The sequence below is a fragment of the Cherax quadricarinatus genome, chromosome 57 (genome assembly GCF_038502225.1).
Source record: "Cherax quadricarinatus isolate ZL_2023a chromosome 57, ASM3850222v1, whole genome shotgun sequence".
Classification (NCBI taxonomy): domain Eukaryota; kingdom Metazoa; phylum Arthropoda; class Malacostraca; order Decapoda; family Parastacidae; genus Cherax; species Cherax quadricarinatus.
Window position 1 is genome coordinate 6,716,078 of NC_091348.1, and position 65,761 is coordinate 6,781,838.

At 43.1% G+C, this 65,761-nt stretch overlaps 3 protein-coding genes and 1 long non-coding RNA gene across 4 annotated transcripts in view; 3 read left to right on the plus strand and 1 right to left on the minus strand.

Moving 5' to 3' along the window:
* Positions 1–441, plus strand: part of LOC128693473 (juvenile hormone esterase) — a gene marked incomplete in the record, with an annotated part of 54,864 nt that extends 54,423 nt beyond the window's left edge. The window contains 1 exon segment of the mRNA XM_070097320.1: positions 30–441. Within this exon segment, the coding sequence (XP_069953421.1) occupies positions 30–137 (108 nt within the window).
* A 31,336-nt stretch (positions 442–31,777) lies between these two features.
* On the plus strand, positions 31,778–46,444 carry LOC138854391 (uncharacterized). The gene is made up of 2 exons (XR_011393589.1): positions 31,778–32,956; positions 45,840–46,444. It is a non-coding gene; the product is annotated as an uncharacterized lncRNA (long non-coding RNA).
* Positions 46,445–50,558: 4,114 nt separating this feature from the next.
* Positions 50,559–60,356, minus strand: LOC128693478 (arrestin homolog). The gene is made up of 7 exons (XM_053783181.2): positions 60,225–60,356; positions 59,869–60,104; positions 57,702–58,065; positions 56,063–56,356; positions 54,478–54,621; positions 52,842–52,971; positions 50,559–51,076 (listed from the first exon to the last, which is right to left on the minus strand). The coding sequence occupies exons 2-7, from the start codon at positions 59,975–59,977 to the stop codon at positions 50,984–50,986; spliced, it is 1,134 nt and encodes a 377-aa protein (XP_053639156.1). The 5' UTR covers positions 59,978–60,104; positions 60,225–60,356; the 3' UTR covers positions 50,559–50,983.
* Positions 60,357–65,073: 4,717 nt separating this feature from the next.
* LOC128693479 (arrestin homolog) overlaps positions 65,074–65,761 on the plus strand; it is an 11,176-nt gene continuing 10,488 nt past the window's right edge. Inside the window, exon 1 of the mRNA XM_053783182.2 lies at positions 65,074–65,379. Coding sequence (XP_053639157.1) covers positions 65,271–65,379 — 109 coding nt within the window. The 5' untranslated portion in view covers positions 65,074–65,270. The remainder of the gene's footprint in view (positions 65,380–65,761) is intronic.

Consider the following 65,761-nt stretch of genomic DNA (forward strand, 5'->3'; position numbering starts at 1 on the left):
AGTTATAGTGTTTGTTCTCCGTCTCACAGATGATGGAATTCTGGACGTCACTTCCCACTAAGGAGAACCTCATACTGTACCCAGAGAGAGAAGTCACACCCAAAATGGAGGAGAAAGAGACAAGAGAGGAACTGTAGCAAGTGACAAAATCATCTAAGCTGAAACTTAACATCCAAAATGTTTATTTGGGGGGGTATTATTATTAATAATTATCTATTATTATATTAATTATTATTATGCATAAGCGCTAAACACATGTGGAGCATACAGTGAAAGGTGACGTAGATGAAACCAAATTTGATCCAGATAAGAGGTTAGGTCCACTTCCTTGGATAAAGAGGCCACCGGCATCAAGGCATGTCCCTATACGAGGCTTGAAAGGTTTGTCTAGTCAGCAGTGAACATTCCTTGATTAGTACCGAAATATACACATCCCTTCTACGTCGTGTTTTAATTTATCCTTGTGATATTTACTTGTCTATTGGCCAGTGCTTTTGATAAATACCGTAATATATATCTATATATGTCGTGCCGAATAGGTAAAACTGGTCAATTAGCAAGAACTCATTTAAAATTAAGTCCTTTCTAAAATTTTCTCTTGTACGTTTGAAGATATATTTTTCTCACTTATGGTAATGTAAAAATTATAATTATGTAGCAAAAGAACCTTAGAAAACTTACCTAACCTTATTGTAATAAGCGTAATTTATTTTAGCCTACTCCAACTAAATATATTTTAGATAAGTTTACAATAATTAATAATAAACACAATGAAATATATTCTTTTCGTTAGGTTCAGAATGATTTCTGCGAAATTATTGCATACACAAATTGTCGCTTTCCTTATTTGGCAAGAAGAGCGTTACTATTTAAGCCAAAATCGCAAGTTTTACCTATTCGGAACGACATATATGAGACGCTACTCGAAAGTTTGTTTCCCTCATCCACAATTTTATTACTGAACCAGTCCTTTCCTATATCCTTGCTGCGAGTGCTGTCTTGGCTAAATATCTTTTAGCAATTTATTTACATTCCCTTATTTATTCCTGTTTTCCATTTATACACCTCAATCATAGCTCCCGTAATTCTACGCCTTTCTAGAGTTGTAAAGTTATTACATTATGTAAAAATATGTACTGGCGCCTAGGGATAACAGCCTGTCTAGAGGGCTTTTAAAATATACCACATACACCAAACTAGGGCCAATCTTGTTTCTCACACACCAAACCACGAGATCTTATAATTTGCTGCTTCAGCCGCCGCCCTCCTGGTACTGATACACCTCTTCTGTTCTGCTTGCTCTTCAAGACTAATACGCGTCCATTTTCAAAACAAACCCCGTCACTGACATTATTAATGAAACGCTTTTTATATACATTTTCTACAATGTCCCGCGTTAATGGAGTGTAGATTCAGGGTCCTCATTCTGTCCTCGTGGGAAAGATTTCTGATACATGGGATCAACTTTGTCACCCTGCTTTGTACATTTTCCAGTGTATTTATATCCCTTCTGTAATAATATATATTTTATTTCAGCATGATACAGTGGTTGTACAAAAGAGAATGAATGACATTAGGTGTACATGCCGAAAGTCCCTGAATAAGTAGAGCATTTTGGGCAAACTTACGACTAACTTAAGATTAAGAGGGCAATAACAGTAGTTGTAAATTTAGGAGATTACAGTAAGTACAAGATAACTGAATATCGTATAACTATATGGCTTTAATAAGTGTATTGGAGAGAATTACAGGTTTGGGAGGGTTGCAGATAGTGACAGTAAGTTTACGTTGTTTATAACGTTCATGGCATTGAGGATATTTATAGCTTTTACATATTTAGTTGATGCTGGGATATGTTAGAGAAAAAAGGTGTTTTTTAACGGTAGTTTTGAAAATGCTGGCTAAGTCAGTGGTTCTGGAGATTTCTGGCAGAGAGTTCCAGATTCTGGGCCCTTTTACATACATTGAATTTTTGAAGAGATTTAGCCTAGTATTATGTCAATGGATCCTGTTGCAACTAACAAGAAATTGCTTCAGTTCGGGATTTCTAGTAGATTTTATTGTTCTGAAAATGTAGGTTGCACAGGTGTAAGAGTGAATGTTTTGTATAGTGAGTAGGTTTAGGTCTTTGAAGAGAGGGAGGAGTATGTGTTGTCTAGCAGTGTGATCATCCGCACTGAAGCTTTTTGCTGGGTTATTGTTGCTTTAGGTTAGTTGCTGTTGTGGAGCCCCGGGCACAAATAGCACAGGTGAGGTAATGTTAGATGAGTGAATAGTATAGTGTAAGGTAAAAGGACACAAGTGCAACTAATGTGACATTTTATTGTGGCAACGTTTCGCTCTCCAGGAGCTTTGTCAAGCGGTTATGTAACGACTTGACAAAGCTCCTGGAGAACGAAACGTTGCCGCAATGTCACATTAGTTGCACTTGTGTCCTTTTGCCTAACACATTGTCGGTAATTCTACCAACATTAATACAGTATAGTGTAAGTAGAGCTGTTTGTGGTACAAAATAACATATCTTAAGTGGATGTCAACTGTTTTGGATACTTTTTTTTTTGTTGTGTTGGATATGGGTGTTGGATTTCAAGTTGCTGTCAAGATGCTGACCCAGGAATTTTCCCTTATTATGTATAACAATAAGCGTATTATTGTTAAGCATAATATTTAGTTGGACCTCACTTGCTCTGCTTCCAAACATAATATAGGTTTTGTCAGTATTAAGTGTGAGTTTATTACCAGTCATCAATGTCGATAATTTTACGAGTTCTTCATTAACAATAGTGTTGAGACAAGATTAGGGTGGGAGATGACAAAAGTTGTGTCGTCAGCAAAGAGAATAGGTCTGAGTTGTTGCAATACGTTTGGGAGATCGCTGATGTATAACAGGAAAAGTAGGGGGCCTAGAACGCTTCCCTGTGGTACGCCAGTGTCCAGAGGTCTTGCTGGGAGGTTGTGCTATTAGTAGAGACATATTACTGTTTATTAGCAAGGTAAGACTTGATATGTGCAAGTCGAGTCTGTGAAGCAAGATATTGTGGTCTACCGCATCAAAGGTTTTCTTAAGGTCGATAAAGAGTCCAAGTGGATATTAATTTTTCTTGAGTGCTGTACATGTAGGTCTAGCATTTTTATAACTGCGTCATTTATGCTTTTGTTTCTAGAGAAGACAAACTGGCAGGGGTTGAGAATGCTTTGTGATGTTATGAAGGAGTATAATCTATTGTGTATGAGTTTCTTGAAGATTTTGGATAGTAAAGGCAAGTTTGATATTGGTCTATAGTAGTTTATGTATGTTGGGTCACCGCCTTTGTGTATTTGTGTAATCCTAGTGATTTGGTTTCTAGAGATTTGTTAAAGAGAAATGTGATGGCGGGTGAGACGATATGAGCCGCTCGTTTGTGCAATAGTGGTGGGACATGAGCTGTATTTCCTGATTTATTTTTTAGCAAATTAATAATCATGGTGGCTTCAGTGGGCTCGGCTGGTGCCAGATAAGAGGGATGTTGGGTAGGCTCCATCTAATCACCCCCTCGGATATTTTACTGAAATTTTACTGGCGAGATTTGATCCTAAGGTTGAGAAGTCATTTATTCTGTTAGCTGTATCAATAGGCTGGAGTTTTTTTTTTATATTTTATTTAAAAAAAAAAACACAATACACATTATACATGTATGCTATACATACGTCACATAAACAAAGACATGTTAACCATTAAATACTAAAAACAAAACAAATCCACGTTCCCTATCCCAGCACTAAACTTATACATAAGAAAAACACGTTCAACTTTAAATGTTTGATACCCCCCAAAAAATGCCGAACATACATGTGACTGCACTAAGGACAACCCAAACCTGAACATACAGGTGGGTTTATTATATCCATAAAATACAACCAGTATCTTATAACAAAGGCTATATAATCCAAAGAATGTCACACTTATTTACATTGTACATGAAAGTTTATATACAAAGACATTCTCATATAATCCAGTTCATTGCCCACTCATTTACTTACAACAAATACAAGAATGTATAAGAGTTTAATAAAAGAAGAACTATACTGGATATTAACAAATTCCTCTATCACACAATCCCAGTACTTCAAATAACACTATAGCTGATAGCCATATTACCACCAGTTACACATCCAACAACATGTCCTACAAAACCCCTCCTTTTACAATAATTAATAATGCCAGTGCAGACAAAAATATTTACATGCACCGTTCTAAGAAATACCTTAAGTAACCTAACAATTAGGGTTATACCCTGACCTCATTAAACCTTAATGAGAATTTACCAGAAGTTGGTGATGCATGAACAAAACAAAACACAAAAATATAAAAGTACATAGGAAAACAGATATGGACATTACATTGCTATACTCACACACCTGTATAAGCGGAAGAATATACACCCACAATATTTAATATCAATAATAAAAAAGCATCAACCATGAAATTCAAACTGTCATAACAACATTGTATAACATGGAGTTTACACGTAAAATATAAGAGAATACATTACATGCTACCTCAGCTTTAAAACTAGCTTATGTAAATATTTAATATAATCCAAGACTAGAATTATCACAATGAAACATGTCAAATTGGTTCTCCCCACACAAGGACGGGGCAAGAAACCCCCTCAATGAAGACTATACAGGCACTCCCCTACAACTAACTAAATCCTAGCTTAAGATCAAACTTGTTAATGACTGGACATAAGATCCTAATCTCTCTATCTGAAACACAAAGTATACATCCTTGACATGAATGTGTGTAAAAGTATTACTTTAAAGGAAAGTACTTTTTTATTATTAAAATCAAAAGAAGCGCTAAGCCACAAGGGCAGCTACGTGTTTAAAACTACAAGCATCATCCGATACTAACGTACTCTTGACCTACAGTGTTTCCTTCTTTTATTTTAAATTTTTTAACACATCTCATATCAATAAAGAGGATTACTAGAATTCACTGGCAGTATCATTTTTGTACATGTTCAGTACTGCATGACATAAAACACCATAACAGCTGCGTAAGCCACCTATCCTTGACAGTGAGTGCAATAATATACCCAAACCAAAATATGTAAATGTATGACGTTCCAGGTGTTACTGAATGAAACCATGGTACTGAACGCAAATATAAAATAACTCTCCAGGAACATAACCAGTTCACGAATGTATGCCCTCACTAGCTCACTCTCTCATCACCTTCCACACTACTAGCACAACCTTACACCCCCCCCCTCACATTAAAGGAGACCCGTCCCTTGCCCCCCCCCCCTGTTCCCTGAGAAGTTGTGCTACAGTGAGATTACGATAACCTACCGAAAAACTTGATTCCCATCTCCCCCCATATATTAATCTATTCCTACACCTTGTCCTAAAGAACCTTGCTGCTAACGCTTTTATCCTCAACTGCCCTTTAATCTGCCTCATACCCCAAGAAACATGCAAATAATCTGCCATAACATACATCAAAGCCCTCCCCACTTCACTTGCTACCCCACTAACATCCATCGACAAAGATCTAAGAAAAGACCAACTCCCCCCCCCCCCAACAACCTAATAACCCCCGCCATCCAGACTCTCACCACGCCCAAAGATGAACAAAAATATACCACATGATAGGCAGTTTCCTCCTCCCCACAGAATAAACATGTTGCCTCTCTCACCAACCCCATCTTATGCAACATGTGCTTAGATGCAACCACACCCATGAGAAAACGATATACCATCTCCCTAACCCTTGCTGGTATCCTAAGCTTCCTGAACTCCCCCCATATGACCCCCCAGTTATACATGGGGTATACTGAGACCCCCTGCAATACACCCCTTCCCCACACCACACCCACCACTGTGTTTACCTTCAACCTTTTAACCTGCCCCACTGTCAACATGAATCTTATTACATCTTCACACTTTCTCAAATCCCTACCACACCACCAGTTTCTAGCATCCCTCATCACCCTATCCACCATAACACCCCTCTCCCCCCACCCTTAGATACCTCTGCTTAATATATAATGCCATTACCCTAGGCCCTAAGGCCAACAAACCTAGTCCCCCCCGTTTCACCTCCGTCATGACCACATCCTTGGACAACCAGGCCCTCCCAAACCCCCACACAAACCTCAACACCCTCCTCTGTATTTCCTGTATATCCTGCACCCTCAAAGGGAACACCTCCGCCACACCCCAGACCTTACTATACACCACCGAGTTAATTACCAAAGCCCTCTGCTGTAACGCCACTTCACTGACCCTCAAACCTTTTAACTTGCCTATAACCCTACTCGTGACTGTTTCTGAGTTAATCCTCCTACATTCCTGCAACTGCTTCATATACCATATCCCACACACCCTAATTCTGTCACAAACCGTCCATCCCATCTCCTCCCCCAATCTCCCCCCAACCCATGTTCCTACTTCCAATAACCTAGACTTTGCTAAATTAACTACCATTCCTGAAACATTCCCAAAACTCCTTATCACCTCTCCCACTCTTCTTAAAGCCTCCCCACTCGTAACTAACACAGTTGTGTCATCCACATAACCTACTATTCCCCCCATGCTTCCCCCCCCTACCCCCCGCAATTCCTCCTCCACAGCCTCAAAGAAAGGATGTTGCACACATGCAAAGAGCAACTGCGACAGCGGGCAACCCTGCCTTAATCCCTGTTCTATCATCACCGCCCCCCCCAGCTTTTCATTAACCTGCACCCTCATGACAGCCCCCTCATATAGAGTGCGCACCCACCTCACTACCCCCCCTCCAAAACCCAATTTCTCCAAACAGCCCCACAAAAAGTCCCTCTTCACGCAGTCATAGGCCTGAGCCCAATCCAAGCCAAGGACGCCCCCTCCCTGGCAGTTCTCTATAAAATCCCTTATCCCACTGTGCCCATTCTTCATAGTCCGTCCCGGTATCCCATACTGCCCCTCATGTACGCTATTCCCAATTACCTTCTTTAACCTGTTACCCAATACCTTCGCAAAAATTTTGTAATCCGTACACATTAACGACAACGGACGATAATCTCCCAAACCCTTCTCCTCTCCCCCCTTCTTTGGCACCAAAACAACAACCCCAGTTCTCTGTGTTTGCGCCATCCTTCCACATTTCAACATATAATTCAGAACCGCCACTAGGCACTCCCTCAGATCCTCCCAATGTGCTCTGTAAAAATCATTAGATAACCCATCTATTCCCGGTGCCTTCCCCTGACTCAACCCATTCACCACCTCCCCCACCTCTGCCCTAGTAATGCCTCCCTCCAACAATTCCCGATCCCCCTGCCCCATACCCTGATGAACCCCTATAGCTCTAAATGTTTCTAACCCAACCACCCCTCCCCTTCTCTTCCATTTCTCCGTAAACCAATAATCAGTATACCTACTGATAGACTGTGTCAGAAAGACCCTGTCCCTGCACATAACCCTCCCCTCCCTCCACAACTATATGTGCCACGGTATTCCTCAACTGTCTGTCCTTGAATTTTCGGAGTACATATCCGGTTGGCTTATCACCTTTTAGTACGTCCTCGAATCCTGCCCTGACCCTGAGTGCATCAAAACGTTCATTATGCATCTCCACTAAACGACTTCTAAGTTCCCCCATAACTCCTCCCGCACCCTCCCTACCCCCCCATAACAATCATTCAACTGGCCCTCTAAATAATTCTGCAATCCAAACCTCCAGCGTGCCCGTTCCCTGCCCCTCTTAAAAAATCCTGCAATCTGCACCTTTGCCTGCAACTCCCACCAATCTAGCAAATCCACCTCCTCATCCCTAGCCTCCCAAAACCCTTTCCACCATGTCTGAAAGGACCAACCTTGATCTTCCTCCTGTAAAAGCCTCACATTTAATTTCCAATAACTCTGATATATTCTCGGAATACCATCCACCCGAAGGTCAGCCAACACTGCTCTGTGGTCAGATAAACCCACGTCTACTGTTCTAACCCTCTCCACTCCTATCCCCTGCCTCACATAAATCCTATCCAACCTTGCCTCATAACTCCCCTGTACATAGGTGTGCTCGACCTGATACCCCCCCCCCCTGCCGACCACATCTACGACCCCGACATCACGCAATGCATCCCGTAAGACACCCAACACGCACCCCGCCCCCCTAGGTATGACGTCTGCATGCCTAATCACAAATTCCAATCACCTCCAATTATCGCGATAGCAGGTAAACCCCTGAGATAGTATAACAATACGTCCCGAACAAAGTCTGTTTTTATCCTCACATTACCAATCGCGGGCATATAAACTCCCACAAAACATACCCTGCTCTCACCCCTCCTCCCACCCCATGACTCGCAATGGACTGGTCTGCTTTGCTAAAACAGCCACTCCTCCCTTTAAAAGCATTGCCATGCTTACAAACAACTTATATCCTCTCAATCGCAACTCGCTACCTCACTTATGGTTATGCTCCTGTAAGAAACAAACATCCACGTCATACCTTTTGAGGAACCACTCCAACCATACCCTTTTTACTTCAGTCTTTAGGCCATTAGCATTTATCGTTACACACCTGAATGGTCAAGGAAAGGCGGCTTACCTCTGTGCCGCTGTGGCTTGCTCACACTCCCCTTCAAGCTGCTCACACTTTCCTTACTACTCTTTTTAATAAGACCCCCTACCCCCCCCTGTCCCTCCCCCCCCGATTTTCCCTGTACTCCCCCCCCCTGTAGGGGATTTTCGAACCACCTCTGCCCATGCCTTCTTACCTGGTCTTTGCCCAGGTGTTAAAACGTCATCTAATTCAGTCAACCCCGCTGGCCGCTTCCTAGAGCTGCCTCCCAAAGCCATCTCTTCCTCAGGTACATCCTCCCTGTGTACCTCTGCCACCACAAGTGTATCCTTTCCACTATTCCCTGTTACTTCCGTCTTCTCACTCAGCCCTTGCAATCGCTGCTTATCACTGGTCCGTCCATCCATGTCCTCTCCTACCAAAGTCTCCTCCAAGAATTCCTGGAGCACAGACTCCAAGGACACCTCCTGTGTCGACTCCACCACTTCCTCCACCACCACAGGCGTTGGAGTAGGATCTCCATCCTCCACCGGGAGTGTGACACACGTCCTCATCTGATCTCCCTCCTTCTCCACCTCCTCACTCCATAGAGGAGTCCCAATTTTCGCCGTCGCCACCACACTCGTCTGCTGGACCTCCTCCACCGGGGCTGGCACCCCAGGGGCAACTCTACGTGCACATTGCGCCGCTATATGGTCATAAGAGTTGCAAAGACGACACGTTCTCCTTTGTCCCGCATAAGACACATATACCGGAGTTCTGTTGCCTGTCAACATCACATACGAAGGTATAGGCTTCTTTAAGGTCATCTTGATGTTGTATGAACCTTCCGGGAGGCCCTCATATGGTCCATCCCGCCATACCCCTCCTCTAGCCTCATGAATGACTCCGTAATTTCTAAAAACTTCCTCTATACCAAACTTAGTCGCCTCGAAGGGTACATTTCTCACCCGTACCCACGTATAGTAAGTAGACACGTCATGCATGCACACATCCATCGTCGAGTTGAGGCACATTCGGCGTTCCTGGTACTCCTCCACCACACTGCTGTAGAAACTGGTCCTCAGAAACTTCACAAATACTCTTTTCATCCCATTAAGGGCCACACCATACAGTTCCTCGTTAGGGATGCCATATAGATCCCTAATAATTGCAGGAAGAAGTACGTTCATCGTAGCAGGGCTCAGAGAACCCCTTAACAGCTCAATGCAGACTGTGTTAATCCTCCTGCCGGTGTAATCCGCCATGTTTGATCAGTGAAAACTGCGCAGAAACCAGGTGAAGTGGGAGCTACTGCGCAGTTCGTCCGCACGGCCCAATAGCGATGCGAACAATGAGATTTGATCCTATGGTTGAGAAGTCATTTATTCTGTTAGCTGTATCAATAGGCTGGAGTTAGGTTCATTTGGTTTTGTTAGGGCAATATTTCTAGCTTTCTTCAGTTTGTGGTGCTCAGGATCTGAGTGTGTCTTCCAGGTCCTTTTTATATCTCCTCTCGTTTCAGTGAATCTATTAGAATAGTACAATTGCTTAGACTTTCTTACTAGTTTGATGAGGACTGACGTATAGTGTTTAATAAAATCTCTGGTTATTAAGCCTCGTCTATACTGTTTTTCATATTGATGTTTCTTATCGATGGATCTTAAAATGCTGTGAGTAAGCCGTGGGCAACCTAGTCTTTTATTTGTGATCTGTTTAGTTTTTATGAGACAATGTTTATTATAATCTATGTATTTTGTTTAGGAATATGTCTATCCATTCATCGATACCATTGGCATTAGAAGGCTCTGTAGGCCAGTCTACTGAACTTAGCTCTGCTGTGAGGTTACTTATTGCTACCTCATCATGGAGTCGAAATGAGAACTTACTGTATTCCATTGGTTGCTTACAAATGTTTGTTAGGAGAAAGGTAGGGCAGTGGTCAGTAGTGTTGTCTGGAATTATCCCCGATTTAAGGGGGGGGGGGCTAGTATGCTTGTCCACATATGGGCAATTATGGTTGCACTCGTTGGTTTTATTATAGCTGGTATGGGTAGTGTATTGTTCGTTCTGTTAATGAAATTGGTTCAGGTTGGTCATCTGTTAGTCCAAGGGTAATGTTGAAGTCTCCAGCTAGAAGTAGGTGGTGCTTGTTCATGTCATTGTGTTATTAGTGTTTTTAGTTTATCAATAAAAGCTGAGATATTGGAATGAGGTTTCCTGTATATAGCACCGTTATGAGTTGTTTTCTTTTTTTTCACAGTGAATTTTGCTAATATGTATTTGTCGTGCCGAATTGGTAAAACTTGCGACTTTGGCATTTTTAAATAGCAACGCTCTTCTTGCCGAATAAGGCAAGCGAAAATTTGTGTATGCAATAATTTCGCAAAAATAATTCTAAACCTAACGAAAAAATGTATTTCATTGTGTTTTTTTATTTTTAAATTATTGTAAACTTATCTAAAATATATTTAGTTGGATTTTTTTTTTATATTTTATTTAGAACAATACAATACAAGAGATAGATAAAGACAAAAACAGGTCTTACACAGATAAATCATAAACAACCACATAAACATGAACTTGAGATAACACAAATAACCCTCCTCACCCATACATGAAAACCCCTACACCTATGATAACCAATAAACGACTAATTCCAATTGCATTGGTATATGATTAACAAAACACACCATAATATGCATATATTGTCACTTTGTAAATTATAAAGTAGGACACCGTATACGTTAAATACAATTAACGTAATGCATTGAGAATAAGGTAAAAACAATATGTTCATCAAACACAGAATATATTAATAAACAAGGATCCAACACACTGACACCTCTACAAGCATCTAACAACATGCATATGAGTAACATATATAGAACAATGTCCTACTGCAAAATCAAACACATATATTGAGTATACTCGTCACAGACCATGAATACACATCATACGCCCAAGTTCATACACATTCACCCGCTACATACCAGGAGGCGACCCCGTTTTCACCCCTGACAGCCCATCAACATAACACATTGTACCATCCCTACCCTGCCCCACCCACCTAATTTACAAATTTAATAAAATCTCTAATGTAAGGTCTCTATATCCCTCAGAGAAATCCCGCTCCCACCTCCTCCCATAAAGTTCTCTATTACGGCACAACGTTTTAGAAAACGTAACAGCCAATACCCTCCTCTTCACCTCACCCCTTTCCCCCTCATTCCCCACATAATGTAGACATAATCTACCATAATGTACCCCACAGCCCTAATAATACTTTCATCCATACCCCCCACATCAAGACTCAATGCCCGCAGAACAGAGAAGTATTGACCACTTATCTTATGCAACACCCTGCTCAACCAACCCCTGACGCTCCCCAACCCCTCACAAAAATACACTACATGGAATGCAGAATCCTCCCCTCCACATATTCCACATACCCCCCCCCCCTCAACCACCCGTCTAGCTCGTAAGACCACTCCCGATGGTAAAATCCCATGCAAAAACCGATACATCACCTCACGTCCACGGGGTTGTAACCTTAACCTACCAAACCTTCTCCATATACATCCCCAGTCATACATGGGGAAAATCCCCTCCACCGGAGCCACAACCCTTTCCGCCGACATCCTACACAGCCTACTTATTTTTACCTTACCCAGATCCCTAACCATCACCACTGCCCTCAAAATAGTTTCACACTCCCTCAACTCCGTCCCAGAAAACATGCATTTCAATTTATTGTGTACCTTAACCAACCCCCCCCCACTCACACCCTCCCTCATCACCTCCCTTTTAATAAAGATACATTTGACCCTCCTCTTTAAGTTCTTTAAACCCAACCCCCCCCCTGACGCACAGGTAACATTACTACATCCCTTCTAAGCCAATCACAACCTGAACCCCACAAAAATTTAAAAACCCCTCTAAGTATAGTTGCAATTGCCGTCCCCGTTAAAGGGAACACGGCAGCCACATGCCAAACCTTGCTATACAATAAAACGTTAATTACAATGGCACGCTGCACAAGGGTCAAATGATAAGGCCGCAATGCTCCCAATCGACCCAGTATCCTTTCTACCAACCTGACCGAATTATTAATACGTGCAACCTCAAGATCATCTGCATAGATTAGACCACAAATTTTTAATGACATCACCCGCTTCTTTACGACTGCACTACCCCACTCGACCCGCTCCCCCCAAGTTCCTAACCCCATAACCATGGACTTCTCCGAATTTACCCTCATACCAGTTGCACATGCAAACGTGTCGACCACTCCATCTAAGGCGTTTATGGACATCCCCTCTCTAACCAATACAGTGGTATCATCTACATACCCTATGAGTACAGGCCAAACTCCCCCAGTACCCCCCCAACCCCTTCACTAACGCCCATATGGCGCTCCACCATTCTATAAAAGGGGTCCTGTATGCATGCAAATAAAAGCTGTGACATAGGACACCCCTGTCTAAGACCTCTGCCCATTACAATCCTCCCCCCTAATCTTCCATTAATCTGTACTCTCACCATTGCCCCTCTATATAACGCCTCTACCCATCCCACTATTTCTTCCCCATAGCCCTGTTTCCTAAGGATAGCTCTCAACGCCTCTCGCTCCACCCTATCATAAGCTCCTTGCCAGTCTAGTGCAACCAAACCCCCCCCCTTCCCCCCCCTTTTTCTTCCACGAAATCCCTTAAAAGACCATGTCCCACCCCCATAGACCTACCTGGCAACCCAAACTGGGTTTCCGATACAACCCTCCCTACAACACACTTGAGCCTATTTCCTAAAATTTTTGCAAATAACTTATAATCCGCGCATAACAACGATATTGTTCTATAGTCCCTGAGCGAACGCTGTTCCTTACCCTTCGGTACCAAAACTACTACAGCTGTTGCCTGTCTTTCACCCAACCTTCCCCTTACCTTCATCAAGTTCAGTAACCTCACCAAAAAACCTTTTATTAACTCCCAATGCTGTTGATAAAACTCCGCCGGCAGTCCATCGATTCCCGGTGCTTTGCCCTTTCGCATGGCACTCAAAGCTCTCCATATTTCCCCCTCAGTTATGTCCCCCCCCAAAGCTTCCCTATCACTGTGTCCTAACCTACATGGCACACTTCCACACACCCTCTCTAAATCCCCTAATCCTACCCCTTCCTCCCGCCAATACTTTTCGTACCACGTATCCGCAAACAACCCCATCCCATCCGTAGTGTGGATAACCTGACCCGCCCTATACCCTCCCACCGACTCAAGAACCTCCAAACATGGAATAGCTGTTGCCTGCTGACGTTGTTTTTGTCTGCGCAACACACACGAAGACGGCCTATCTCCCCATAACACCTCCTCCACCCCCGCCATTACTCTCACCGCTTGGAACCGCTCGTCCTGAATTTCCCGCAACCGCTCTTTAAGTATCATAATGTCGTCCATCGGATAGACACCCTCTACTGTCCCTTTTACATAACAACCCCGTAACCTGTCCTCCAAATAATTAATCAACCCAAATTTTAAAGAATTAATCCTTTTCCCCTCCCTCACATAATAATGCCGAATCCGGTCCTTAGCCACACCATCCCACCACGTCACCACGTCCTCCACACCTTGTACCTCCTCAGTTAATCTCTCCCACAGCTCCGTAAAACCCCCCAACCCCTCCTCATCTTCCAACAGACTCGTATTTAATTTCCAATATCCCCTAGAGATACAAGCTAGAGAATCCCACTCTACTTCTGCGACAACCGCCCTATGATCTGAAAAAGCTAGTTCAAGAGTACGGACAGACGTTGACAATACCTTATGAGATATATACAACCTGTCCAACCTAGCTGCGTAACCTCGCCTCACGAAAGTATGCTCCACCTCCCACGCTCCCCCACCTACCACATCCCTCAACTGAACGTCCACCAAAAGATTGCGTAATGCTGTCAACATATGCCCCGCCCCTCGTGGTTCCACATCCGCTCTCCTGATCACACAATTCCAGTCCCCACCTACGATGGCCACTTCAGGTAAACCACGGAAAGCAAAAACTAGATCATCCCACACAAAATCCCTCTTGACTTTCATATCATTTTCAGCTGGTGCATACACACTTACAAAGGTTACCCTCTGCCCCATCCACCACCCATCTACACGCAACACCCTCCCCCCCCCCACCCCCTTCACGTCTTTGCAACACAAATGGGCTCGCCTCCTTTATCAATAAACCCACACCACCTTTCAAACGTGCCGATGGCAGAGTCAACACCGTATACCCGTCCACCTCGAGCACTCTACCCTCCCTGAAATTATGCTCCTGTAGAAAGACTACGTCCACTCTGTATCGACGTAAGAACATACGAAAGCATTCCCTCTTCACACCAGTACACAGTCCATTCACATTCACAGTCATGCACTTAAGGCCTTTCTAAAGCTTCCAACCCTTTCTCCTCTCACCCTTCCCAGGGCCTCTTGCCCCAGGGTCAACATGTGGTTTGTCACCATCCACCCCCCCCCTCTTCGATGCCTCTTATCCTGGCTGTCACGAGAATATACATCCTTCCTCCCAGACCTCTGCGCGGGCGTCAGGACATCATCTGAGTCTGACGCAGCCGCCCTCTTCCTCGTAACACTCTCTACCGCCATACTGTCTACCGAAGATTCCTCACAGTGAACATCAACCTCTACTGTGACCTGTCGCACAGAGCTTGGTGACTCCTCTCTGTGCCTGCAGTTGTCCTCCTTCCTTCCCGTGCCTGTCCCGCCACACTCTCCTGTCAACTCAGGCACCATTTCACGGACCAAGCCATTATCCTCGCCCGAAGAAGGGAAAGTTTTCAATACCTCGTCGAGCTCCTCCTCCAGCTCTTGCACCTCCTGCTGAATGAGCACTTCCTCCCCCGTCACCGGCAAAGTGGCCATTTTCGGCTCCACACAACTCGTGCCCCGCTCAACATGCACCACAAGAGACTCTTCTACAATTTCACTCCACAGACGGCCATCTCCTCGGTTTCCTTTGGAATTCTCCTCTACGACATCCACACCTGTAACTGGTGCACCACCTGTTTGCGCCGGCGCCCTCCACTGCCTCCCACACGTCGCCGCCATATGGTCATACTCTCCACACAACCTGCATGTCCGTCGCTGCCCAGCATACGCCACTAGAATTTGGGTCCTAAACTCCGGCATCACGACATATGACGGGATCGGGTGCCTCAGTGTCATTTTGAGGGAGAATGTACCCTCCGGACGTCCCACGTACGCACCTGCCGCCCACTTGCCTTGGGTTGCCAGATGCACGGTACCATAAGCTGCAAACACCTTCCGTAAGTCCTCCTCGTCAGCCTCGAAGGGGACATTGCGCAACTTCACCCACGTATAGTGGCGAGAAACGTCTATGAGTCGCACTTTGACAGCTGGAGTTACATCAATACTCACATACTCAAATTTCGTCACTAACGACTCGTACACAGCCGTCGAATTCAACTTGACGAATAGACGATAGGCCCCATTCAGGGCCACACCATAAACCTCATCATCCTGCACTCCGTACGTTTCCCTGATGATTGCCGGAAGTAACACCTGCGCCGTAGAGGGGGAAATCGCCCCACGAAGCAGCTCCACGCCGACAGTGTTCACCCTACGTCGGATACTCAGCGCCATATTGTTGCTATGAGAGCTCTCCTGACAAAACAGCAGAGGGGTGCTATGCACAACCGCACTCCACCGCAGTCAGGCAGCTAATGATTTAGTTGGATTAGGCTAAATTAAGTTACGCTTGTTATAATAAGGTTAGGTAAGTTTTCTAAAGTACTTTTGGTACAAAATTATTATTTTTCACATTAACATAATAAAATTATTAATTTTTACAGTAACATAAACGTATAAGAGAATTTTTTTTAGAAAGGACTTAATTTTAAATGAGTTCTTGCTAATTGACCAATTTTACCTACAACAAGTTAGTTCATTAGAGCAATAGATGGCAATACTTCCCACAATTTGATCTGGCCTGCAGTTGTGAATTGCTGTGTAATCTGGTAGTGTGTAGATGTCTATTGTGTCTTGCTTAAGCCAGGTTTCAATAAGAATAATACAGAAGAAGGTTGTCTTTAAGGAATCTAGGAGCGTCAGGAGGTCATTGTGCTAGCTAAGGGATTTGATATTGTTGAGAGAAATCGTCTGTACGAAATTCATTTACGTACAGGTAATTTGGGTTAAGAGGCAACTAAGGTAAATATTACTTACCAATTTTTGTTGCAACTCTGAAGTACGTGGGATTTAAGTCACTTTAGGTCACAGGAAAGTGTCTCCTTCGATACCCACAACCCTCAAACCACGCTCACAAAACCGGGATCAAAAATTATACATGAATATTGTATAAAACCAGTAATTCTGGAAACTTTATGTAGTGGACTGTATGCAAATTTAGGGACTGACTGAAAAAAAAAAAACGTGGTGGGGTCCACTGACATTAACATTCAATATAGTCATCTGGTACATATATAATTAACTGTTCAATATTACCACTTATCATTTTGTTTTTCTGGAAGCCCTTAATGCAGATGAATCACCCCGCAACACCTGCCTTACTATCTACAACCTACATGGCCAGCTTGCAATCGAATTGCGGGACATATTCAAACGCATCAACACTAAAAGCTTAAAGCCGACCAAAAGATACATTTTCCAGTTATTGCACAGAATCCATCAAAATTTGTGCCTACACAGCCTAAGCCCATGAAACCTTTCATCCGTGTCATACGATGCATCAGCCATTGAAGACTGATGCCGTTTACAAAGCCTAAGTCAATATTTCCACACTCATTGTTTTCCATTTCTAAACCCATACCTCTTACTAAGCCTAGTTTAAAGTCCTAACACCCTGAACTGAACTAGTGAGAAAACCCCATCCCTGGCATGCATGTCATTTCTACCTCAGAAGTGGTCCCAGTTGTCAATGAATGGTACTGCATTATCCTTAGTGTTTGTCCAGCCAACAATTTATACCAGTTGCTCTGGACAACCATTCATTTCCAAAACATCTTGGCAAAATGGCACATATAACAGGGCCCCCCCATCCTTCCTGATTATGTCTGTTGTTGTCCTATACCTTCTAACTAAATCCTCACTTCTCGCTTGCCTACATCATTGTCTCTAGCACTGAGGCAAATAATAGGATTGATCCCGTTACCATTCATGATGTCAAGCCGGCTGTTACCCTCCATCCCACCCCCAGGAAAGCAAACCCTCTGTTTCCTACTCCTATCCTTCAAGTAGAAGGCCCTATCCATGCACCTAATCTGACTGTTCCCAACAAGTACAATGTTTTTACCTTCCTTTTTGTTCTTCGTCGTGACGTTCCTAGTAATCGACTCACATTCTTCGGGTAGCAGCACTTAGAATGGGTTCGAAGTTTCCACACTAGTCTCCTGGTTCTTCGTCATTTCTACCTCTCCATCCGTCCTCTTGATCCTAAGCTTCATTCCATGATGTCCAGCAACTGTCCAAGTTCCTTCCTTGACTTGACGATTCACAACAGGAGGATTACTATGAATCCTCTTGTTTTCCTCTGTCAATCGCCGTATCTCGAACTTAGCCACATTAAGCTTCTCCTTAAGCTGCTGGTAAAGTTGTTCAATGGAGGACGTCTTGGTTCAGATTCACAGTGCACTAGACACATCGTCACAGAACTAAGTACAGATCACCACTGAACATTTGTAGAAGAGCCGTTCTCAAATTTCTTGAAGTTGGTTCTGGAGAGGTGGAACAGTTTTGTTTTGTTACCAAAAGTAAAACGAGTGGTTTGATGAACTCCAGAACTTGGGTAAGGGTGAAATGATGTGGAGTCTCACGAGAAAAGTTGACAGCCCCACCACAGAGCCCTTTGTACAGCTCTGTGCAGGTCATGGTGTCCTCATTAGAAGGAGATGTGTAGAAAGTCAGGTTGTCCCAAGTAGGTGAGCTGGTGCAGAAGTCATCAACTTCTTCCTCCTTTTCTGCAGAAAAGGATTCAGAGGGCGAATCTACGATGGTGCTGGCAGGAGACTGTGGGACAGCAGTAGTGGAGAGGTGTGATGGTGATGTGTCAGCAGGTTGGGAGACGTGGGAGGCTGTGGTTGATGCAGGATGAGCAGTGTTGACGGCCGTGGAGGTGGTTGTGGAAGGTTCTGGAACAGTTGTTTAGGCAGGTGTAGAGAAATTTTCAAAGTTAGGAAGAATCTTGAAGATGTCAGCTGATGGTGTGGAATCCGGAATAATGAAATCAGGAATGTTGTTAAGACGGAATAGTTCGTTGATGGTGGTGTTGAAGGTGCCGGGGTTAGCTGCATTAGCAAGGTGCGCATCAACCATGCAATACAGCACCTTGGAGGGAGCCGCGTCTGGAAGTGAAGAGTGGGAGTTGTTGGGTAGACAGACTGTTGTGTGGCTTGAAGTATTCTAGTGGTGTCGGACTAGAGTTTTGTTATGGCTGCATATGTCGGCGATTTAAGGCTGTTTTTCTTAGCTTCTTCTTTGATTTTCTTAGACAGCACTTCTTTTCTTAGAGTGCATTTATTTGTAAAGGTATTGAGTACCCTTGCAGTTTAGGCATGTTGGAGTAGCATTGGTGGGGTGCAGGCTTTGAAGTATTGACCTTCTTTTCCACAGCTGGAACAGAATTTCTTTTCTTTAATGGGACAGTCGTTCATTGAGTGATGGTAAGAGTAACAGTTCCAGCAGGGTGAGATATGAGAGAAACGTTCTGGTTCTATGTGGCGTGGATGTATATGGTAATATGAGATGGCTAGTTATCAGAAAGCGCTTGGGTAGCCATAGCTATGTTTGAAAAGGTGATTTTGATCATTAAAGAGACGTTGGGAATTCGTGTGATGGTGCCTATTGAGCTCCAAGTGTTTTGTTCTTCGATAAAGGTCTTCAGGTCAGCAGTTGATAAAGATGTGACGATCTTGACCAGTCGTTTTACAAAATCAGAACGTTTCGCCAGCAAGAATGAATGAGATATGTTGAATTGTCGGTCACTGAGTGTAATCCACGAAGTTTGATGCTTCATTGTAGTCAGTACAGACCACAATAATGAGTCCTTCAATGAGTGGATAGCTGTGAATTTGACCTGCAAGCAGGTCCTTACAGCGGCAACAAGGGCTAGTTTGATGGAGTCATTTATTCTGGTTAGCAGTAATCTGAAACCAAGACAACAGTTGTGCAAGAAAGGTATAAAATACCGACAATATGAAAGTTAAGACACATGTGCAACATCTGGATATCTTTATTGTAGTAGACGTTTCGCCATCCAGTGGCTTTATCAATACAGATTCTAGGACATAATAGGAAGACAGTAGAACTATATACAAAAGATGAGGTAATCAGTCCCTCGGCCTTGGAGTTAGTGTTCACAGCATCGTGGTGGAGGAGAGTCTGGAGCAAAGGCAAGAAGACTGGCGCTTTTTATAGGCGTCAGTGAATGGGACGGGCAGCAGACGAGGGCAGTCACTGGTAGGCGGGATTCCCCAGTGGAAGTAGGTCCTTCCCAAAGAGATGGGTTAGTTGCAGCAGCCGTGAAGAAGGTCTTGTAGATGTCCTCTGAACCAAGATTCCATGATGTTGCAGTGTCTGACAAGTTGTGCAAGAAAGGTATAAAATACCGACAATATGAAAGTTAAGACACATGTGCAACATCTGGATATCTTTATTGTAGTAGACGTTTCGCCATCCAGTGGCTTTATCAATACAGATTCTAGGACATAATAGGAAGACAGTAGAACTATATACAAAAGATGAGGTAATCAGTCCCTCGGCCTTGGAGTTAGTGTTCACAGCATCGTGGTGGAGGAGAGTCTGGAGCAAAGGCAAGAAGACTGGCGCTTTTTATAGGCGTCAGTGAATGGGACGGGCAGCAGACAAGGGCAGTCACTGGTAGGCGGGATTCCCCAGTGGAAGTAGGTCCTTCCCAAAGAGATGGGTTAGTTGCAGCAGCCGTGAAGAAGGTCTTGTAGATGTCCTCTGAACCAAGATTCCATGATGTTGCAGTGTCTGACAAGTTGTGCAAGAAAGGTATAAAATACCGACAATATGAAAGTTAAGACACATGTGCAACATCTGGATATCTTTATTGTAGTAGACGTTTCGCCATCCAGTGGCTTTATCAATACAGATTCTAGGACATAATAGGAAGACAGTAGAACTATATACAAAAGATGAGGTAATCAGTCCCTCGGCCTTGGAGTTAGTGTTCACAGCATCGTGGTGGAGGAGAGTCTGGAGCAAAGGCAAGAAGACTGGCGCTTTTTATAGGCGTCAGTGAATGGGACGGGCAGCAGACGAGGGCAGTCACTGGTAGGCGGGATTCCCCAGTGGAAGTAGGTCCTTCCCAAAGAGATGGGTTAGTTGCAGCAGCCGTGAAGAAGGTCTTGTAGATGTCCTCTGAACCAAGATTCCATGATGTTGCAGTGTCTGACAAGTTGTGCAAGAAAGGTATAAAATACCGACAATATGAAAGTTAAGACACATGTGCAACATCTGGATATCTTTATTGTAGTAGACGTTTCGCCATCCAGTGGCTTTATCAATACAGATTCTAGGACATAATAGGAAGACAGTAGAACTATATACAAAAGATGAGGTAATCAGTCCCTCGGCCTTGGAGTTAGTGTTCACAGCATCGTGGTGGAGGAGAGTCTGGAGCAAAGGCAAGAAGACTGGCGCTTTTTATAGGCGTCAGTGAATGGGACGGGCAGCAGACAAGGGCAGTCACTGGTAGGCGGGATTCCCCAGTGGAAGTAGGTCCTTCCCAAAGAGATGGGTTAGTTGCAGCAGCCGTGAAGAAGGTCTTGTAGATGTCCTCTGAACCAAGATTCCATGGATGGCGAAACGTCTACTACAATAAAGATATCCAGATGTTGCACATGTGTCTTAACTTTCATATTGTCGGTATTTTATACCTTTCTTGCACAACTTGTCAGACACTGCAACATCATGGAATCTTGGTTCAGAGGACATCTACAAGACCTTCTTCACGGCTGCTGCAACTAACCCATCTCTTTGGGAAGGACCTACTTCCACTGGGGAATCCCGCCTACCAGTGACTGCCCTCGTCTGCTGCCCGTCCCATTCACTGACGCCTATAAAAAGCGCCAGTCTTCTTGCCTTTGCTCCAGACTCTCCTCCACCACGATGCTGTGAACACTAACTCCAAGGCCGAGGGACTGATTACCTCATCTTTTGTATATAGTTCTACTGTCTTCCTATTATGTCCTAGAATCTGTATTGATAAAGCCACTGGATGGCGAAACGTCTACTACAATAAAGATATCCAGATGTTGCACATGTGTCTTAACTTTCATATTGTCGGTATTTTATACCTTTCTTGCACAACTTGTCAGACACTGCAACATCATGGAATCTTGGTTCAGAGGACATCTACAAGACCTTCTTCACGGCTGCTGCAACTAACCCATCTCTTTGGGAAGGACCTACTTCCACTGGGGAATCCCGCCTACCAGTGACTGCCCTCGTCTGCTGCCCGTCCCATTCACTGACGCCTATAAAAAGCGCCAGTCTTCTTGCCTTTGCTCCAGACTCTCCTCCACCACGATGCTGTGAACACTAACTCCAAGGCCGAGGGACTGATTACCTCATCTTTTGTATATAGTTCTACTGTCTTCCTATTATGTCCTAGAATCTGTATTGATAAAGCCACTGGATGGCGAAACGTCTACTACAATAAAGATATCCAGATGTTGCACATGTGTCTTAACTTTCATATTGTCGGTATTTTATACCTTTCTTGCACAACTTGTCAGACACTGCAACATCATGGAATCTTGGTTCAGAGGACATCTACAAGACCTTCTTCACGGCTGCTGCAACTAACCCATCTCTTTGGGAAGGACCTACTTCCACTGGGGAATCCCGCCTACCAGTGACTGCCCTCGTCTGCTGCCCGTCCCATTCACTGACGCCTATAAAAAGCGCCAGTCTTCTTGCCTTTGCTCCAGACTCTCCTCCACCACGATGCTGTGAACACTAACTCCAAGGCCGAGGGACTGATTACCTCATCTTTTGTATATAGTTCTACTGTCTTCCTATTATGTCCTAGAATCTGTATTGATAAAGCCACTGGATGGCGAAACGTCTACTACAATAAAGATATCCAGATGTTGCACATGTCTTAACTTTCAAGACAACAGTGCATAAGTGTTCGCAATAAAGCTAATAGAATCCTTGGCTTCATATCAAGAAGCATAAATAATAGGAGTCAGGTTGTTCTTCAACTCTATACATCCTTGGTTAGGCCTCATTTAGATAATGCTGCACAGTTTTGGTCACCGTATTACAGAATGGATATAAATTTTCTGGAAAATGTACAAAGGAGGATGACAAAGTTGATCCCATGTATAGAAACCTTCCCTATGAGGATAGACTAAGGGCCCTGAATCTGCACTCTCTAGAAAGACGTAGAATTAGGGGTGATATGATTGAGGTGCATAAATGGAAGACAGGAATAAATAAAGGGGATGTAAATAGTGTGCTGAAAATATCTAGCCTAGACAGGACTCGCAGCAATGGTTTTAAGTTGGAAAATTTCAGATTCAGGAAGTATATAGGAAAGTACTGGTTTGGTAATAAAGTTGTGGATGAGTGGAACAAACTCCCGAGTACAGTTATAGAGGCCAGAACGTTGTGTAGCTTTAAAAATAGGTTGGATAAATACATGAGTGGATGTGGGTGGGTGTGAGTTGGACCTGATAGCTTGAGCTACCAGGTCGGTTGCCGTGTTCCTCCCTTAAGTCAATGTGACCTGACCTGACTAGGTTGGGTGCATTGGCTTAAGCCGGTAGGAGACTTGGACCTGCCTCGCATGGGCCAGTAGGCCTTCTGCAGTGTTCCTTCGTTCTTATGTTCTTATAACTCCATTGGCTGGTTTAATCTTTACACGATACGAAAGAATCGTGAAAGAGTAAAGGCGACGGTGTGTGGGTTACAAATTCCCCTCCCCGACGGGGATCGAAGGGATACTTTTTGAGGAAGAGCGACTGTGACTTGCTAGTAACAAGGTCAACAGTGGAATGAGTTTAGTGATGCTAAATTAGACAAAAAAAATATATATAGGAAAAGTGCTACTGTTAAATACAGGCAAGTGTTAGGTGTGTGAGCCGGGAAGGATCACAAGAAAGCTACGGCAAGTGCTTATGACATGTCTAACAGATTCTTGAGGTTAAAATATTTCTCATTTGAGAATTTCCTTGGTGCCGTGTACTAGCTAGTATTATATATGAAAAGTCAAAGGTATGTATTTATGCTATTTATGCTTAAGATACAACAATGTAAATTATTTAAATTTTAAAAGTTTCTTTTGCTTAAAACCAAAATTAATATCAGTGCTAATTCCTATACTAATATTGAGCAGAAACGAAAGGTGAATACTGTTTATTAAGAATTGCTTAAGTGCTGTTCTAAATGCTAGACTCTGCATTTATGAATGTGTTAAATTAATTTACAGAAGTTGCATACAAATGTAGAACAGAATTATCGACCAAATACGAGCATTTGTTTTATTAGTGTAATGTATGAATATAATAATAGGAAGGTAGGCTGGCGTAGGGTGTTCCCCATTATTTTCTGATGTCTTTCTTAATCTTATTAGTGTTTGTGTTGATTTTAACTCTCCTTCATGTAGTAAATACTATTCTTAAAGTTTTGGTGTCAGTATAGGCTCTCTTTACCTTGTAAATCACTATTGCTAATCTTTATATTGAAATAGTTACGTCCTGTGCTGACTTCCTTGTGTAGATGATTTCTCTCTCTGAACTCGTGACTTTATTTTTCTCGAATCTCTTCTTATTTTTTTAACATTTGCTACATGTAAAGCTGAAAGGCAGCCAAACTCCCTACTTACTTTTCATGATGTTCTTGTCCGCCGCACCGAAACTACCTTGCATGTCTCCGTTGACGGCAAGACCGCAATAGCATGTATATTCTCTATAACTCTTGTCATGCACCTTGATATGAGATGTTTTCCTAGCTTTGTTTTGAAGGTTTCTCCTCGGCCTCTCCATCTGTGATACTTAGCCACTCGTATGAAATTTATCACAGGTTAGTGTGGTACTCTAGGGGAAACAGTTCACGCTAAATATGTGTTAAATAAAGGAGTTGTAGAAGACTCTCTTTACCAAGATAACATAGTGTTGTTGTGTTAAACAAGTACCATCTTTTTTGATAAGATAAGAGAGATAAGATAAGATTTCGTTCGGATTTTTAACCCCGGAGGGTTAGCCACCCAGGATAACCCAAGAAAGTCAGTGCGTCATCGAGGACTGTCTAACTTATTTCCATTGGGGTCCTTAATCTTGTCCCCCAGGATGCGACCCACACCAGTCGACTAACAACCAGGTACCTATTTGCTGCTAGGTGAACAGGACAACAGGTGTAAGGAAACGTGTCGAATGTTTCCACCCGCCGGGAATCGAACCCGGGCCCTCTTTAATGTCGAAGAGCTTTGCATGCACAGCAGGCTTCTTTGGTCGAACGCAGGCGTATACGTATCTTGAGACAGTAAAAATAATTTTGGTCAGTTCCTCAGGCTTAAAAGGTGGTCAGTTCTTCAGCTTAAAGCAGTCAGTCATTCACTCATAGGTAAGAAGGATGAGTGGGAAGTAGGTAGAGAGGAATGGTTTAACCACGGCTGGAAATGGTGGCATTCATATGTTTCCACACAACTGTTGGAAGACCAGGGCCAACTTTATTAGTTAAAATTGGTGGACGTTGGATGTTTCTTCAAGTTGCAGATATAAAATACCAACACGATGAAAAAAAAAAGACACAAATGCACTGTAATACTTTACTTTATTGAATAAATGATAAAACCCACTTTGTGGGCGAAACGTAGTCATTAAAGGCTCGCATTATACTGCATGTGTGTCTATTTTTTCACCTTTACCTCACGTAGAGAGTTTTTTAAGTCTCCGGTGAAGCACAAACTGAGTCACCATACCTCATTTAATGCGTGATTTCGCTGCCTGACTACGGTGGAGTGAGGTTGTGCTCAGCACCCCTCTGCTGTTTTTCAGGCGAGCTACCCCAGTACATCAACAACCATTGAGTAGTGTGGACGTGCGCTGCTCATTTTGGGATATCAAAATGGCTGAACATACAGTACGGAGAGTAAATACTATCTGCATAGAGCTGGTTCGTGGTACGTTAAGTGGAGATACGATGAACGTACTTCTCCCTAACATCATCAGGGACACATATGGTATCCCCAACGAGGAATTATATGGCGTCGCTCTTAATGGTTTGACAAGAATCTTCGTGAAATTTCTGAGAGCCGGCTTCTACACAAGAATTGTCGAGCAGTACCAGGAACAACGCATGAGTGTGAATTCAGCGATGGATGTTGTGTTACATGATGTTTCTAAGTACTTCACATGGGTGAAGGTACGGAATGTACCCTTCGAGGCTACGGCGTATGGACTACAGGAGTTTTTTCGCAGTTATGGGACAGTGCATTCTGCAACCATGGGGGTATGGAGGGATGGTCCGTATGAAGGAATGCCGGAAGGTTCTTACACCCTTAAAATGTCTTTAACAAGGCCTATACCATCCTATGTAACGATGACCGGTTGTAGAACACAGGTTTATGTGTACTATGCGGGTCAGAGAAAAACATGTCGTCTGTGCAGCTCTTATGAGCACATGGCAGCCCAGTGTCCTAGGAAGCGGGCTCCTCGAATTCTGGAAACGCCGATTGTGATACAACAGTCGTGTGATTTGGTGCCTGGCTCTGTTGCCTCGGGAGGCCATCTCTGGAGCGTGGAGGTCGACCGGGAGGTGGCGGAGGAGGAGACGTGTGTCACTATCCCAGGGGAGTCGGGGGAGTCGAAGGTGTTATCTGAGGAGTCTTTAGTCCAGGAAGCTTCGACTCAGGAGGGTTTACTGGCAGATGTCATCAAGGATTTTTTGGATGGGGATGAGCCCGGTGCAGAAGGTGTCCTCAGTTTATGTGAAGTTGGAGAGCTGGAGGGACAACAAATTGTGGAGAAAGACTTGAGTAAGATAAGGCTGGAGCGTGTGGTGGCCGTGGAGGTACACCAGGAGGATTCGTCTGAGGGTGAGATGTGTGTAAGTGGAAGTTCTAGAAAAAGAACTGCGGCATCAGAGATAGACGAGGTTATTACCCCGGGGCAGAGGCCGGGGAAGAAGTCATGGGCAGCGGTTGTGGAGCCGATGCCACATAGTGGTAGAGGTGCGCCTGAGTTGCACAGTGGGAGAGGGAGGGGGGAGGTGACTGCACAGGATAACTCGAGTGGTAAGGGAATACGTAATGTGAAAAGTGCAGCGAGTAAATCCCAGCGGCATAGGGGAAAGCCGCCACTTCTATAATTTTCAGAAGTGTCACGTTAAATGTCAATGGACTTAAGACTGAGGTTAAGAAAGTTTGGTTGGAGTGGTTTTTACGGCGGTTTGATGTAGATATTTGCTTTTTGCAAGAGCATAATCATAGGGCTGGTTGTGTGTTGCGGTTAAAAGGATATCGGATGTATGTTACCAGTGGTTTGCAACTGAAAGGTGGGGTAGCAGTGGCGATAAAGGAGACCAGCCCCTTGCGTGTCATCGGCTGGGAAGAGGGGGGGGTGGGAGGGTCGTGAGGGTGGATGGTGTCTGGGGCGAGAGTCGAGCTAGTTTTGTAGGAGTTTACATGCCAGCAACTAGCAATACCAGGGTAAAAGTAGATTTTGTCAGAGAGGTATTGCTGTATCACTTGAGAGGTTTGCCTGCTATAACAGTAATAGGTGGTGATTGGAATTGTGTGATTAGGAGTGGTGATGTCGAACCGAGAGGGGCGGGTTGTGTGCTGAGTGTGCTGAGGGATGTATTGCGAGATATTGGGGTTGTTGATGTGGTGGGGAGGGGGGGATACCTAGTGGAGCACACGTTCGTCCGTAGGGGATATGAAGCGCGATTGGACAGAATTTATATTAAGCAGGGTATAGATGTTGTGAGGGTGCAAACCTTCGATGTGGGGTTTTCGGATCACAGGGCGGTAATAGCAGATTTGATGTGGGATGGAGTGGTGCGTATTTATTCTGGGTACTGGAAATTAAATGTAAGACTTCTTAAGGAGGAGGAGGAGGGGCCTTTTTTCAGTGATTGGTGGTTGCCTTTTTGGGAGGCTAGGGACAGGGAGATAGATCTGTTAGATTGGTGGGAAATGCAGGCAAAACCGGGAATAGCGAATTTTTTTAAGGTTAGGGGACGGGAAGAGGCGAGGTGGCGTTTTGGGTTGCAAAATTATCTGGAGGGACAGTTGCAAGATTGTTATGTTGGGGGAGGTGGTAGGAGGGATGACATGGACAGTCTGCGGAGCAGGATCGCTGAATTACACAATGATAGGTTTGATGCAATTAGGGTTAGGGCGGGGTTAGAGGATGTATTGTGGGGTGATAAGCCGTCTGGGTTTGTTTTATGTAAATTTAGGGACCGACAGAGTGTAACCACCATTCTACAATTGGAGACAAGCCCTGGGGTGGGAGGGTATCCAGTGGGTCGAGTCCTATCCAATACAGAAAGTATGAGTCTCTATGCTGATAGTTGGTTTAGGGAGAAATGGAGTTGGAGGGAGGGAGGTTCCTGGGAGGGTATTTTTGAAGGGGGGTTTCATAGCGTTTTAAGTGAGCAGGATAGAGTGGGGTTGGAGGTTGGTATAAGTGAGGTTGAGGTGGAAGAGGCAGTTTTCGGTATGAGTACCGGGAAAACACCAGGGATAGACGGTATACCAAATGATTTTTATAGAGCACATTGGGGGTGTATTAGGCAGTGCTTTGTTAGGCTATTGGATCATATGTTAACTAGTGGGAAGTTGGGCACATCGCAAAGTACGGGTGTCATAGTTTTGGTGCCAAAGAAGAGGGGAGGAAGAGAGTTGAGTGCTTACCGAGCAATATCTTTGATGTCTGCTGATTACAAGGTTTTTGCGAAAATTTTGGGTAATAGACTGAAGAAGGTCATGGGGTCGGTGATACATGGGGGACAATTTGGTATCCCGGGGAGGAGTATGCGGGTAGGTCATGGACGTATTCGGGATTTCCTTGAGGGTAGTAGTAAGGGAGGTATTCTAGGTCTGGATTGGGAGAAAGCTTATGATTATGTGGATAGGGAATTTTTGTTTGAGAGTATGGTGAGAATGGGTTTTGGAGGGAGGGTGGTTGGATGGGTGAGGACATTGTATGAGAATGCATCGATGAGAGTACAGGTAAATGGGAGGTTGGGTAGTTCAGTAAGCATGGGGAGGGGTTTAAGGCAGGGGTGTCCACTCTCCCAAATACTCTTTGCATGTATGCAGAATCCTTTCTATGTTCTGGTTGATGGTGGGATGGGAAGGATGGGGGAGAGAGGTGGATTTTGTGGGAATATTGTTGGTTATGTAGATGATACAACTGTTTTACTTAATGAGATAGAAGATTTAAGTAAAGTGGGAAGGGTAATTGAGATTTTTGGGAATGCTACTGGGATGAGAGTTAATAAGCAGAAATCACGGTTGCTGGAGGTAGGCAATTGGGTAGGAGGGGCCTTGGGGGAGGAGTTTGGATAGATAACTGTAGATAGGCTAAAGATTTGTGGGATTTTGTATTTAGCAGATGTACAGGAGAGCAGGAGGGTTAATTCAGAAATGGTAATGGACAGAGCTTTGAGTAGGCTCAGGAGTTTAAGGGCCGGGGATGTAACCTTGCATCAAAGGGTTGTGGTGGTAAATACACTGATTTATAGTAAGGTGTGGGGAGTGGCGGAAATTTACCCCTTAAGAAGTCAGGATATTATGGAATTACAAAGAAGAGCCTTAAGGTATGTGTGGGGTTTTGGGAGGGCGTGGTTGGGTAAAGATGTGGTAATGACTGCGGTAAGACAGGGAGGATTGGGATTGATGGCATTAGGGTCTAGGGTGAAGGCACTATATGTGAAGCAGAGGTATATTCGGGCAGCGGGGGAAAGGGGTCTTCGGGTGGGGGAGGTGATGGGGGATATCCGCAAATGGTGGGGTGGCAGGGACTTAGTGGAGTGTGAAGATATGTTGAGGTTTATGTTAAAGGTCCGCAATGTTAAAAAACTCAAGGTAAAACGGTTAGTGGGTGTGGGTCGTCGTCAGGAATCAATGCAAGGGATGGCAGTGTATCCCACATATGATTGGAGAGTGATATGGGTGGAATTTAGTAAATTAAGAATACCGGCAAGAGCGAGGGAATTAGTATATAGATTTCTTATGGGGACGTTAGCATCGAAAGAGGTGCTAAGACGAATGGGTTTTTGTGAGAGAGGCATCATGTGGTTTTTGTGGGGAAGTTGAAACGGCTTTTCATGTAGTATATTTTTGTTCTGCTTTGGAGGTGGTAAGATTGTGGTTGAAGAGGGTTTTCTTTTTATTGGGGGGGGACAGATATCAACCCTCAGGGCTTTAATGTTAGATATGGGAGGGGTACCCAAAGAGGTGGGGAGGGCTATCAGATACGTAATAGTTGATTACTTGCATGTTTCTTGGGGGATGAGGGAGGTGGAGGGAAACATTAGGATAAAAGCGTTGGCGGCGTGTTTTTATAGGACAGCATGTAGGAACAAACAATTATATGGGGGAAGGTGGGCAATTAGTTTTCCGGAGGGATATCGTGAACTTACTGTTGAACGTCTACTCCGTTTGATGACGGGGTGAGAGGCAAGGGGTTGGTCTCTTCAGTGGTGTGTCCTCTTGGAGTGATTGGAAGCCTGATGAGGAAGGTTGATTGTTTGCAAGGTGGTAGATGTGGGTAAAGTTTTTTTTTGCAGGGAGCCGTCGGGGGCTCCGGGGTATGTAGACCTTTATGAATTTGTAAAATCACAGAGTCAAAAGTAGTATGTGATTTTCTGTTTTTTCTCTTATTGTTATGAGAACCATCTTATATAGGGGGTTTATATTTATATGTATATTGTGAGGATATGTTTTATACATTCGAATCTGATGTTAGATTTATCCTTGTCATACGTCTCTCTTTTATCGTATTGAATGGGTACAAAATGACCTATGTACGAAAATATAAAAGTATTTGATGGGGTTTATATATACCCTTCATTTGACTGGAAGGTCATATTATATATTGAGTGTTAATAGGTAACATTAATTTTGTGTGTGTAGGTGTGTTTGTGGGAACCAATGTCTTAGGTATAGTTCTATCATTGGATGTAATATTTTTTTAGTTTATTTGGTGAAAAGTCATTTAGAGCTTTATTTCTATGTATGATCCAGTTTGTTCTGTACGAACAAGTGCACATACACGTATGTGTGTATATGCATGCGTATATGTATACGTGTGTGTGTGTATATATGTATGTATGTATATATATATGTATATATATATATATATATATATATATATATATATATATATATATATATGTATATATATGTATATATGTATATATATATGTATATATGTGTGTGTGTGCTTGTAGGACTCATTCCTACATGTTTTATAATGACTCCGACTGTTTGTTTGGAAGTCGGTTGGTTGGGTTATTTTAGTAGAATTTGTTATATCACTGTGTTACAATGTTTTTTGTGTGTACCTGACATTGTCTGACACTTCTGTTTTGGATGTTATGTATTTAGTTTGTCTAGTTTTTTTTTAGTGATAAGTCCTTTTTTTTTTGTTTGTTCTAGTATAATCCAGTCTGTGCTGTAAGAACATATGTGCACATACATGTATGTGTATATGTGCATGTGTATGTATATACATATATACATGATTATAGGACTTATTCTTACATGTTTTATGACTCCGACGTTCTGTTTTGTAGTCGGTATGTTTTTTTTTCCCGTAAACGGGTTGGGTTTCTTACGGTAGAATTTCGTTATATCAGTATGTTAAAATGTTTTTTTTTTTTTGTTTATTGTGTGTGTACTGACATTGTCTGTCACGGTTTTGGATTTGCTAATTGTTGGCTTGTATCATGTGTATGTTGTATTTAAATAAAATATAAAAAAAAAAAAAAGTCCCTCATACAAAGGTTAAAAAAAAAAAAAAAAAAAAAAAAAAAAAAAAAAAATGCGTTATATTACAACTGTGCTGAATAAATGCAAATAACCGGTGAAAAAAAAATGTCAAAAAAGAGCGGTCGAGGTCTCAGTTTAAACAAGTGTTTCACGAACAGTTTCGAAGCTCGGAAACGGAAGTTTTCACAGCAGTTTGTCATCAGTGTGTCAAGGTGAGCCAGCGTATGTATGGCAGTTCGTTATACCGCAGTGTTGTTGAGCCACGGGCAACGTTATATACATGAAGAGGCGCGTCATTTTCATCGTATATATACACGGTTTATATGTATGCACAGGTGTATATTTGTGTGTATATATATGTACACCTAGAGACGTGCACGACCGTATATGTACACAGAGCTTATTTTAATTTTTACCTAAGGAATAAAGTATCCTTAACTGGTGGCGTATAGGGGAGACTCACTCTTAATGGTCCTCGTGCGTGCACATAATAGGCTTATGTGCAGATAATAGGCTCAAGTGAAGATAATAAGCCCTCGTGCAGTTGATAGGCTACAAACCTAATAAACCAACCAACCATAAAGCAAGCAGAGGATAGTTTAATTACTTAAACATTGAATAACGTGACATGCCTCGGTGCTGGTGATGGCTGTTTATTCTTCAGAATGAACCACCACTAAAACCAATTACTACCCTACGACGCGCTTCTGTGACAGATGATGACCCGGTAACTGAAAAAAAATAGGCTAGGTTACTGGAGTAGGGTTTTCACCCTCATTCCATTAAAAAAATGAGGATGAGAGTAATGTATTATATCCGGAGACTTTTTGATGGTAGTGTGTGTGTATATAAATTTGCTTCATTTCGTCAGTTGTTAGTTTACCTTAGGTGGTGAGGCAAGTGTGTCTCGTGGTAACAAGTGTTGGCATGACCAATGTTCGTAAGTTCTAACGTCAATATTAACAACCAAGAGTTAACAGCAAGTTAAGTGCTTTTAACAATATTCTTGACTATTTTTTTTTCTCACAAGTGTTCATAACGTATTTATAAGTGATTGTAAAATGTGTGTATAAAGTTCCAAAAGTTTTTAAATAATAAGTTCATTAAATGTTCCTATTGTGTTCATAGTGTTGAAAACTGTTCATGGCGTCAGGTGTTCATGAGTTCGTAAAGGCACTGAGGAGTGTAAATAAGTCTTCGTAAATATAGTAATAAGAGTTCGTAAAAAATATTTTCAAGCATTCACGACAGTAATGTTCATCCACCTGGGGCCCTGGGACCACCTGGGGCCCTGGGACCACCTGGGGCCCTGGGACCACCTGGGACCACCTGGGCCCTGACATCACCTGGGGGCCCTAGCACCACCTGGCTATGCAAGTCATACACATCCTCAAACATCATGGGAAGGTGAGTGTGCAAAGACAGATGTAGCTCCATTGTAGTGTATTATAAACAGAATACATTAATAGTTGAGTAATGAATAAACTTACTAAGTTAATGGTTAGAGCCACTTGACTCCTGGTTTTCGGACTGGTTAGACGTGGGTTCGAGTTTTACCTATTCCCCGAGTTATATTATTCAGTTGACAGGTTTCGAGAGATTTAATACCCTCTCAGCCCGACTTGTAACTAGGTTTGACCGTTCATTGCTTGTTAAACCAGGCTGTTGCTATCTACGGCCCTATGTAAAGTAAAAGGACACAAGTGCAACTAATGTGACATTTATTGTCACAACGTTTCGCTCTCCAGGAGCTTTATCAAGCCATTACAAACAATACATGGACACAGAGGGTATATAAAGGCTCTGAGTGAGGTGCAATACTAGTGAGGTACCATTTCGATGTTCACTAGTGGTGGTAGTAGTAGTAGTAGTAGTAGTAGTAGTAGTAGTAACAAAAATAATAGTCGCCATCGCTTCTACCACTTCAATAAAGGATCTAACCAGGACAAAACCCAAGCACCACGAACCAGTCAATGCAGGAGTTTACACTATACCCTGTGGTGGCTGTGACAAGATCTACGTAGGTGAAACAGCAAGAAACCTCGACACCCGCCTCAATGAACACATTTACGCATGTAGGAACGACAACTTATACAACGCCTGTGTACAACACCGAAATTCCACCAATCATCTCATGAAATTCAGAGACGCCCAATTAGTGATCAAAGAAACTAATTCCCGCACACGCAAGTGCCTTGAATCAGCACTGATCGCTGTTTCGAATACAATTAAACAAAACAACGGCAGCTTCACCATCTCCGAAGTCTTAGCAAGAATCCTCCTGAAAACAGTAAACCCTGCCATCACATAGTCTCTCCTGTTATACTACACAAGCACATTACAGAGAGTGAACACCGAAAAAAACCTGCCTCTTTCCAGTCTATATTTGTCCAACCTATTTTTGTTACCCAAGTAATAGCTTTTATATCCTTTCACTCATGTACGAATTATTTGCTCTTCCATATTGTATTATTTTTGTTACTACTACTACTACTACTACTACTACCACTAGTGAACATCGAAATGGTACCTCACTAGTATTGCACCTCACTCAGAGCCTTTATATACCCTCTGTGTCCATGTATTGTTTGTAATGGCTTGATAAAGCTCCTGGAGAGCGAAACGTTGCCACAATAAATGTCACATTAGTTGCACTTGTGTCCTTTTACTTTACATATTGTCAGTAATTCTACCAACTTTATTACTATCTACGGCCCGCAGATAGCAACGCCTGTTTCCTCAGTAAAATCTATGCGCCACTTCTAGCAACATTTCTGATGTTTGTTGATAGCTGGGTGAATAGTCTTCAACCCCTGATGTTGACACTTCTTTTTTCGTTCTTGGCACCCCTATTTTACGCTTCTTCTTCTACCTCTTACTTCAGTAAGTTGCCAAGAATAGCTGGTGGCGTAACCAGGCTGGAATCTGACGACACTTCGCCCAGGCACGTGTATAAGGCAGACCTGACTACCATAAGAAAAGATTTTGCCTGGATTTTTAACTCCGGAGGGTTAGCTACCCAGGATAACCTAAGAACGGCAGTGCGTCATCAAGGACACTGTCGTATTTCCATTGGGTTCCTTCAATCTTGTCCCCAGGATGCGTTTCGCACCAGTCGACTAACTCCCAGGTACCTGCTTGCTTGCTTGCTTGCTTGCTTGCTTGCTTGCTTGCTTGCTTGCTTGCTTGCTTGCTAGGTGAACAGGGATCGCAGGTATAAGGAAACACGCCCGATGTTTCCACGGACGCTGTGTGCTAGACGAGAGCCTCACACGCTGACCTTTGTCATGCTGTAAATGACAGATATGAGCTGAAACGGTAGCAGCAGCAATGTGCAGGTGAAGCTGAGCACACAACTTATAAAGAGCATAGGATACTGTGGAACAGTTGACGCCGCTAAGATTTCCCGAGGAAATTAAGTGTCTTTAGGCTTAAAATTTGAATGTACCCGTGTCTGGTTGAGTACAGTGTCAGACACAAAATAGGAAAACTTGCTGGGAGACGAATGCTGCCTGTACGAGTCGATAAAGTAAGCAACGAATTAATCTTCCTTCCTTCCTCAAGGTAAAACGCAACTGCTGGCAGTGTGTAGGGTAAATATTTTCTAATTGTCCACATCGCTCTCGGGCGTGCGGACAGGCTGCGCAGTAGCTCCCGAATCATCTGGCTTTCTGCGCAGTTTTAGTTTTTTCATCATGGCGGAGAGTGGCCGCAGACGTGTGAACACTATCTGTTTGGAATTAGTGAGGGGCGTGCTTACTGCCCAGAATACCAACATGTTGCTGACGGCGATGTTGTGGGATACGTACGGTATCGCTAATGAAGATCTTTATGGAGTCTCACTGAATGGTGTGGCACGCATTTTCGTCAAGTTCCGGCTGAGCAGTACATATGACAACATGGTGGCCAAGTATCAGGACGTGGTTAAGACGGTTACCCCTGGCGTTAGTGTCCGTCTTCATGACGTATCAAGATTCTACACCTGGGTCAAGGTGCGTAATGTACCTTTCGAGGCGGATGAAAGTGATTTACGGCAGGTGTTTGGACGATATGGGACGATCCACATGGCGACATTGGGACGTTGGCGAGATGGGCCACTAGTTGGCTTCGCTGAAGGGACGTTTTTCCTGAAAATGTCCCTTAGTCATCCTATTCCATCTTATGTGGGAATGGAGGACTTCCGGACTCATGTGTACGTAACATACTCAGGTCAGAGGCGTACGTGCCTTGTGTGTGGGGTGTACGACCACATAGCACTGACTTGTCCAACGAGACGTGGGAAACCTGAAGCTGAGGCGGGATCTGATGGTACTACGGACCAACTGACTTGTGCAACGGCAACGCAACGTAAGCCTTTGTCACAGGAGGCGTGGAGTGTGGAGGTGGAGAGGGAGGAGGCGTTGTCGCCTCACTGGACTTGACACTCACTGGACTTGACTTGACACTCACTGGACTTGACTTGACACTCACTGGACTTGACTTGACACTCACTGGACTTGACACTCACTGGACTTGACACTCACTGGACTTGACACTCACTGGACTTGACACTCACTGGACTTGACACTCACTGGACTTGACACTCACTGGACTTGACACTCACTGGACTTGACACTCACTGGACTTGACACTCACTGGACTTGACACTCACTGGACTTGACGAGGACGTAGGCTTGGTGTCGGCAAAGAGTGGTGAGGAGTCTGCAATTGCACACCATGTTTTGGAAGCTACAATTCAGGAGGCCCTGGACGGCTTACTGGATGTTTCGGTCAATGCTGGCTTGGATGATGTGAGTGTAGAGGCTGAGGTGGGTGGCCTCAATGAGAAGGTTGCGAGTGATGAGGGACGGGTCCAGAGTGTGGCAGTGGAGGTCCACAGGGAAGATGCCCAGGAGGAGGCGAAGCGTGAGAAGCGTGGCTCTCACAAGAGGACGGCTCTCATTTCTGATAGGATGTTTTGTCGCCTGGGCAAAGGACGGGGAAGAAAACCTGGAATGATCTAACGCCTAGAGAGAAAGGTGGTTTAAAGAATGTAGAGCGTGAGCAAAGGGAAGGTGATGGGAAGTGTGGGGGGGGCGGGGTGGGGGTTTCTCGCCAGGGTTCTAAGTGTGTTAGGGTGTCTAAGGGAAAGCCCTCATTACGGCCTTCAGGTGTCTTACTTTAAATGTTAATGGGTTGAAGGCAGTGGGCAAATGTAAAGTTGTGGAGGGTTATTTGAGGAGATATGTGCCAGACCTTGTGTTCTTGCAGGAGCATAATTATAAATATTTAGGTGAATTGTCAATTACCGGATATGACGTGTACATGGGTTGCTCTACACGACTGAAAGGTGGTGTGGCGCTATTAATTAAGGAAGCCAGCCCGTTTCTTTTGCATAGGTGTGAGGTAGGGGAGGAGGGGCAGGTGGTTAGGGTCGAGGGTATGTGGGGAGGGGTTCGGGTGGGTGTCATTGGGGTGTATGGGCCGGCAGAAGGGGACATGGGTGTTAAAAATAGATTCTTTAGGGATGTCCATGTCTACCATTTCAGATCGCTGCCAGGTATTACAATTATAGGGGGTGATTGGAACTGTGTTGTCCGACGTAAGGATGTAGAGCCTAGGGGGAGGGGTTTTTTAGGGGATCTGTTGAGAGGTGTAAATGTAGTGGATGTTGGAGGGGAGGTGAGCGGAGTGACGCATACGTTTATTAAGCGTGATTATGCAGCGAGGCTTGATCGTATTTATGTATCTCGGGGGGGGTGAGGGTGAGCAGTGTATGTGCGTTGAATGTAAGCTTCTCTGATCATCATGGGGTTCTGGTGGATTTAAATTGGGAGGGTTTGCCGAAGCGTTTCAGAGGTTTCTGGAAGATGAATGTTGGGTTATTGAAAACAGGGGAGGGGAGGGAATCTTTTGCGTGCGCTTGGAAAAGGTGGTGGGCTGATGGAGGGGAAGGGGTTGATGTCATTGGGTGGTGGGACTCGGTCAGTAAGGGAAAGGCGAGGGATTTTTATCAGAAGAGGGAAAAGGAAGAGAGGCAGTTTCAATATGGGATTTTAAATTACCTTGAGGGTCAACTACAAGAATGCTATATGGGAGGGGGGGTGCATATCCGATGGGTGAGATTGAGGGCTTGAAATAACGGATTAGGGATATTCAAAATCGCAATTTTGATGCTGCAAGGGTTGCAGGGGGCCTTGATGAGGTTTTATGGGGGGACTGTCTGTTGGCGTATGTCTTGCGGGAGCAGGGGACACGTCGTAGGGCAACAGAGGTGACGAGTTTGCGGGTACAGGAGCAATTGGCGGGACATCGTCAGGGACAGGTGCTTTCGTCTACAGAGAGTATGGGTTATGTGGATGCGTGGTACGAGAAGAATGGTAAAAGTGTGGGGGTTAATTGTGAGGCGTTAGGCACAATGGGCGACTGGGTAACCTGTAATCTAATGCATAAGGATCGATTGAGTTTGGGTGGGCCTATAAGTGAGGAGGAGATTAGGGTGGCAGTGGACGGGATGAGCATGGGTAAATCGCCTGGTATTGATGGCATCCCTTGTGATTTTTATAGGGAAAATTGGGAGTGTTTGCGTGGGTTTTTAGTGGAGTTATTTAATGCCATGAAAACCAGGGGTAGGTTGGGGGAACAGCAGAGAATGGGTGTAGTGGTCATGGTCCCTAAAAAAGTCTTGTGAATGTGTGCATGACTATCGTTCAATCACCATAATGTGTGGCGATTACAAGATCTTTGCTAAAGTGTTGGGAAATAGGTTGAAGGGTGTTCTAGCCAGCGTTTTGGACGAGGGTCAATATGGAGTGCCTGGGCGTTCGATGTGTGTGGGGCAGGGGATTATTCGTAGGTTTATAGATGAAAGTGGGGGAAACATCAAGGGTGGGGTTTTAGCATTAGATTGGCATGCAGCGTATGACTGTGTGGAGCATGAGGTGTTGTGGAAGTTTATGCAATGGCAGGGGTTTGGGAGGGAAATCGTCAGTTGGACTAAAGTGTTGTATGAGAAGGCAATGGTTAGGGTACAAGTGAATGGTAGATTAGGTCAACCTGTTAGGATGGAAAGGGGCTTAAGGCAGGGATGCCCTGTGTCGCAGCTTCTCTTTGCATTACTCCAGGACCCGTTCTATAGGGCTGTGCGTTGGGGCATATGGGAAGGGATGGTGTGGGATGGGGTGTCTGTGGAACCGGGGATCGTTGGATATGTTGATGACACCACAGTGCTATTTAGAAGGTCAGAGGATTTACCTAGGGTTAGTGAGTTGGTGGAGAGTTTTGGCATGGCAACAGGGATGACTCTTAATAGAGACAAGTCGATGTTATTGAGGGTGGGGGTTGGTGTGGGTGGGGTATACGAACAGGGTGAAGGTTGGTCCCTGGTAAGTAGACTTAAGGTATGTGGGGTTGTTCACATGGAAAATATCCTGGAGGCACGGAAGGTGAATTCGAAAGAAGCTGTAGATAGGGTTTTGGGTAGATTAGCGGGCTTGCGTACAGGAGGTTTGATGCTGCACCAGAGTGCTATTGTGGTGAATGTGAAACTGTATAGTAAGCTATGGCATGTGGCAGGTATATATCCCTTGGAAACATGTGATGTTGAAGCGTGTGTATCACTATATTTGGGGTTCGGGTTGTGAATGGTTGTCGAGAGATGTGTGTTTACCGGTACGCCAGGGAGGGCTGGGGTTAATGGCGCTGCATCTAAGGTTGTTGGGTATGTACGTTAAACATAGTTATTTGAGAGAGGGCAGAATCACAGGTACAGGTTTGGCATGGGTGAGAAGGGACGTCGTACGTTGGGCGAGGGGTAGGGATGTTCAGGTGTGTACTCACCTATTTGTACTCACCTATTTGTGGTTGCAGGGGTCGAGTCCTAGCTCCTGGCCCCGCCTCTTCACCGGTTGCTACTAGACCCTCTCTCTCCCCGCTCCATGAGCTTTATCAAACCTCGTCTTAAAACTGTGTATGGTTCCTGCCTCCACTACGTCATTTTCTAGGCTATTCCACTGCCTTACAACTCTATGACTGAAGAAATACTTCCTACTATCTCTGACTCATTTGTGTCTTCAACTTCCAATTGTGGCCTCTTGTTTCTGTGTCCCCTCCCTGGAACATCCTGTCCTTGTCCACCTTGTCTATTCCACACAGTATTTTATATGTCGTTATCATGTCTCCCCTGACCCTCCTGTCCTCCAGTGTCGTCAGGCCGATTTCCCTTAATCTTTCTTCATAGGACATTCCTCTTAGCTCTGGAACTAACCTTGTTGCAAACCTTTGTACTTTCTCTAGTTTCTTGACGTGCTTTATCAAGTGCGGGTTCCAAACAGGTGCTGCATACTCCAGTATGGGCCTGACATACACGGTGTACAGTGTCTTGAATGATTCCTTACTAAGGTGTCGGAATGCTGTTCTCAGGTTTGCCAGGCGCCCATATGCTGCAGCAGTTATCTGATTGATGTGTGCTTCCGGAGACATGCTCGGTGTTATACTCACCCCAAGATCTTTCTCCTTGAGTGAGGTTTGCAGTCTTTGGCCACCTAGCCTATACTCTGTCTGTGGTCTTCTGTGCCCTTCCCCTATCTTCATGACTTTGCATTTGGCAGGATTAAATTCGAGAAGCCATTTTCTGGACCAGGTGTCCAGTCTGTCCAGGTCTCTTTGAATTCCTGCCTGGTCCTCATCAGATTTAATTCTCCTCATTAACTTCACATCATCTGCAAACAGGGACACTTCTGAGTCTAACCCTTCCGTCATGTCGTTCACATATACCAAAAATAGCACTGGTCCTAGGACCGACCCCTGTGGGACCCCGCTCGTCACAGGTGCCCACTGTGATACATCATTACGTACCATGACTCGTTGTTGCCTCCCTGTCAGGTATTCTCTGATCCATTGCAGTGCCCTTCCTGTTATATGCGCCTGATGCTCTAGCTTCTGCACTAATCTCTTGTGAGGAACTGTGTCAAAGGCCTTCTTGCAGTCCAAGAAGATGCAATCAACCCACCCCTCTCTCTCTTGTCTTACTTCTGTTATTTTATCATAAAACTCCAGAAGGTTTGTGACACAGGATTTGCCTTCCGTGAATCCGTGCTGGTTGGCATTTATACTCCTGTTCCGTTCCAGGTGCTCCACCACTCTCCTCCTGATAATCTTCTCCATAATTTTGCATACTATACACGTCAATGACACAGGTCTATAGTTTAGTGCCTCTTTTCTGTCTCCTTTTTTGAAAATGGGAACTACATTTGCCGTCTTCCATACCTCAGGTAGTTGCCCAGTTTCCAGGGATGTGTTGAAGATTGTGGTAAGTGGTACGCACAACATATCTGCTCCCTCTCTAAGGACCCATGGAGAGATGTTGTCCGGTCCCATTGCCTTTGAGGTATCGATGTCCCTTAGCAGTTTCTTCACCTCCTCCTCATCTGTATGTATGTCCTCCAACACTTGTTGGTGTATTCCTTGTTGGTGTCCCCATCTGGTCTGTCCCCCCAGAGTCCTTCCTGTCTCTACTGTAAATACTTCCTTAAATCTCGTGTTGAGCTCCTCACATACCTCTTGATCGTTTCTTGTGAGTTCTCCACCTTCTTTCCTCAGCCTTATCACCTGGTCCTTGACTGTTGTCTTCCTCCTAATGTGGCTATACAGCAGTTTCGGGTCAGATTTGACTTTCGATGCTATGTCGTTTTCATACTGTCGCTGGGCCTCCCTCCTTATCTGCGCATACTCGTTTCTGGCTCTTCTACTAATCTCCTTGTTTTCCTGGGTCCTATGCCTCCTGTACCTTTTCCATTCTCTGTTGCACTTAGTTTTTGCCTCCCTACACCTTCGGGTAAACCAAGGACTCGTTTTGGTCTTCCTATTATTTCTGTTTCCCTTGGGAACAAAACTTTCCTCTGCCTCCTTGCACTTTGTTGCCACATATTCCATCATCTCGTTTACTGATTTTCCTACCATTTCTCTGTCCCACTGAACCTCCTGCAGGAAGTTTCTCATACCTGTGTAGTCCCCCCTTTTATAGTTTGGCCTGTCCCCTTCAGTTCCTGTTACCTTCTCCACTTGTAACTCTACTATATAGTCAAAACTCAGAACCACATGATCGCTAGCTCCAAGGGGCCTCTCGTAAGTGATGTCCTCGATGTCTGAACTGCTCAGGGTGAACACAAGATCCAGTCTTGCTGGCTCATCCTCCCCTCTCTCTCTGGTTGTGTCCCTGACATGTTGATGCATGAGGTTTTCAAGTACCACATCCATCATCTTGGCTCTCCATGTTTCGGGACCCCCATGTGGCTCCAGGTTTTCCCAGTCGATCTCCCTGTGGTTGAAATCGCCCATTACCAGTAACTTTGCTCTGCTCGAGTGAGCTCTTCTTGCCACCTCAGCCAGTGTGTCCACCATCACCCTGTTGTTTTCTTCGTACTCCTCTCTTGGCCTCCTGCAGTTCTGTGGTGGGTTATACATCACTCCAATGACTACTTTATGTTCTCCGGACTGAATTGTACCTACAATGTAGTCTCTTTCTCCAATCATGTCCATGCCTTCCATTTCCTCAAATCCCCATTGGTGTTTTATGAGCAGTGCAACCCCTCCTCCCCCTCTACTCCTTCTATCTTTCCTCAGGATCTGATATCCTGTTGGGAAGATTGTGTCTGTTATTGTCTCAGCGAGTTTTGTTTCTGTGACTGCTATGATGTCTGGGGATTTTTCACTGATTCTTTCATTCCACTCCTCATGTTTATTCGTTATTCCATCCGCGTTTGTGTACCAAACCTTTAGTTTCTTTTCTATCATTGTGGTCCTGCAAGTATATTGGGGTTGGGAGAGCGAGAGCCTTGGTGGGGGCCTATATGGGGCTGTGGTGTAGGTGGGGTATGTGTTGATGGGGGTGGGGTCAGAATGCCCATAAGGGACAGCTGTTGGGGTGAGGTTTGTGATATGGGGGTTGGTGGCAGAGGGAACAGTGAGTGGGTTGTAGTATAGGTTGCTCAGTTGCGTTGGGAATGTCGCGGGTGGGGTCTTTTGGTGGGAGATTCTGTGGGGTGTGTTTGCCCTTCCTCCTGTGTCTGGGTCCTGCTCATTTTCATTGCTTCTCGTTCCTCCTTGCGTCTCTGTACCCTCTCTTTCAGTGTAGTCCTTTCTTCTTGTGTTCTGTCGCGGTCGAGGTATACTCTCTGGTACCCCTCTTTGTCCCTCAGTCTTGCTTTCTCTTGCAGAATCCTGATTCGAACTGATTCTTCCTTGAAAGTTACTCTGACAGGGAATGTTGAGGTTGTTGTTATGCAAGGGAACCCTGCGGGGTTAAGATTGGTACACTGGCTCGGGTGGGTGGTGGGGAGGTAGTTGCTAGGGTTGTGGGTTTGTATCCGATGTATGCATGGAGTGATATATGGGGGCGCCTGCAAGGGTTGCGATTGAAGGCTGTGGTGCGGGAGGGTCGGGGGGAGGTATTAGGTAATAGGCGTGTGTAGGAGGGACGGGAATGTTGTGAGTGTAGGGGTATTGACACTGTTTTCCATGCCGTATATTTTTGTGAAAGGTTGGGTTTTACGTATGGTGGGTGGGGGTAGTATTTGTGTTCTACGGGCATTAAGCTTGGATGTGGGGGGGGTGGGGGTGCCGGTATAAAATGCGATGGGTTATCTGGTAGCCGACTTCGTGTATACTTCGTGGGTTTTACGGAGAGCGCCGGTGGGGGAGAGAATTAGGGCCCTGGCAGCGATATTTTATGGGACACAAAGGAGGAATAAGGATATCACTGGGAATAGATGGTATTTCAAATTTTCAGATGGATATCGTAGCTTTCGAGTGGAGGACTTATGGGCATTACAAATTCAGAGGACGTGACGAGGCTGGCTTCTTGAGGAAGGCGCGGGTGTGATTGGTGCATTTGGAGGACAAGAGGTGTAATGCGAGTTGTGGGGGTCAAGTGAGTGGCTTGGTGTCAGGGAATTTTTAATGACATGTGTTATGCGAAGTTAGGGGTTGAGAAATTGGTATGAGTAAGATGGAGCTTTAATTTAGCAAGGTATGAAATCTGGTACTTTGTGACTGTGAGCCGCTTGTGTGCAAGATGACTGTGAAGGTTCTTATTATGCTAATGTATCATTTTTAAAAATTTACTTCCTGTGTCTTGCAGGTGTGTGGCTATGTATGAAGCGTGTTTAAGAAAGCTTCTGTATTAAGATATGTTGATTTTTTTTTTTTGGATTTTATTGGATTTTAATTTTTATATATTATTAATACTTAGTACTTCTATGAAGTGATGGTATGTTTCAGTAGACTATTTTATTATGTTGTATTGTCATGTAGGGGTTTAATTACGCTTTTGGAGAGGTATGCTGTGTCTGTGTATACCGCTGTATTCATTGTAGTTTTTGTACGTATGTTATACATGTGTTTATGCATTTGTCTTTCCTGGGTTATGCAGGAATGTGGTTATGTATGAAGCGTGTTTCAGAATGTTTCTATTTTCAACAGTGCTAATTAATGTTATTTTATACTCTTGGTTATGATGGTGACGGTAGATACAGCTGTTGGGAATAAAGGGGGAGGGGGTTGTAGTGTGTGCTGTATTCTTATAGTAAGTATTTGCACAGGGATGTTGCATACGGGTTGTTATAATGTTTCATTTCTAGTTTTCCATGAGCATCTGTTTTATGTCTGCATATTAAACTATATGCTTCCTTGTGTTAGCGTTTTACGTTCTGTGTTTTGTTTTCATTTATATATTTGTATTTGACTGGCTCGTCTTCCTTATTTCCCACTTCTACCACTACCACTACTACTACCTCTTCTTCTTCTACATCTACTGATGAAATTAGACACATGTGCGGCGTCTGGTTGTCTTTGTTGTGGACGTTTCGCCATCCAGTGGCTGGCTGGATGGCGAAACGTCTACGGTGGGGATGCCCGGGTGTTGTGCATGTGTCATTTCATCCTGTCGGTATTATATACAATTCTTGTACTACTACTACTACTACTACTACTACCACTACCACTACCTCCACCTCTTCCTGCCTATATATAGCCGTCCTGCTCCACCTCTGTTAGTGTGACTTTGTCAATGGTCCAAGTCGGACCGAAACGTCGTCGTAAGCTTCTCTCTTTTATGTGCGGGTTATTTGTGTATCGTTCCAGTCACGGTATTGTGCCTTTTTGTTATTTATTCATTTATATATTGTTATTATGGGTTTGAACCACTGTAATGTAACATCGTGTATTGATGTTTTGTATTATTATTTTGTCATGTTTTAAGTATTATAAAATATGTTTCTAAACATATATGCTATAGGTCTAGCTATGTGATTATATAATATCTATTGTGGTGGAGGAGATGAGGGTATATGATTTCTTATAGCATGTCTTTTAGTGCATTTTGGTACTAGGATGTCATATGTGGGCCACAAAGCTCTTATCTGATTTTTATTTATGCATGAACATCCTAGGTGACTCCAAGTGTATATAGCGACTGTCGGAATGTTGAGCAATTCATATGGTGTACTGTGGTTATGAATTCTCATTTGGATACCTGTTTGTTAAGGGATGGTGGTTTTCTATATATTTATTTTTTATGTTGTAATATTACGTTTTAAATAAAATATATATAAAAAAAAAATTCTCGGAGGTGAGCCTTAGCCTTATTTGGGTTCTGTACAGGCAGTGTGTTATAGCCTGCTGTACCAGGCCCCAGCCTGGCAGGAGTGTGTGACGAGGGACCTCTTGTCTGTAGATTTCTGCAGGGTGAGTGGGTGCTGTTCAAGCTGTCGCATGGTGAGGTCTAGGTAGGCCTAAGGGCCTCACCAGAGGAAAGCACAGGTCTATGGAGATAGCTCCCCTAGCGGGAATTATGGGAAATAAATATGGGATAGGCATAGGGTCTTCAACAGCAAAAGCCTGGTTGATCAGGCACTCAACAGGGGAATCTGGCCCCAGGACTTGCCACAAGAGTAGGAAAACTCAAAATAAATCATCACGGGTAAATCACGGCGTTACCTAGAAAATTAAACTCGCCCTATATATAACTGTTTGGAACTCGTGTGAGTCTTATCTCCTCTTTAGTTATACACATGCATGTGAATAACATTCATTGTATAACTGAAAATGCTTTCTGAAGATGCAAGCTGAATGATATAACTAATGATGCGGGTCAAGGGCAAAACAGGATTCTTCAAGGTGCAGGTGAAGGCTATAACGGTGTATTTCCTGTAGGTGCGGATGACTGGTATAACTCGGGTTGCTTGTAGGTGGGGGATAAGAGTAAACTTAAGAGCTGGAACTGTTTATTAATATTTTTTTTTTTTAATTTCAGGTAGGTGATGACGGCTCACCGAAGGACAGTTAGCGCCCCACCAGTAAGGTAAGTTCATGTTATACACCAGTTTTCACTAAAGCTTTTCTCACTGTTCAGAAGTATAATCATACGATGCTTCACTTGTATCGTTATGAAGGATGTAAGCTTCCCGTCTCCTCTCGCCAAGAGGACATTAAAACAACCACACATTCCCTTTCATTGGACGTAGACATGGTCATCATACCTTAGTTTTGGTTATGGAGTATAACTTGCCATCTCTGGTTAATAGTGATGTATCCCTTGTCACGTAAGTACGGACGACATCAAAGTCTCCTTCCGAGAAATATGAAAGCATCTTCCTAACCAGGTATAAGAGAGCACTGATCCTTCCCGGAGAGAGGTCTTCAGAGCTCGGCCTTCCATTCAAAACATATTTACATCAAAAATGATCTTTTGCTTGTTGGGATGAGTCGAGTCTTTAGTTTCCGTTTTTAGGTGGCATTCCTCCAAGGGTGGGAGTGCCTTGATGACGTATTACTTCTGATCTATGCAATTTGAGGTACCTTTCCCTACCTTAAATCGAAGCTGACTGCCTCCCATTCCCCAGCCGTTTTGACTCCTACGGGATTTTTCAAAAAACTGAATCATTGCTGCAATAATTGTTAATATTAGTCTCCTTCACCTCTCTTGTTTTCAAGGGATTGAGGTTATTTTGACGAAGTTAAATTCGACAGTAGCGAGAGGACCTTTAGAACTAAGTCAGCAGCAACAAAAGCTAGACACCCTAAGAAAACTTTATTTTTATACATCATGGAAGCGATAAACCCATGTGGACCATTCAACGCAATGAGTTGCGTAGATTCAGTACTCCATCTGGAAAGAGTGAGACACGCTCCCTTCCAGACTTACCTTCCCAAGCATGCTGTTTCGGTGAGGCGTTGCCTCTGAGCTATTATGAGGCGCTGTATGAACCTACTTTCCCACTACACAGGGTTGGTTATCTTGACGTGGTGCTGTAGTTTGAGTGGCTTGTGCCGGGGGGGGGGGATGGGGTAAGGAGGTCGGGCTTCTCTTATCTGAAGGGTGTCGCTCTGGATTTGTATTTGCCTGACTAAGAACCCGCTATCTGTTTTGCCATAAATGCTGGATATTTACCTTTTGTTCAAATTTGCTGATATCTGTGGCCAATAACAATGAATTACAGATTGTGGAATGTCAATATTTGATTTAGAATAATTTTACTCGCTTTGAGACAACGATTTATGCAATATAAAAGTGAACTGTTCCCGACAGTAACAAGTTCATAATAACAATGTAAATCTGATAATACTAGACACGGTATGTGTTTAAATTGCTGAGTAACCAGGAGGTAATGGGTAATCAAGCATATTAAAAGCTAAAATAAGAAATACAATGTAAATACTTTATGAAATAACCCGGAACATGTACAAAGTAAGACTAGACAACATTAGTAAAATAATAATTAAATACTGCTTCTAGAGGGACGATTTTCACAGAATAATAATCTCAAAGCTAAGAGGAAAATCCTCTCAGGAATATAATGTAGAAGAGATCGGCTACGAAGATGCCCTTACCATGTAAGATAAGATAAGATAAGATTTCGTTCGGATTTTTAACCCCGGAGGGTTAGCCACCCAGGATAACCCAAGAAAGTCAGTGCGTCATCGAGGACTGTCTAACTTATTTCCATTGGGGTCCTCAATCTTGTCCCCCAGGATGCGACCCACACCAGTCGACTAACACCCAGGTACCTATTTGCTGCTAGGTGAACAGGACAATAGGTGTAAGGAAACGTGTCGAAATGTTTCCACCCGCCGGGAATCGAACCCGGGCCCTCCGTGTGTGAAGCGGGAGTTTTAGCCACCAGGCCACCGGGCCACCAAAAACAGTCATGTCAGTACTGCCATCTTATATTATAATTGTCATAGCATGTGTAAAGGCGCCCTTACAGTGAGTGCTGAATCCAAGGAACAGTCCTCGGTACGCCTCAAGATGTAAAGTAAAATTAATAAATATTATATGCACCCGTAAAAAAGGAATTCAGTTGCGAGTCATTTTTATAATCACTATTCATTGTAATAGTTATACATGTGCGGCGTCTGGTTGTCTTTGTTGTGGACGTTTCGCCATCCAGTGGCTGGCTGGATGGCGAAACGTCTACGATAGGGATGCCCGGGTGTTGCGCATGTGTCTTAATTTCATCTTGTCGGTATTATATACCATTCTTGTACTACTACTACTACCATCACCTCTTCCTGCCTATATATAGCCGTCCTACTCCACTTCTGGTTAGTGTGACTTTGTCAATGGTCCAAGTCGGACCGAAGCGTCGTCGTAAGCTTCTCTCTTTTATGTGCGGGTTATTTGTGTATCGTTCCAGTCACGGTATTGTGCCTTTTTTTGTTATTTAATAGTCAGTTATAATTAAAAACTAGCCTATGAAGCGAGTCAAAGGGAGATGCCACTCGTGCTGCCAGCATGGGTCATACTGCTTTGTGGCACCCACCGTCCAACAGTGGTATGTTATGGCTTCCGTCGCTTAGCAAGCCCCGGAAAGTATATCTGTATTCCATAAGCCGAGTCCCCCCCCCCCCCCGTCCACCTGAATGCACGTGAGTGTAGCATGTTTTTAAAGACAATCAGGAGAGAGAGAGGCGCATGTTATTACATGGCAACTATTATCCTGCTTTCTTAACAAAAACTGCAAATTGGCCTCTACACAACCCAAACCCAAGTGGAACCTTCCACTGCACCAGACACTCTAGCATTTCAACTTGAACCACTCAGAAGCTGCATTCTGAAGCTACCAGCATTAAATGTTTCCAGCTAATCAGATGAGGTATTGAGAAATTATTGTTTGGAAGCCAATAAAACAAGTTTCTTCCATTTCTTTAACAAGTAATCAGTACCTTAATATCAAAATCAATCCAAACTTTTCTTAAAGTAAAATGCACCATTATTTATGGTTTGAAGCCAATCAGAAGTAACATATTTTAAAGTTTTTGCTTGAAAATCGATTTGAATAATAAAACTGACAAGTTAAGTTTACACAGCCCCAAAATCAGTGCGAAGATTCCTTAGAGGAAAACACATCAGTGCAAAAAGTTTGAATCCGACCAGATGATAAATTCAGCAGTTATCATATGCAATCCAACATTTCCTGGCTTATTAACTATGTTAGTAAACTGGCAAATTTTCACCTAGACAGCCATAAAAGGCATCAGCCATTAAGGTTTGAAACTGTTCAGAAGAAGCATTCTCGGTTATTTCATGGAAAAATACTATATAGTTTTAAAAATAAAATCGATAATTTGGCACCTGTCCTCTCCAATAACAATTCCAGTACATTTCCATGCAAGATACGCCACTGTGGGACGTGACGTGACTAGTCTCAGCGATTCCTGATGATAGGACCTTTTCTGGCAGATGCTTGATGAAGAGTTGATTAAGCTGTGCACAAACCCTTACGCCTCAAGTCTTCCTAAGTGTAGTCTTACAAAAGATTGACTTCTTGTGGCCAATGGACCCACATGACCCCTCAAGAGTCCCGCAAAAACCTGCCAGTTTAGATTTATTTTGTTTAGCATCACTTTGTCACAATTTCTGCTTCGGTTCACACTGAACACTTGTTTGGTGAAGTCCTTAAGTCTGCTTAAAGACAAATACTAAAAGTCTGTGTGGAGAATTTTAGAGTTAGTGACCATTGAAGAGGATTTAAGTTTTATATGCAGGTTTTGTGATGCCTCACAAAACGAAGCTGTGGCATATTTAAGCAGCATTGTAGGATCTTGTTAGCAAAGATCCAACAGATGTTGAATCAACTACGATGTCATTGGAAGTATATACTTCCCAAGGCTCCATGGCGAGGGGGATTTTGAGAAGCTGATCTGTTCTGAAACGATACCTAAAGAAACCTCTTCACTGCTTAAGAATCGACTTAGAAGAACTGAGAACAGTCGTGACAGACGTGGAAAGCAAAGTCAGTAAGCGACGTCTGTCTTGTCAGTAATGATCTAGACAACTTAGAAGTATAGTCTGTCATGCTGAAAGCGGACGATGAAATGAACCACTTTCATTTATGCGAGATAATGCCGTCTTGGAGAATTCGGACTTCCATGAGTCTGATCAACTCAAAGGGAAGATCAGTCACATCACTGGTGTGACTTGAGTGCTGAGAGGTCTGGTGAGATTATATTGTGTAATTAAAGGAACGCATTTATAGGGGGCTGAAGTTTCTAGCAATAAGATGTCCATGTAATGGGTGATGTGGTGAGAATAGATGATCCAAGGCCCAGATGGCCTCTACGAAAAAGTTACCACGATCAGGACATTTGAGGTCCTGAGTAAACGAGCAATTCGCTCCCAGGCCATAGATACACTCTTACCATTAGAATTACATAATTCAGTGAAAGAAAACATTGCTTCTCAGGAAACACCACAAATCAAATTACGCTGATCCTGAGGTAGTGATTAGAGAACGAATCGAAGGAATCATGGACAATTAAGTTTGTCTACTTCAGACTTCTCTTACCCCACAAGTGTAGAAAATTCCATGGGGAGCCGTTATTGGCCTGATAACACAAGTTAAATAGTCTTAAAGCTAACGGTGACTACTAAAAAATGATTAAGAATTATCTTTAAAAAAATTATATATCCTTCAGAATATCAGACACCGCTGTCATGTTCCATTAAAAATACAAGGATACAAAAGAACTGTTCTTGTGTCGTCTGTTTTATAACAAATCATTATATAAACAAAAAATAATTAGATCAAACAATATTTAACAATATTCAAGAACATTGTTAATACATTCAACATATACGAACATGTGTATAAAGAATACAACTTAAGATGAATGCAGACTCGTCGACCAACACAAGAAAAAGACAAAATATTAACATGCCTATCACATCTTTCCTTCCTGATGATTTATTAGACAACAGAGAGAGTAGTTCAGCGGACAGATAAAGTGAGCGCTTGGAGTGCGCTGGAGGGAAGGATACTGTGAAGAGAAGTCAGGAAAGGGTTACCTCTGGCATACCGCGGCAGAAAATTATGCCGTGGTAGATGGAGCAGGGAAGGCAGAGTTGGCCAGTGATTGGCAAGGTAAGGGAAGGATACGGAAGAGGAAGGCAGGGGCTCAGCTCTCATCCACCGTGCCAGCCATACTCTCAGAGCGAAAGGCCTCCACTTGAGCCTGACTATCGCCCCTCATCAGTCGACGCAGGTCAGGCTGAAGAATACAAAACAATCAAAATAAACAATTATTACAGAAATAACTAAAAATATTAATTTATAAAATACACAAAAATATTTATACTCTTTTTTTGTTTTTTTACCCCATGGTGAAAAAAGTATAAAAGAAAAATGCTAATTGAAATATTCTCTATAAAGAAAATTGGAAAGTCTTGTCTTAGTGAAACATTGTATCTTACTATGTATTGTAACAAGATACATGTGTAACACTTGAGTATTGGTCCACCGACCATATATATGTGTGTGTGTGTGTACTCATTTGTGGTTGCAGGGGTCGAGTCATAGCTCCTGGCCCCGCCTCTTTGCTGATTGTTACTAGGTCCTCTCTCCCCCTGCCCCATGAGCTTTATCATACCTCGCCTTAAAACTATGTATGGTTCCCGCCTCCACTACGTCACTTTCTAGGCTGTTCCACTGCCTGACTACTCTGACTGAAGAAATACTTCCTAACATCCCTTTGATTTATCTGAGTCTTCAACTTCCAATTGTGACCTCTTGTGTCTGTGTCCCATCTCTGGAACATCCCGTCTTTATCCACCTTGTCTATTCCGCGCAGTATTTTATATGTCGTTATCATGTCTCCCCTGACCCTCCTGTCCTCCAGTGTCGTCAGGCCGATTTCCCTCAACCTTTCTTCGTAGGACAATCCCCTTAGCTCTGGGACTAGTCTTCTTGCAAACCTTTGCACTTTCTCTAATTTTTTGACGTGCTTGACTAGGTGTGGATTCCAAACTGGTGCTGCATACTCCAGTATGGGCCTGACGTAAATGGTATACAGAGTCTTGAACGAATCCTTACTGAGGTATCGGAACGCTATCCGTAGGTTTGCCAGGCGCCCGTATGCTGCAGCAGTTATCTGATTGATGTGCGCCTCAGGAGATATGCTCGGTGTTATACTCACCCCCAGATCTTTTTCCTTGAGTGAGGTTTGCAGTCTTTGGCCATCTAAACTATATTGTGTCTGCGGTCTTCTTTGCCCTTCCCCAATCTTCATGACTTTGCATTTGGCAGGGTTAAACTCAAGGAGCCAGTTGCTGGACCAGGCTTGTAGCCTGTCCAGATCCCTTTGTAGTTCTGCCTGATCTTCAATCGAATGAATTCTTCTCATCAACTTCACGTTATCTGAAAACGGACACTGCGGAGTCTATTATTTCCGTCATGTCGTTCACTAATACCAGAAACAGCACTGGTCCTAAGACTGACCCGTGTGTGCGTGTGCGCGTGTGCGCGCGCGCGCATGCGTGTGTTCAATAACACACTGCGGCTAGCCAGGGAATTGAACCCGTGTTGTTTTAGCCCGCCTCGTGGGAAGAAAGTCAAAATTCACGACGCTGTAGCCACTGAACCAAACAATCCTCCTAGGTAGGACTGTTTGGTAAGAGCGTTGATCCCATGGCTAGCCGCAGTGTATTACTGCATAAATACCACTTGTTCATGGTTGCATTTAAACATATCTTTTTATGTATGCATAGTGTATATACGAATGCATGTTATTTATCTCTGATTATAAAGACTAAGAAAGTAAAGTTTTCTGATTTTTCCAACACTTTTCACAGAAGTAAATAAGAGGTAGAGAGGCGATCTCATAGGGTATGATGTTGAAGGGAAGGAAGGGAGCATGAAGAGAATGAAAGGGAGGGATCTATGTACTGGTACTTGAAGGGAAGGAAAAGGTGTGACCTCTATTGCGAACATGAAAGAAAGGGAAGAGTGACGTGCACAAAGGTAAGGGCGGTACATACCTTGGGGTGCATAAGTATGAAGGGCAGTTCAGCTGTCACTTCACCGCCAATGGCCCCGAGGTAGAGCTTCACCTTCACAGTGTACGAGATCACCATCCCGAACATATCCCGAGACTCAGGGTTGGCCAACCTGTGGAAGGCAGTCACAGTGGTTAGTGGATGTGTAGAGGGCGTTGACGGCTTCAGGTGGACCTCAGGACAAGTGGGCGTCGTGGACGTCAGCGAGGACAGGTGAGGTAGCTGACATAAGGAGGAAAATGATTCGCAAGAATTATTAATTTATTTATGTCTTTGCAAATAGTACATTGAGACTGTATATACAATAATGGGTCGCAATGCAAAGAGAGAGCCTCTATTATGCTTAGGCATTATGGGTCGACTTAACATTATTGGCTTACAGACTACTTAACACTAAGAATTATGTCATAACTGTTCAGTATAATATTAATTATATCATAGTTGTACAGTGGATTATCAGTATTATGTTATACGAGGGATGAAGTTAGGCAGAATGATAAACATGACGTAACATCAGGAGACCCATTATGTACCTCTGTAATCTTTTGACTACCGCCCACTGGATGGGTATGGGGTGCATAATAAACATATTAAACTTAAACATCAGGAGAATGGCAAGAATGACTCAGGATATCAACGACAAGCAAATAATAAGCGCCAAAAAAAAAATCATGTGACATCAGTGAATGACGAACGTAAGATATCGTATTTTCCGGCATATAAGGCGCCCCTTTTTTCCCACAAAAATCATTGAAAAATCACCCTGCGCCTTATATGGTCAAGATCAAGGTTAGGTTTTGCGTAAAGTAAGGGGGTAATTAGCCGTTGTATGTGATTACCGATTTACCTTTATGATACTTCTATCGTGCGCCTTATATGCCGGAAAAATGCGGTAACTGTTAATAAAATGACAATGTATTCGTGTCAAGATAATGACAAGAACTGCATCATTGCAAACAGAATAACACCAAGGAGTGTTGCTACATTAACCCACAGTAACACGAAGTACAGGAGCGATCAAAACACCGTTTAATTATTAATCTCAAAATTGGAGGTTGTGACTTGTTCAAGCCACGGCATTGTGACTAGCATAAATAATATAATAATTATTATAATCTTTCAGGATGATATAATGTTTGTACAGAGATGGGTGACATTCAGTTGTGCATGCAGAAAACCCATAGTTATAAAGAACACTTCAGGCAGACTTAAGCCTAACTTAATGCTACAGTGGCAATAACTAATTAATTGTGGAAAAAGACACTTATGTACAGTTCAGGACATTTATTAAAGGAAACGTTTCGCCACGAGTGGCTTCTTCAGTCCTAATACCGAAGAAGGACTGAAGAAGCCACTCGTGGCGATACGTTTCCTTTAATAAATGTCCTGAACTGTACATAAGTGTCTTTTTCCACATCTTGTCGGTATCACCATACCATTTCCTCAACTAATTAATTGCCTATATATAAGGATATTAAGCGTAAAACTTGCAGAATTATACTGGATGAAGAATTCTGAAGGGCAGGCACTAGCACCAAGTCTGCACGAACTAGAGAATGAAGATGAAATATTGAGTAGTAAGAGGAGTAAATTGTGAAGGATAAGAAATGTTGCTCACAGGGTGGAAGAGGCGAGGTTGGTGTGAATGTTCCTGAGGTGACCATCAAGCGCTATACCCCGGCGGTCCATGTTACTACTGAGTGTCGGTGAGAGTGTCAGCTGCTTCTGGAGGCCGGACCCTGGGTTGATTGGACATCCATCTCTGTTAGAGTAGCACATATTAATTATTACATGTAAATCTGTATACGTTATTACAAACTACTGCTCACAAAGTTATTGTCTGATCTTACATAAATAACCTGCACATAGAGAGTAGCTTACAACGACGTTTCAGTCCGACTTGGATAATTTTCAAATTCACACAATGTGACTTTGTAAATGGTCCAAGTCGGACCGAAACGTCGTCGTAAGTTCCTCTCTCCTATGTGCGGGTTGTGTATTGTTCCAGTCACGATATTGTGCCATTTTGTTTTTTATTGTCTTTATTGTTCTTTAGTGAAGGTAACAGCTTTCCCCTTATAAAAAGAGAAATGTTGGAAGCAAATAACTTTTTTATAGCAACCCCGTCAACCTCCGTTCCACCACTAATTTTCATTTTCCCCCTTCCCCCTCTCTTTTTCCCCAGGCAGTCATCTTTCATGGTAGGATAAATACCTTTTTCCATGTGTGTGTGATAGACCTCTCAGAGTACGGTAATTCACGAGTAGCAGCAATTTCAGCTGCTCGTATTCGTTGGGGCAGTTAGCATCTATGACTTTTATAGCTAGGTTGAAAGTAGGCTATCTTAAAAGCCAGGTATTGTCAATATCTAGGTTGAATATGTGGGTCAGAGGGCTACCTTCAGCAACAGCCTGGCAAGCACTAGACAAGCCTAGCCCAAGGTCGGGTTCTAGGAACAGAAAAAAACTCTGAACTCATCAAAGATATGAAGGTATAGCTTTTCTCTTCCTTTGGTAGTTTTGTTGCCTTCCAAGTATGTTGTACTTCCATATTTTATTAAGACAACAAGATTCCTCCAGCAGCTTCGTTTTAACTCTAAAGAATATCCTCTAAAAAAATACATTTTCCTGTTTTAAGTTTGCTATATAAAGAGTGCATTCTATTGATATTTTATAAACGTCTAGTTTATTTGACTTTAGTTTTTTATTGAGCATCGTTAACCTAGCTTATACAATTCTTCATTTATGTTTAGCCAGTCATTCCGTATAGCATCCCGATTGGGCAGTATTTGCTTCATATTTATGTAACTCGTGATATTCTTTAAAAGACACGAATTAACTTCTGTATTGCTTAAACTGAATCAAATTCCTCGTTAATAAGGATTCGTTATTTAAGCGATGATCAAGTATCTGAAGCGCAGATGGTACAGCTATCAGTTGATACATTTTCCAGTCATCTTTTCTTCTAGTTGCAAGACAGATGTCCACCTTCACGCAGTACACATGTTCTGTCTTCCTTGTTTCCGTGTTATACAGGTGGGTGATGCTCTGTTGGGTCAGTTCAGGTATTGTTTAAGATGTTATGAATGCTAGGTTTGTATCTTTTTGTTTTGGGGAACCCGGGTGATTGCCTTAATAGTTAGATACACGTCTTCGAAAATGAACTACTTTATAAGAAAATAATATAGTTGCTTTATCACTCACTGGGTCTCGACGCTGGCGACGGTGGTGCGGTACTGACCCCCGGAGAAGAGACAGATGTCGACGGACTGCTGGACAGCGGCCTTGATCTTCTTCACTGTCTTGTTGCTGTTGTTCTTAATGATGCAGTCGACGGTGATGTTCTCGTAGTGGTAGTAGAGCTGCTTGTCGAGAGTTACCTCCAGTTCCAGCTCTCCAGGGCTCAGCATGAAGTCCTTCTTGACGACGGTGCGCGGCTGGCGACCCACCTTGCTAGGAGCAAACTGGATGCGACGGATGTTCATTACTATTGTGGATCTGATGGCACACGGAAGAAGGAGAGTATAAACTAGAAAAATGGATTGATTCTTAGGATTTACCTTAAAACACACAATAAGGTAACAAGAAAAATTCCCTTGCCCCTCGCCACCCAAACAAAAAATATGAAATGCTGTCAGCTGTGTAATGTTTACCTACTTCATCACTTCAACACTAATCCCAAATAAAACTGTCACGTTTCTCCCTCTTATTTCATCTTTAGTTTACTATTTAATTGTGATTTGTTAGTTACGTTAATGCGATTTTTGCTTGGCTGAAGTTAAAGCATGTGAATTACTTAGTCGTAGTAGAAAGAATAAACGGTTTAATGGGACTTCTGGTTTAGTATATTACTCACGAGCAATGTGCAGCAGCGAGGTGCAGCTCACTGTACGACCAGAAGCTTCACGAGCAATGTGAAGCAGCGAGGTGCAGCTCACTGTACGACCAGAAGCTTCACGAGCAATGTGAAGCAGCGAGGTGCAGCTCACTGTACGACCAGAAGCTTCACGAGCAATGTGAAGCAGCGAGGTGCAGCTCACTGTACGACCAGAAGCTTCACGAGCAATGTGAAGCAGCGAGGTGCAGCTCACTGTACGACCAGAAGCTTCACGAGCAATGTGAAGCAGCGAGGTGCAGTTCGCTGAGCGACCAGAAGCTTCACGAGCAATGTGAAGCAGCGAGGTGCAGCTCACTGTACGACCAGAAGCTTCACGAGCAATGTGCAGCAGCGAGGTGCAGCTCACTGTACGACCAGAAGCTTCACGAGCAATGTGCAGCAGCGAGGTGCAGCTCACTGTACGACCAGAAGCTTCACGAGCAATGTGCAGCAGCGAGGTGCAGCTCACTGTACGACCAGAAGCTTCACGAGCAATGTGCAGCAGCGAGGTGCAGCTCACGGTACGACCAGAAGCTTCACTGAGCAATGTGCAGCAGCGAGTTGCAGCTCACTGTACGACCAGAAGCTTCACGAGCAATGTGCAGCAGCGAGGTGCAGCTCGCTGAGCGACCAGAAGCTGACTTGGTCTGATTATAAACTTGGTTCATTATTTATCATTCTTGATTCATAATACATTCCAGAATTCATCGAAATGTAATTTATAAGTATAATAAAATATTCGTTTACCAAAGAATAACATAAATAGTATAAAAGTACATTTACCAAGACTGAACACACACTAGGCTGAGAGACTGACTACCTCAAACTCCTCACCTTTCAACATTCTTTGCTGTATTAGACTGAGGAAGCCACTGTCTCGCGAAATGTTTCCAGAATAAAGATATGCAGATGTTGCACAAGTCTCATTTATCATTTCTGGAGAGGTTTGCATGCCTTGTCACTCACCTCTTGTGGCTGTGTTCGTCTTCCTTCTCTCCGACGAAGACTTTTATGTAATACTCGACACCACAAGGGCGACCCTCGTCATCCCGCCCTGGCTGAATGGTGACTGAAGGCGGGGCGTTGGTTGGCATATGGAAGGAAAAGGGATAGGCGTTCCCTCCCAGCTTCTTAATGAGCCGTTCCTGGAGCTTGGTGATCTGAGCATCATCTTTGGGTGGGTAGATTTGCTGGGAAGCGAGGTAGAGATCTTTTTGAAAGCTGAGGCCCATCACTTCATCTTCTTCTCGGCCGTACCTGAAGCTACACACAAGCTGGCCAAATACCTTGCGACCTTGAAGATATTCCGTGTCCAACACCAGCACGCCGTCTGCAGGAGAAAGTTAAGTGCTTACTACTTGAATGTATTTAGTTAGTGTGAGTAATCAGTCAATTTCGTAGTCTGCCAGGTTACCGGGGGCTCTCACTAAACATAAATATTAAAAAAAAGATGCATCTTCCACCAAGAAGGTTGCTTCCAAGTATAATCGCCTTAGCCCTCATAAACATTTCCTGGCTGCAGTGAAGATTTGAAAAAGGTGTTTTTTGGAGTGCGGCTTTTCTGATGAAGTTTACGCATTTAACGTCAAGGGTTACTGTTGTCTGCCATAATGGACGTAGCCGAACTGACAACTACGTACACATGTATGTGAGATTTCGCTCATCTTTCCAAGCTTCTACGATGGTTATTGCTTGTGCTGTTGGGTGTAGTAATCAGCAAGATGACAAGTCAATTCTAGCATTCTACAAGTTCCTCAAAGATTATGACAGACGAAAATAAATGATTTCTGCCGTCAAGCGGAAAGAGTTGGCACCAACAAGACTTGCAACAGATAGGATGGGAAAATTCTCTGAGGGACGACAGAAGCGTATGTCAGACCATGTCACACTGAAATAATTTCATAGATGTAATGGAAAAGTCATTATTTAACAAAGACTACAATCCAATACCATTTTGCTATGTCACCTGGCCTAGTGAAATGTAATGAGCGTGGTGAGGATTAACGGCTGCCACAAATTGGTATCATCTGAAAACTCATCTGATCAGGAAAAAATTAATATCGTTAGCTGTGATCACCACCAGCAACTCGTTATTTCAAAGCATTATATAAAAATAACCATTAAATGAGGCCAGTTATTTCGTTGAAATTACTTTCGTCTTCAAACCAGGTTTGGCACTGATGCAACAAGGAGTGATTTGTTAACACGCCTCTTTCTTGAATCATCAGATTTACACACCCACTTGTGAGTAACTAAATCTATATTGTGGTCACCATCACATACCTGCTATGCACAACGCTGTTCTAACATCACTTTTAGTAATAATGGTAGAATTACCAATAAAATGTTAGGTAAAAGGACACAGATGCAACTAATGTGTCATTTTATTGTGGCAACGTTTTTCGCTCCGAAATTTTGCCACAAAATGCATCCATATTCTTTTACTTAACATCCCTTCTGTATTCATACACTTGCTTATTCATACTTTTTTCAGTTTCTCCTACATACATTGTTTCCAAATGTTGCTTTCAGCGAGGACAAAAATACACATCTTTGTCATCGTTGTTATTGATGTAGTTTTAACAAGTGTTGTATTATTTCTTTCAGATGTTTTTTATTAGGCAGCACTAAGCATAAATAAAGTCTGAAGATATTAAATTTTAAACTTTAAAGAAAAAATTGACGGCAGAATTGACTTGCGAAATGAACCACTGAGGGTAATGTAAAACCCCCCCAAAATATTATGTATCTATGTGAACTTGGAGAGAACACATGAAAATCTCTCAGAAATATGGACAATATTGCAGATAACTTGCAGGTCACGTCGTAAAAACTAGAATATATACATGAGTGAGTTGTCCTTTTCTGTTTACTTTTTCAAATAATTTTCTGATGAAATTTGGTTAAGATATGAAGATTACACTTCCGTAATGTGGACATGACGGCAACATTTTATTTTCTTGGATAAATTAAAAGATTTGCGTCTGCAAGAGACGGCTAACTCCTAGTTACCTATTTACTGCTAGGTGAACACGAACAGCAAGTGTTGGGACACTTTGCTAAACGTTTCACAAAAGCATAAAAAGCCACTTGATCACCAATTACACATTACTGAATGGCCATCAAGACTCACCAACGGGGTCGACGGCAGAGACGTGGTCAACAAAGTCCCTGCGGCCCAGGTAGATGGTTAACTTGCCGTTGGGAGCCGGTTTCTTGAACACTTTAAACTGTACCACCATCTTGGCTGTTTTGCTGTGGCTCGGAGAGTTTTGACTGTATTTTGCTGGACCTCTGCTGTCTTAGAAGTGAACGAAGTATGTGCAAATCGGAGGTGCCTTGGTAGTAGTCGACTGGGAGCCGAATTCTCTGACGAAAATCAACAGATATATCACTAAAAACTTTTTCTTAATTGAGAGGTAAAAGCTTGCATAATAGAGAAGCAGAGAAGAGAGGTGTGCGTGTTGGCCACAAGTTGAGGCTACTCACCAAACGTTACTCGTCTCTGTGTTGACGAGGAGTGATGACCATGCACTTGCCAGGTCTTATATACTCATGAACACACCCACCCCCCCTCACTTGTCTTTCCCCGTCCACACACCTCCCCTCACTCGCCTTCCACAGCACACCCCTCTGCATCTTACAGCAGAGGGGTGTGCTTTGACTTTTTGGGTCATCCTAGGTAATTTGCACATATGCTGCTAAGTATGATAATCTATGTAACTATATTTATGTGCACCTGTAACTGAATAAACTTAGTACTAACAGCAAATCTGAGACACTTCTCATGTAACAACGCATAGATAAATACATCTGCCTCCCATCCATCTCCCCTTCCTCACTCTCATCCACCCATCCCCTCATACATTCATCCTTCCACCACGCCCAGAAACCTCGCACCAAAACCCCACCTTCTCACCTCCCACAACACATATTCCCCTCATACCATCCTATGCACCTATCACACTTAATATCCATCGAACCACCTACTGTTCCCACCCATCCAGTTACCTTCCGCCACACTCCCAGCACAGTCAGAGAACACAGTACTATCAGTGGATTGTACGTTCATCCCGCCGCTCACTGTTATTTAGTAACATCATTCGCCAACTTTACACAAACCCGCACACAGAACGAAATTTATAAAGTTGCAGTCAGACTTGGACCAGTTAATGGTGATTTAGTCACCATTAACTGGTCCAAGTCGGACTGAAACTTTGTATTTCATTCATTACCTGTGCGGGTTATATTTGGTGTTGTTCCAGTCACAGTATTGTCTTTTTATTCTTCTTTCGCAAACTTACGTGAAATCTGTTGATTCATTCTCACTTTTGGCAGGAAAAACATTATATAAATATATATATAAATATATATATATAAATATATATATAAATATATATATATAAATATATATATATATATAAATATATATATAAATATATATATATATATATATATATTATAACTGTGTGTGTGTGTGTGTGTGTGTGCGCGCGCGCGCGAGGAGCAGGGGACATAAGCGGGAGACAGTTGGATGGCTTCCTAAGATTATCCTGGATCAACCTAGTTTGTAGTGTGCGTGTGCATCACGCGACTCACTGAGGGAGAGTTTCAGAGACACGCAAAAGATCAGATACAGGTACTATACAATATTTTATTTCCTGCAGTAAACAAAATGTAGTTTACATGTAATAAAATATTGTTAAGCACAAAAGCCCAGTATCTCGCGGTGCATTTCAGGCAGACTACCTAAGAACCAGAGACAGGTTATTGAGTGGGTGTGGGACCGTCATCATATTAAAATACAGTCCTCAGTGGGCACTATCAAGTAATAAGGGCTTCGTAATGTCTCTGTTCCATTAATTCCATTCAGGTTGTTCCACCTTGTAAACACAGGTTGCAAAAATATTTACTGACTTCACCTACGTAGCGTCGTACACTTTCAACTGTTCCTCTGTGTACCCGTTTTCCGCCTCTTCAGAAGTTTTTTCTGTTCTCTACCAAGTCCTCTGAGCATTTTTTGCCTATTATCCTCGGCACTTTAACTAGTCTCTTGACATGATTTGCCAAGAGTGTGAGTAGGAGTATGAATGTACGTGTGTACTCGCCTACATATGGTTGCAACGGTCAAGTTTTAGCTCCTGGCCCCGCCTCTCGACCTGCCCTTGCCAGATTCTCTCTTCTAGCCTCGCGGGTTCTATCGTGTCTCTGAAAATTATGTATGGAGTCTGCCTCCATCACTTCTTCGTCGAGGCCACTCCACTTCCCGACCACCCTGAGACTGAAGAAATACTTCCTGACATCCCTGTGACTCACCTGTGTCTTTAACTTCCAGCTTTGCCCTCGAGCCCCTGTTTCCCGCCTCTCAAACAGCCTGTCCTTGTTTTATCAATTCCTCTGAGTATTTTTTATGTAATCATGTCTTCCCTGGTCCTTCTGTCCTCCAGGGTCGTTAGATTCATTTTCTTTTGTCTTCGTAGCTCATACTTCTTAACTCTTGAACTAGTCTCGTTGCATACTTCTGCACTTTCTCCAGTTTCTTAACGTGGTTCCTCCGATGCGAGTTCCATATTGGTGTTGCGTAATCCAAGATGGGACTGCCATATGTTGTATAAAGCATCCGCAATGACTGCTGAGATTCCTGAAGGCCACTCTGATTCGCCAGGGAAGCATTGGCTGTAGAGATTATTCGGTTGATGTGGGCCTCAGGCGATATGCTAGGCATTATGGTTACTCCAAGACCTCTTTCAGTGAGGTATGCAGCATCTGTCTCCAGAGTCTATACTCTGTGTCCGGTCTTCTGGGACCTTTACCCGACCTTCATAACCTTACATTCGATGGGGTTGAATTCAAGCAACCACTTGTTTGTCCAACTCTGCTATTTGTACCCATTTGCAGCCTTTCCTCATCCCCATCTGTCGGTAATCTCTTCATTACTTTTGTATTATCAGCGAACAGAGATGCATCTGACTCGTTCCCACCTGGTATGTATTTCACATAATACCGACCTTTATGGTACCTCACTGGTTGCTCTTCCCACTTCTGTCATCTCCTCCCGGATAATCAGTCTTTGCTTCCAGTGCAACACAGTACAGTTGACGTGCAACACTTGACAGTTAAAATTTCCAAACAGATTCGACTTTATCACGGTCACTTTTCCTCTATAGTTTCCCTAGTACAGGTTAGGTTAGATTCGTTAGGAAACAGGACAAGTGTTTTGACAAGTCTTGTTTATATGATGACTCACAGCTGGAGCTTTTGGTCATCTGACCGAGGCCTTCCACTGGCTTAACCCATCCATCCCTTCAAAAACTACAGTTATAGTTGCATATAGTACGTGCAGTTATGTAATCTCTCTTATATCTTAATCTTCTCATTCCTAAGAATTAATAAAAAGCAGGTTGTGTGCTTTGTGACTCTCCCAACTTTTAAATTTTGTCACTAAAATTAGAAGTTTGTGTTTTGATTAGAATTTTCCGTAGCTTGTATTGTTTTCTTGACCAATATTGTCATTAAAACTTCAATGCTGCGCAACTGACTATACTTTGTTGTTATTGTCGAGTAAAACCTCCTTTAAAAATAACAGAGGGCTGTTCTAGGTAGACTATATCAGTATGGCATAAACGTTAGTAACAGGCCTGGTCATGGACCGGGCCGCGGGGGTGGCCAGGTCAATGTCCAGTCCTCCAGGTATAGAGACCGACAAATTGGTGCCTTAGTTGTAGTTTTTTCATTCATTTGTTAGGGTATAATTTTCTTAAGAATATGCTTATCAAAACTACTTTTAAAATTTCCATTTTGTTTGCTTGCGCTTGTGCGCGTTTAAGGCACAATTTTCTGTGAAATAATACACTCTTGGCGTCAGCAGCGGATTACCTTACATCATTTTAGTGGCGTCTTCACCGGATTACATCGTTTTTGTGACGTCACCGGTGGATTACATCTTTTCTGCGACGTCAGAGAAGCACAAGAAATTCTCGATTATGTCTCATTACTTTAACAGTGTGAATATTTCAGAGATTTTTGATCATTTTTGTTTACTTATTTCGATATACATATAGTGTGTTAGCATTCGTAATTATTAATTTTTAATGAAGTGAGATTGAGACGACCAGAATACAGGATAACTGCCCACGTTAGTTGTCCAAGATAACGTTGGGTTAGGTTGACTTACAGCACAAAAGAGAGGAAGGTAAAACTAATCCATTAGTACGTTAGTGTACTTACCTGTCTGTTCCCCATATCAATACTTCCTTATCTGTACTCCTCTGTCAGTTGTTTCCTATCTGTACTCTCCTGTTAAACAATTTTTCGACGATATTAAAAAATTAATTGCTTTATTTTTTTAGGTAATTGGTTACTTTCAGTTATTGTTATATCTTCTGACTGCAGAGCGTTTTAAAATACTTTATAAACAGGTTCCTATCTTTTCGTACCATAGCCTACCTGTATTTACAGCAGCGTATTGTTTCCGCCCACTACTTTTTTAGATTATAACTGCACTTTAATAATGCTGAAACTACAGAACAAATAGATAATTTCAAGTACACGGTGAGCAGTGTAGTGAGGGATATAACACATTTTCAATTCCTACGTTTTTATGTTGTCATAAGAGTTCAGTCTCATCTAGATGTGGTCAATGGAAATTACCTTCTTTTTACGTTTTATTTTTGTCATTTATTTTAAGGTTTATCTAGTTCATTTATTTTCAGGTATTGTAAGTATTTTCTTTATGAGGTGTGCTGTTAATTACCATTCATGTGTAAAAAATTAGCTGGCTGTATATTAAGATGTCTAACAACCAAGTCAGTTTAAGAAATCGCCAGCAAAAACTACTTGTGCAAATTATTTGGTTGCAGTTGTTAGGTCATTGATATCCATGCACTGGAGAGGTCTCAGTATGATGATGTAGGAGACCATATTTATTTATGAAGCACGCGAGTCAGATCTTATTAGCTATATAGAGGGTATCTGCTGAGGCTTAACTAGAATCTGTTTCAGGCTAGGATAATATAGTACAAGTGACAGGAATGTGTTGTTACACCAGTGGAGATTATTTGGCATAAATGAGGAGAGGCTAGATACTATATCTTAGGCTTCAGGAATAATGAAGGGGTAAGTAATGAAGGGGAAAAATTTAGTACGAGCCAAAATAAGAAGTCGAAGGTAAGAAAAGATATGTAGAGATTTAAGAATATGAATTTAATGTTAGGAGGGCAGTACCTGTATGCAGTGGTGTGGCTTCTGCTGCCACTTCCGTGTGCTCACTGCTGACTCATCCACCGCTGTTCTGCGTCAACGGTTATCCTGTTAGTCTCCTTCACCAGTATATAACACCTGAGGTGTCACCGACACCGCCTCCTCACCAGCCAAGTCACAGCTAAAATAGCATAAGTTACAGCCAAGCTACAGTCACAACTATCTGAGGTACAGCAAGACACAGCTAAGATTTTCCGGGGTACAGCAAGACACAGCTAAGACACTCCGAGGTACAAGACACAGCTACGACTTTCGGGGTACAGCAAGGCAGCCAAGATGGTGGTACAGTTTAAGGTATTCAAGAAACCGGCTCCCAACGGCAAGTTAACCATCTACCTGGGCCGCAGGGACTTTGTTGACCACGTCTCCTCTGTGGACCCCGTTGGTGAGTCTCCTCCAGTTATTAACATTGCAGTTACAGAGAGTTAAATCCGTATGAGTGATTCAGCTCTGACAAGTCTTGTGTGGTCTCCCTCAAGTTTTATATATAATATATATATATATATATATATATATATATATATATATATATATATATATATATATATATATATATATATATGTGTATAATGTGTGTGTGTGTGTGTGTGCAAAACAACTACTGTGAAAGAATAATGAATAAGGAATTTCAGTATTCTTTCACAGTGGTTGTCTTGCATACTCTGAAATCACCTGTTTACTGTGATCTTATTGCATGTATATGTGTGTATATATATATATATATATATATATATATATATATATATATATATATATATATATATTAA

Excerpts from the sequence above, each read along its gene's own strand:
- LOC128693478 (XM_053783181.2), bottom strand. The coding sequence starts at position 59,977 with ATGGTGGTACAGTTTAAAGTGTTCAAGAAACCGGCTCCCAACGGCAAG. Across the intron at positions 58,066-59,868 it reads CTCTGCCGTCGACCCCGTTG|ACGGCGTGCTGGTGTTGGAC; the intron begins GTGAGTCTTGAT and ends TTTCTCCTGCAG. Across the intron at positions 54,622-56,062 it reads GTCGCCAGCGTCGAGACCCA|AGATGGATGTCCAATCAACC; the intron begins GTGAGTGATAAA and ends CTACTCTAACAG.